This window comes from Malus sylvestris, chromosome 8, assembly GCF_916048215.2.
Source record: "Malus sylvestris chromosome 8, drMalSylv7.2, whole genome shotgun sequence".
NCBI lineage: Eukaryota > Viridiplantae > Streptophyta > Magnoliopsida > Rosales > Rosaceae > Malus > Malus sylvestris.
Window position 1 is genome coordinate 1,521,447 of NC_062267.1, and position 71,812 is coordinate 1,593,258.

At 37.0% G+C, this 71,812-nt stretch overlaps 3 protein-coding genes and 1 pseudogene across 68 annotated transcripts; 2 read left to right on the plus strand and 2 right to left on the minus strand.

Annotated features, from left to right (window-relative positions):
- Nucleotides 1–1,056: 1,056 nt before the first annotated feature.
- LOC126631175 (pectinesterase PPME1-like) lies at nt 1,057–37,390 on the plus strand. Of its 50 annotated transcripts, none has more exons than XR_007626294.1 (14): nt 1,061–1,468; nt 2,070–2,143; nt 2,248–2,354; nt 2,430–2,483; nt 2,574–2,688; nt 2,792–2,867; nt 18,007–18,061; nt 34,210–34,288; nt 34,452–34,489; nt 34,652–34,737; nt 35,626–35,736; nt 36,470–36,617; nt 36,891–37,014; nt 37,100–37,390. XR_007626294.1 is itself a non-coding variant. In XM_050301340.1 (4 exons), the coding sequence occupies exons 2-4, from the start codon at nt 21,325–21,327 to the stop codon at nt 37,152–37,154; spliced, it is 258 nt and encodes an 85-aa protein (XP_050157297.1). In that variant the 5' UTR covers nt 20,503–20,613; nt 21,319–21,324; the 3' UTR covers nt 37,155–37,390. The 50 variants fall into 50 exon arrangements, 1 of the variants encoding a protein (XP_050157297.1); XR_007626297.1 differs by having other exon boundaries at nt 35,632–35,736; XR_007626301.1 differs by lacking the exons at nt 18,007–18,061; nt 34,210–34,288; nt 35,626–35,736 and adding exons at nt 3,956–4,010; nt 18,747–18,825 and having other exon boundaries at nt 1,063–1,468; nt 2,792–2,916.
- Nucleotides 7,465–41,738, minus strand: LOC126631172 (disease resistance protein RPV1-like). Of its 17 annotated transcripts, none has more exons than XR_007626263.1 (7): nt 40,771–41,731; nt 39,540–40,647; nt 39,149–39,424; nt 38,377–39,057; nt 22,713–23,342; nt 21,899–22,640; nt 7,465–7,522 (listed from the first exon to the last, which is right to left on the minus strand). XR_007626263.1 is itself a non-coding variant. In XM_050301329.1 (7 exons), exons 1-7 carry the CDS (start codon nt 41,250–41,252, stop codon nt 7,776–7,778), a joined length of 3,660 nt encoding a protein of 1,219 aa, XP_050157286.1. In that variant the 5' UTR covers nt 41,253–41,738; the 3' UTR covers nt 7,465–7,775. The 17 variants fall into 17 exon arrangements, 12 of the variants coding, with proteins under 12 accessions (XP_050157286.1, XP_050157293.1, XP_050157294.1 ...); XR_007626266.1 differs by having other exon boundaries at nt 22,713–22,756; nt 37,935–39,057; nt 40,771–41,726; XR_007626265.1 differs by lacking the exon at nt 22,713–23,342 and adding an exon at nt 37,696–37,818 and having other exon boundaries at nt 21,899–22,517; nt 37,891–39,057; nt 40,771–41,725.
- Nucleotides 41,739–46,218: 4,480 nt separating this feature from the next.
- On the minus strand, nt 46,219–51,477 carry LOC126631174 (DEAD-box ATP-dependent RNA helicase 32-like; annotated as a pseudogene).
- A 278-nt stretch (nt 51,478–51,755) lies between these two features.
- Nucleotides 51,756–54,047, plus strand: LOC126633160 (transcription initiation factor IIF subunit beta-like). Its single transcript, XM_050303713.1, has 6 exons — nt 51,756–52,078; nt 52,324–52,432; nt 52,919–53,049; nt 53,149–53,223; nt 53,305–53,457; nt 53,599–54,047. The coding sequence occupies exons 1-6, from the start codon at nt 51,851–51,853 to the stop codon at nt 53,713–53,715; spliced, it is 813 nt and encodes a 270-aa protein (XP_050159670.1). The 5' UTR covers nt 51,756–51,850; the 3' UTR covers nt 53,716–54,047.
- Nucleotides 54,048–71,812: the final 17,765 nt, after the last annotated feature.

A 71,812-nucleotide genomic window follows, 5' to 3' on the forward strand; every position in this document is an offset into this window, starting at 1 on the left:
AATATGTTGCAGGTTTTAAGTAGAATTGTTATATAATTCACTTGTTACGTAATTTTTCGCACACTGCCAAGGTTTTAAAAGACGATAAGCGCTAGTTTGATGGTTGACTGGGGCCTAGCAGCCTAGGTGGATCTTTAATTTTTTGTAACATATAAATATAAATGCCTACTTATACTTAAAAAAAAATACATAATTGTAATGTGGTACATAAGTTGCTAAGTAGAATGACATACATATTATAAAGTATTAGGACGTATTGAAAACATGAGGAGCAAACATATAATGACTATTCATTCAAGTATTTAACAAGTATCTTACATGTATTGAAAAAATAAAATGCAAAATGAAAATTATATATTTTTTGTCTAAGTGAGAGTCACGATCTAGGCATGTGCTTAGGTAAGTCTAGATGGGTGCCTAGACGAGTTTAGGCGGGTTAGGCACTCGTCTAGACTCGCCTAAACACCCGCGTAGATCGTGACTCTTACTTAGACATCAAGTTCATGGACGATTTATGTTACAATTTGTGGTAGAGTCATCGAGTTCATGGTAGGATCGGGATTAACAGTGTTTAGGATGTAATAGTAGGTATAACACCGGTGAGGATGGAATCGGTGATGGGAATTTCACCATGGAGGGGCGGCACGAACCAGGATCCTTTCCTGAGCAATTCCCTAGGGATCTTGCAATCTTGTTCGTTCATCGTATATCGTATGGTCAGAAATCATTTAAATTTTAAATTTTAAAATTCAAATATGAATAGTACCTAACGAAAACTGACCGCACGATATAAAATGAACGGACAAGATTGCGGGATCCCTAGGATCCCTAGGGAATTGCTCAGGAAAGGATCCTTGTTCGGGCGGCACATTCTCCATGGGAAGGGTTCATAAATTATCTATATACTAAAACCCGGTGGAAAAGTACTGTTTACCAACAGTAAAATGACGGAATTGCCCTCAATCAACTTTCCTTGCCCCGTAGTTTTTCCGTCTTGGCACAGTTAAATTACACATTTGTTCACGTTGGCCGCACGTCCATCATGGTCTGAGCCTCTACCTCGACTGCAGCTTCTCGATTTTTCCATCCGTATCCTGTTCTCTCGTTCGCAAATCTCTGCTTCCGTTTCTCTCAACTTGCCTTCTGTCACTCTCAAACGCCGGGCAAGCTATCGACCACCCCTTATCTACCTTCTTCTTCTTCTTCTTCTTCTTCTTTCGCTTCACCCTGTGCAAATCTGAGAGACGCCTACCACAGTTGCTTCACTGGGTCCTCTCAGCATAAAATTAGTTTTTATTATTACCCTTAAACCCTAATCTCTCTCTCGTCTCGCTCTAAAATCCATCTGAAAAAGGTATAATGGGTATTGTTTCTGTTTGCAGGTTGTACTCGGCAAAGTCTGTGAAGGACCAATAAATGGATTCGAAGATGAACCAAGTCAAGGGACACGGAGCTCAGAATATCGGAGGTATAAATTGGCTGCCCATAAATTTTTTCATTTAATTAATTTCAACAGGTATCTAAGAAATTCTTAGTATGAATAGTGTCTGTGTTGAGTCCCTGAGCATCTTGATTTTTTATATTAAATGATCTCTGTAGTGTCTGTATATTTGTGCATCCATGCATTAAAATGATTTCTTTCATTCATTGTTTCCTATATCCGAATTTAAATCTGTTTATTTTTTTAAATTGATCTGGGATGTTGAGAAATTGGAGCTCTTCTGGGGTCAAGGCCATTTTGATTTGGGGATCTGATGCGAAGAAAATGAAATAAAATTTGGGTTTTGGATTGATGTGGTGTTTGGTTTTATTTCCTGTTATCAGTGTTTACCACCTGTTTGAGAAAATGTATTAAACATTTTTTTGGGCTTTTTTTTCTTCAGATTATCTATATGTTTCGAATGTTTTTTGGTTTGTCATGTGTATAAGAATGTGAAATAGCCTATCTGAGGTAATCAATTTGAACATAGCATATAGAACCTTTTGAATTCAGGTTGTCTCCTTTTTCCTTTTATCTTTCTATTTATTTATATTGGGATTGGTTAATTTTTTTTTTTCTTCCGGATTAGAGATTTTAACCTTCTGCACTTCAAATTTGAAGCACGCTGTAGTACAGAGTATACAATTCCTTGCTGGCTATGAGGTTTGTTATTTGTTTATTTCTTTGTTCCACTTTTTTAGTTAAGGGTTCTTTTTTATTTGACTTAACTTTGATTTTTGAAATGGTCCCTGCTGCTGCTAATGAAGATTTTTCAAGAGGGTTTTACCTTTCTGAAGAGTTACTTTCAAGGATAAAAATGAGTGTTCCAAAGAAAGCTAGGAGTTCCAGCGATGAAATTGAACTTATCTTCTTGGTAAGGAGTCTTCATTTTTTTTGGTTTTTAAGATGATAAAAAATTATTTGTTTTCTTATTTGGTCTTTTGCCAAGGGATTGAGTTGCTTTTGCGACGGAGACATTTCAGAAGAGAATGAGACTTTCCATGTAAGATAGAGATGATACAAAACTGTAACTGGATGTCTTATTATCTAATTAGGTTCAGTTTGTATTTAATACATATAATTGTATTGGTAGGTCCGGAGTACTTTCTCTGCATGCTTAGGGTAAATTGTTTGCCTATTATGGGAGCAACTATTCCGGGGTTGATTGATAGGGTGAATATTGAATCTGTCGACATTAAAGGGACTTGGTTAGTAAGGCAAAAGTTCAGTTACTTTATTTTCACGGAACTAAGAGAATAATTTTATTCTTGTATCAAAGATTCATTCATGATCACATATTTATGTGCGCAGGTCTTTGATTGGTGGTGACCCATAGCAACAATTTGCAATGTGCTGTGAATGTTTGCAGATGTGCTTCAACGTTGAGGTCAATTAATTTCTAAACTCATGATTACATTGACTAGCCTAATACCTAGGTATAATGCGAAAGAGTGTAGCCTTAACCACACATGTGCATAATGTTGTTTTTACTAATCGAAGCAACTGCTGACGTTGTTGTAAACTTTGCTTCTTCCTTTATTCTTTCAACGTTGAGGATTATTTGGTTGTTTTTATACAATCAAAAGTTGGTCATGAAACGTGAGTGATACGTTTCTATACAAGTTTCGGTGGGGCACCCCATAGAAAACAAATTTTCTGTTTGTGTAGCAATGTAGTTGAAAGCTACCATATTTTCTGTTTATGCTGAGCAAAACTATGATCAACATCAGCTATATCCATAGAAAACAAATCATCCATCGTGTCCTTATTTGTTATGCTACTTTTTTTACAGTTTCATAGAAAACAAATTGATCGCTTTCACTTTTGGAAGCAACTAAACTGTTTTACCAAATCAAAATCACTTTTTCAAGTTCTAATATTTCACTTTAGTTTTTTGTTTTTGCCTTTTTGAATGGGTAGTATTGTTATTTTGGAGACATGCTACATGAATGCATTTATATATTGTTGTACTAAAAAAATATAAATTTTCAATTTCAGATAGAAATGAGTATATTTCCATTCCAAAGTTTGGGTCCATTTGAAGCTAGCAAAAAATTTAAGTTTGTGGAGCAAAAAAATTAGATATTTTCAAATCTGATTTTCAGTTTTCTCATTTGCACTGCATATTGGTTGATGCATTGATAAGAAAAATATCTACTTACACTTTTCAAATGTAAATATTAGTTAACTAATTTTTTAGTTTAATGGCTGTTTGTTTGGATGCATAAAAATCTTTTTTTTTTTTTCAAATGTCCTTTTGAATGGATAATCAAATTGATATAGATTTTGTTTTTATCCTTTGCTTTATCTGTTTATCTTACTTATTTGAGCTAAACGCAAATCCCAATATTACATAGTTAAGCCTGAAATTAGAACACAATTTCTTTACATGAAACTGGAGTTTTCTCTAATTGAGAACTTTCTTTTTGTTCAAATTTTGTTCAAATTTTGTGTTTTCTTTTTTTCTTTTAACAGGTGGACTTAAAAGAGATCAAGTATGCAGGGGATTGGTAGGATCAACATATAAGAGGTAGAGGTCAACTCTTTCTCTCATGTTAACTTCTACTATGATCTTTTTGTTATTAAATTTTGGTGGAAAACGTTGTTTAGTATAAACCTTATCACTCATCTTTAATCTCTCTCCCTCCCTCTCACTATTGCAGTAACTCATGTTGTATTCCATTTGCTTTTGTTGTTGCCGGTCTGCAAGTAAATCTTTAATTTCCATACAAAGTTTGCATTTTTCTATTCCTGACACAATTATTTGACACTAAGGTTTTTTTCCAAGTTGGTGTGTGAGTGCATTTTCCACTGATCTTTCTGTTGAACTCTCACTAAGTTCCGATTTTGATCACAATATTCTTTGAATCCCCACTTAGTGGGAAAAGGCTTTGTTGTTGTTGTATTCTTTGAATTTTCTCCTCTGTCCTATGTTCCACTTATTTCAACTTCCAATTTCTCCACATTAAATGTTCATGGTTTAAGGGCATTGTTCTAATATTATATTATTTTATTTATTTTAACAAAATTGTTGACGTTTATCCCATTAACTTTCTCTGCAATGCATGACATGTTTTTGGTTTTCTAGCTGCTGAGTATGGAACGCCAAAGAACCCACTTAATCAGGTAGCTCCACATATTTTGAGAGATTTTTTTTTTTTAAAATTTATTTTTGGTTAGTTGTATATTTCGATTTTGCTTCTCTTGAGGTAAAAATGAGATTATCGACTCTCGCTAAATAACTGTCTTTCAATTTGTTTTCATTTTATGTGTTCCTTCAATAAACAGCTACATATCAACATCAACAGCATCAACGGTGTGTTGCCAATTCAATTTGCAATGAAGCTTTTGAAAATGCTCAGGGAGAACAAGAGGTCAGAAATTTCGTGTGGATTTTATACTTTGGAAAACGTTCTACTCCTGTACATATTTGATTTTTATGAGGTCAAATAGGTTATGTATTAGTTGTGTGTGTTGATGTAGGGATGTTGGGTTGTTTGAGTTGATCCTAGCTGATTTTGATATTACTGATTCGTCAGGTAATTAAGTTGATTGAATTCGATTTTGAAGCTTGGGAAGGTAATTGGTTCTCAAAGTTTGATTTTCATGTGTTTGGTTTTTGGTTTAATCAATTATTTGCTGAAAAGTTGTATTCCGTTGAGCTACGATTTTTTGTACGTCGGCTTTATCGATTTAATCTTTGGTACATGAACATCTTTCTAACGTTTTCAATGTAAATATTATTAATCTTCTATCACAATGAACAATCTTTTATATCTTTCAAACATAATCTTTCTTCCGCAACAACGCGCGGGTAGCATTTTCTAGTTATCTATTCTAAAGTTGAGGAGGGATTTGACTGTAGCTTAGCTACAGTCAAATGATTGGCTCTCGATTTTTCTTTATTTACATCAGTACCATCATATCTCGGGCTGGGTTGGAAGGTAATTATCAAAAGTTAGGAGAGTAATTTTGTCCGTAGGTTTGGGATGGATTGGGTGGCTTAGCGCAAAGAGAGGGAGATGGAGAGAGAAACGGTGTTGTCATTCGGTGAGGGTTTCGGGGATGGGAGGCCATGCTGCCTCTGAGATAGAGATAGAGAGTGAGGGAGACAGAGCGACAGAGAGAGAGAGAGGGAGACTGAGGAGTAGGGATCGCTGCTGCTGACGACTTGGTCACTGACTCAGATCTCCTCCTCAACGCCAACGCCCACCGAGTCCAGTGTCACGCTCTCCAAGCTCAAAGAAGGTAGCTTCGCCGACATGATCGATAAAGCTTTGGAGAATGAGTTCAAAGAGAATGATTAGAACGAAGGTTAGTAGTAGATCCGATGTTCTTCCTCTTTCTATGAATTTTGGTTCAAATTAGGGTTTTAGGTCGAAACCCGAAACGAAGAGAGAAGAAAATATGAAGGATCTTTGGATTTTATTTTTGGCTGAGAGGAAAAGATTACAAATTTGTTAAGAAAAGTTCGTTATGGCAAAATTTCATTCTTAAAAATCCATCAGATCATGCTTAAATTGTTAAATGCACACTCTCTTCTTTCTGTCTTGCAGTGGAACTCTCTCCTCCCCATACTCAACCCTCTGTTTCTTCTCTGATTCATGGTTGGGTGCAGCGGCAGCACAGAGCTTTCACCGGAGGAAGAAAGGATTTTGATATGAGACATTGCTTTGGCTGCTGAAGCCAATTTCAAAGAGGGCGATGTCGTCTAGTTGCTCACCCAAAGGTTCCAATTTTTTTGCATTCTTTTGGGTTTATTTATTTATTTATGATATTTGATGACTAATTTTAAAATAATGAGAAATTAGTTCTTCGCTGTGAAATGTTCATTTTTCAGTGTTTCTGTTAAAACAATGAAATCTTAATCTTCTATCAAATGAGTTGTAATTTCATATGTTTTAATGTAAACAGTTCACTGATTTTAGTTGTGGTGTGTTCGTCTGAATTGCAGGATTATTAAGGATTTATTTTCTGATTTGGATTTTGACATTGATTAATTTTCTGCTGTGTCTTTTTAGTAGGCGTGGGATTTAGTTTAATGCCAGGGGTTGTAATGGGTGGATCGAACTTTTCGAATTTCAATTCCCCCTAAATCTCTTCATTCCAACCACATATTTGAGGATATGGTTTTCATTGTTTGTTTGAACTTTGAGCTTTTGACCATACCTGTTATTTGGATGCTAGGAAAATTTACATGCTATTTGGATACTAGGAAAATTCATGTAACTCAAATAAGATTGTTTTCATAATTTTCTGAGAAATATGGAATTTTGTTTCAGATGGTATTGACTATTTTTCAAAATCCTATAATCTGATCAAAGTTTTGAATTTCTATTAAGACCAATATTAGTTGTGAGATTAAGAAATTTCGTAAATCGTTTTTGGTTCAAGAAATTCCAATATTCTTTGTTGGTCCGTGAGATTTTCATTAGTATTGAGTATAGTGGTTTTTAGGGCAGGTTTGCATGGAAGATGAGAAGACGATCTCTGTATCCTTTGAAACACGTATTTCGGAAAGCTTGATGATTCGCCTATGTTTCGCAAACAGGTTTGTTCTTTTCTAAATGTTTATATTTAGTCTATTTACACTCAAGTGTTAAGTCATGCTAATATAGATGTATGCAGGTTATCTGTTTTCACCATAATTTTCCTCTAATTTATGAAGACTGTATAGGAACGACAATGATTGAGTGGATTATGTAGTTAATTAATGGGTGGATTAACTAAGATATATGTAGTTAATCTTTTTGTTTGTCTGAGTCATGGTTTTGAATTTTTGATGGTTGGTGACTAATAATGTAACATATAATTAATGGGACAGGCAGTGGCACATATTTAGGCAGGGCTTGGAGAGCCGGACCAGAGATGGTGTATGCGTACACCAACATGACCAAGGTGGTTGACCCTGCCGGCTGGAGCGACGATAACCACCCCGAACGTGACAAGTAAGCATATTATGTCGATTAAAACATTATGAAGCGTTTTCATATGATTAGTTTTGAGAGTTAATAATATAATTTGAAAATGCAGAAATGTGGCCTACAAAGAGTACAAGTGCATGGGTGAAGGTTTTCTGGACCCTTGATTTTTTAACGTGCAAGTCATCAACAGAAAATCGTGCAACTTGGTCTTTTGACTCCTTTGGAGGAACTTCCACTTTCACTGGGTCCTGCTTCATTACTGTATTGCTCACATGTTCGCTTAATCACGTCTCGTTGTACAGTTTTTCATTCCTCAAAATCACAATTGGTAATATCCTCACACAAAGAAATGCTTCTGTTGGAATATTGTTTCATCGTTCGGTTGAGCTCTTCTTCTGTTCATACAGTCTACAGACTCCGCACTTCTTCACCTTCAAGCCTGTCTCGCTTTTGCAACGAAACCGAATCTGATCCCAACATTTCCCCTTCGAATGCCGACCAATGCAATTCATAGATAGAAAGCTCAACCAAAGGTGATCTGATGCTACTTCCTCGGTAATACAGCGAAGAGGGCACTCAGGAGTGTCTTGAAAGGTGGTGTTTGAACCAAAATTGATCAAACATGTAATTTCATGCCTATAATGTCTTGACCATTTTACTCCACGATTGGGAGCTGAAATATTTTGAGAACCTACAAATAGAACGCAAAAAGCAAACCCCACCGCCTTGCTATTGCTTGAGTGCGAAGGTTGCTTCTCAATCACCGAATCTCCCATGCTTTGGTTATTTAACCACTCAGGAATTTCACTTCCAGGAATTACTATATCCCAAGACCAAGGGAGCTCCTGCACAAAGGAACAACGTAAATAAATGTACACAACTAAGGAGACGAGGATAGGAGAGAGAAATACCTGATTGAATCTCTTTAGCATTGAATACATTATGGCATTACAACTTTGATTTCCACCCAAACTGAAGCAATTTTCCAAACTGCACCAATAACGTCTAAATCTGCGATCATCTGCAATGGCTGGCAGTTGTTGAAGCCTTTTGCAATTTGACAAGAAAAAATTCCGCAGGTTAGAAAGCCCACTGAAGCTTGCAGGAAGGCTAACAAAATGGTTTCCGCTAAGATCTAGTGTTTCTAAAGAGGACAAGAAACCAATATCCTCGAGAATTGCTCCTTCACAAAGACTGCAGTTCTCGAGATATAAACCCTCCAGCTGAGAAAGCCCACTGATGCTTGCAGGAAGGCTAACCAAATGGTTTCTGCTAAGATTTAGTCTTTCTAAAGAGGACAAGAAACCAATATCCTCGGGAATTGCTCCTTCACAAAGACTGCAGTTCTTGAGATTTAAATACTGCAGCTTAGAAAGCCCACTGATGCTTGCAGGAAGGCTAACCAAATGGTTTCCGCTAAGATCTAGTGTTTCTAAAGAGGACAAGAAACCAATATCCTCGGGAATTGCTCCTTCACAAAGACTGCAGTTCTCGAGATTTAAATATTGCAGCTTAGAAAGCCCACTGATGCTTGCAGGAAGGCTAACCAAATGGTTTCCGCTAAGATTTAGCCTTACTAAAGAGGACAAGAGACCAATATCCTTGGGAATTGCTCCTCCACAAAAATTGCAGTTCTCCAAATTTAAATCCTTCAGAAAGCATAAATCTCTCAACGAAGCTAAGACCACACTCGCAGGGTGAGAAATCTTTGCTGGAAATTCACCAAAAGTGAAGAAGGAACGCCATGATCTAGCTGGTGGTGCATTACTTCCCATAAAATTTGATAGTACCAAATTTTTCACTGAAACAAGGGAGGATTCCGTCTCTCTCAAAGCAGTTCCACTTAAATCAATCTCCTCCAAACTGCTACGTATAACTGAGGAAGGGATTTCCTGAACAACAGTTCGGCTTAAAGAAAGTCTCCGGAAATTTTTCATTTCTCCAACAAATTCTGGAATCTTTTTCACTTTTGAGCAGCCAGAAATGTCAAATACTTCAAGAGATTCCATTTCTACCTTGTTTGGGAGACTCATAATACTTTTACAGTCTTTAAGATTTAAAATTCTAAGCCTTCTGAGAAACGCAATGGATGGATGAATCTTAGCTAAATTTGTACAACCTTCAAGAACCAGCTTCTCGAGATTTTGAATACTTGTGAAATCTGGGGTCCTTGTCAAGTTGTGGGAGTAACTAAGATCGATAGACTTCAACTTGCCCAAGCGCTGTACAAAATAGAAATGTTACAACAGTTCATGTTCAGAAACTACAATTATTGTAATTGACAAAGTAAAAATCAATTGTCCAATCATCTACCTTTATTCCATCCCAAAGGTGATCAATTTTGCTATGCCGCAAACTAAGTTCTGTAAGTTCATCCGGTTGAAAAATTGGTGGTAGACATTTGGAGGGATACCAGCTCCATTTGAGAACTCTTAAAGCATTCGGAAGATGCTCGGGTCCCTTAGAAAGGCTCACATTATGAATGTCGAGCAACCTCAGCTTACACATCTTAGTGAATGCTTCAGGATTGCAGTGTGCCTCTTCAAATTCACTCAAGCGTAAGACTATGCCTTCAATTGCCTCTGATCCCTGATAAATAAGATTAAAGGAATAGTTAATTTGTAATCAAGTCTCTTATCATGTTAAATAGTATTACAGTGTCCTATCCAAGCTTTGGTATTTTCATTTTCACGCAACTTCTTACCGTATTCTTTGCATGCACATGCCAGATATCTTTAGGAAGCCACAACCGACTACGACCACCTGGCTCATCGTAAGACTCTTGTCGAACAATCTCCCATGCCATTTCTTGTATCAAATCATGCATAGATAGAGAATTGAATGAAATATACAAGAGAGATTTCTCAATAAGAACTTCAATCACAACGCGAGCGCCAACAAAGCCACAGTTTTCTAGTCCTTCAATTACTCGCTCCTTTTCACAAGACTTATGGAAACATGCAATGTCAAGGAAGATTCTCTTGTCCAACCCATCTAGTCCATCATAACTTATTTTCAATGGTTCAAAAATTTTCCTATCAGGAGCTTGCTTCAGTTTATCTAGTGCACTCTTCCATTCATCTCGACCTCTTTTGTACAAAAAAGACCCTAAAGTTTTAAGAGCTAATGGAAGACCACTTGCATAATTGATGAAACATTTAGACAGTTCTAAAAAATCTTCTTCCAACTCATCATCTTTAAAGGCTTTCCGACTAAAGAGAAAAAGAGCTTCATCTTGGGTTAATGGCTTAACCTCATATACCATCTCTATACCATGTTCAACTAACAAACGTTCATCTCTAGTTGTAACGACGACTCTACTCCCAAAACCAAACCACTCTTTTTGTTTGACCAACTTTTCCAGTTGGTCTAATTGATCCACATCATCGAGTACGAGAAGAACCTTTTTATTACGTAAACACCTACTTATCCTAGTGATTCCACTATAATCATTCCAAATTTGTATGTTATTTTCCCCTAAGATTTTAGAAAGAAGCTGCTTTTGTAGATGAACTATACCATCCTTAGAGTTAGAGCACACCTCTCTAACATTAGCAAGAAAGCTGCTACCTTCAAAATCATGAGAAATTCTCTCGTAAACTAATCTAGCTAGGGTTGTCTTACCCACTCCACCCATCCCCCATATCCCTATAAAGCGAACATCGTTTGCATCTGTTTCTAAAAGCAAATCTATTTCCTTCAGTTTAGAATCGATTCCGACAAACCTCTCTGAGGAATCCAACATTGACAACGTAGGATGCACTTCCTCCCATAGTGTATTGACGATTCCTTGGATAAGCTCTGTATCATACCTACAAGAAGAACAAACAACGTAAATAAAAAATCATCACATCCTAAAATAAAGTGCAACGTTGAAACTCAATAGTAAAAAATTGTTCTTCAGCTATAAACGTCAGTTGTTGCCTCATGCTTACCTACAATCCTTTGAATTCCACCCAGCGAGATTAGCCACCCTTTTTAACGACTTTCTCCACTCATTTACCTCCTCCATGTGTTCTCGATAATTTACTTCATGTTTCGCGAAGGCCTCCCCAAAACTCCCTCGTTGATGGCGTACATCAGAAGGATCCACGCCATAAAAAATGGGAAAAATTCTCTTTTTCTCTTTCATGCAACGAACAATATGAGTAAGTTCTCGCAAACACCAACTTGAAGAAGCAAAGTTCGTAGAAAGAACTATGATTGCAGACCTTGATTGGTCAATTGCCTTCAGGAGCTCTGGATTGATATCTGTCCCTCTTTCAAGTTCTGGTTCGTCCCTGAAAGTCCTGATTCCTCGCGCCTCCAACTGTTTGTATAAATGATCTGTAAAACCCCGGCGGGTGTCTTCACCTCTGAAACTCAGAAACACATGGTATTTCCATGGAAAAACTGCAGGAGCAGAAGCCCGGGCCATTTGGCTGCTCAACGCAGAGCGGAAGTGTTCCAAGCAATCAGCTCTAAGCACTGAAGTGACACTTGGACAAGCCGACGATACGCCCCGGACACGGATTGGACACGGTCAGGACACCCGTCAATGGGTTGGACACACCTCCGATACGGGTTGAATTATTTTGAGGCAGTTTTTGAAATCTTGAAATCTTTGGGGCAATTTGGAAATACAAAAACCGAAGCCTAAAACTTCAGTCTCTAATCTAATCTGCGCCTCCCTCCTCTTCTCCCACACTTTCGAAGGGGTGGTTGATCTCAAATGGTTGGCTGGTGGAGCGAGGAAGGAAAGGAAGAGAGGTCGAGGTGAGAGCAGCAGAGAGAGAAAGCAATGTGAAAGATAGAGAACAAAAGAGGATCTGATGGAGATAAGGGGAAAAGAGAGAGTGGTGATGGAGTTGGTGGGAAGGGTATAATGTATAATAAAAATAAAAATAGAAGTAGAAAAGAAGATGAAAGTGGGTTGGTTTGGTATTGCTGGGTTTTGAAAAAAAAAACTACTTTTGTTGTGATGTAAGAAGAATAAGTAACTGTGAAATAAAGTAGCAGAGTGTTTGGTAAACTTTTTTGTAAAAATTCTTTTGAAAAAATAAAAGCAGTATTATAGTGTTTGGTAAATTTTTATGTAAAACATATGTGAAAAAAGCCGGCTTTTCAAAGCTGTGTTTTGCAGCTTCTTGTTTTTTGCTTTTATTTCACCCAAAACTATGAAAAAAAGCTGAAGCTGAATGTTTACCAAACACAAAAAACAAAAAAGCTCACAGCTTTTTTTTATATTAGTTTTTTTTTCAGAATCACCTCAGTACTAAACCAGGACTTAGAGTGTCATCTTTCAAAGTGTGGGAGTTGGTGTGAAATGTATCATATATCATTTCCAAGAAAGACTCGAGGATATTTCGTGTAAGAGGCGAGGAAATTTCAAATTGGTTTAAGGTGTGTTAGGTGAGAAACTGAAATAAGAGAGAAAGATGCTTTTGTAGACCTTTGTTAGTCAGATTGGACTTGATTCAACACATCAAAGCACATGCTGCCAATTATTTTTTTGTTCTTTAATTTATGGGCCCCTCACCACTCTTCTTGTTTCTTTTTTGTCAAAGTCGCATATCTCACTGTTTCTCACCTCCGTCTAGCACACACTCATTCCTCCTATGATTGGAGCTCAAATCTTTCACAGCCTCTCTCCACCACAGATATCACACCCCACCCACCAACATTTATTTATTATTTTAAATTATGTTTTGTTTTGTTTCAGAATTTTTGTAATTAGTTAAATAGGAGATTAAAAGTCTTGTTTTAAAAAGATAAATATATTATTAACATTTTTATTAAATGCTTGGTGGAGAAATAAGACACAATGAAAATATCGGTACTCTTCTTTAGTTTTTGGGTATATTGCATTACCTCTCAGGTTGGCTGAAATTACAATCTCATCCAACATTTAAAAACAATGAGAAAATCATAGCAATGGGCATTTAACTTGAACCGGTTCATCAACTAAAAATTCATGATCATTGGTCCCTTAATACATCAAAAAGTAAATTATGGTCTTTTTTTATCAACTTCGGGATTCCATCAAGATGAGTCATGCTAGAAGAACTATTGATACAATTGGGTAAAAATTAAGGGACCATTTCTCCAATTGAATTAAAATTGAGGGACGATTAATTTCTACAATTTTTCTCATTTATTTTTTCATATTCTCCCTTAATTCAACCTCTGAAACTCAGAAACACATGGTATTCCCATTGAAAAATTGCAGGAAGCTAGGGCCATTTGGCTGCTCAACCCAAATCGGCAATGTTTCGAGCAATCAGCTCTAAGCACAGAAGACTAGAAGTTATTTGCCAAATATTTCAACCTCCAAACTGATGGATTATTATTGAATAACTAAAATGATGAAAGGAAAAGATGATTCAATGTTAATTGATGAAAAGAATATGATAAGTGGAAAAGAAGACGACGAAAGTAGCTGGAGCGTCATCTTTGAAAGTGATGGAGTTGGTGGAAGGGGCATCATATACAATTTCCAAGAAAGATTGACGATGTTGCGTTCTGCCATTCTTTACTTTGTTTAATTGAATAGTTTGATTTTAACAATTTTTAAAAAATAATCTAACGCGTTTCTTCAAATGAATTTCCCTCTATCATACCACTTGGGAACTACTTTGTCGTGCTTTGAAAAGAAGACGACGAAAGTGGGTTGGTTTGGTATTGCTGTGTTTTGAAAAAAAATTGCTTTTGTTGTGCTGTGAGAATAAGTAGCTGTGAAATAAAGCAGCAGAGTGTTTGGTAAACTTTTTTGTAAAAGTGCTTTTGAAAAAATAAAAGCAGTATTATAGTGTTTGGTAAACTTTTAAGTAAAACATATATGAAAAAAAATCGGTTTTTCAAAGCTGGGTTTTGCAGCTTCTTGTTTTTGGCTTTTATTTCACCCAAAACTGTGAAAAAAAACTGAAGCTGAATGTTTACCAAACACAAAAAAGCTCACAGCTTTTTTTATACCAGTTTTTTTCAGAATCACCTCAATACCAAACCAGGGCTTATAGTGTCATCTTTCAAAGTGAGGGAGTTGGTGTGAAATGTATCATATATAATATCCAAGAAAGACTTGAGGATGCTTCGTGTAAGAGGCGAGGAAATTTCAAATTGGTTTAAGGTGTGTTAGGTGAGAAACTGAAATAAGAGAGAAAGATGCTTTTGTAGACCTTTGTTAGTCAGATTGGACTTGATTCAACGCATCAAAGCACATGCTGCCAATTATTTTTTTCTTCTTTAATTTATGGGCCCCTCACCACTCTCCTTCTTTCTTTTTTGTCAAAGTTGCAGATCTCACTGTTTCTCACCTCCGTCTAGCACACACCCATTCCTCCCTTGATTGGAGCTCAAATCTTTCACACCCTCTCTCCACCACATATATCACACCCACCCACAAACATTTATTTATTATTTTAAATTTTGTTTTGTTTTGTTTCAAAATTTTTGTAATTAGTTAAATAGGAGATTAAAAGTCTTGTTTTAAAAAGATAAATATATTATTAACATTTTTATTAAATGCTTGGTGGAGAAATAAGACACAATGAAAATATCGGTACTCTTCTTTAGTTTTTGGGTATATTGCATTGCCTCTCAAGTTGGCTGAAATTACAATCTCATCCAACATTTTAAAAACAATGAGAAAATCATAGCAATGGGCATTTAACTTGAACCGGTTCATCAACTAAAAATTCATGATCATTAGTCCCTTAATACATCAAAAAGTTAATTATGGTCTTTTTTTATCAACTTCGGGATTCCGTCAAGATGAGTCATGCTAGAAGAACTATTGATACAATTGGGTAAAAATTAAGAGACCATTTCTCCAATTGAATTAAAATTGAAGGACGATTAATTTCTACAATTTTTCTCATTTATTTTTTCATATTCTCCCTTAATTCAACCTCTGAAACTCAGAAACACATGGTATTCCCATTGAAAAATTGCAGGAAGCTAGGGCCATTTGGCTGCTCAACCCAAATCGGCAGTGTTTCGAGCAATCAGCTCTAAGCACAGAAGACTAGAAGTTATTTGCCAAATATTTCAACCTCCAAACTGATGGATTACTATTGAATAACTAAAATGATGAAAGGAAAAGATGATTCAATGTTAATTGATGAAAAGAATATGATAAGTGGAAAAGAAGACGACAAAAGTAGTTGGAACATCATCTTTGAAAGTGATGGAGTTGGTGGAAATGGCATCATATATAATTTCCAAGAGAGATTGACGATGTTGCGTTCTGTCATTCTTTACTTTGTTTAATTGAATAGTTTGATTTTAACAATTTTTAAAAAATAATCTAATGCGTTTCTTCAAATGAATTTCCCTCTATCATACCACTTGGGAACTACTTTGTCTCTTCCTATCTATTCAGTTTACACTACTGCAATTGTCAGTTGCCACCAAATTGTTTCTTTCCATATTGTAAGAGCATGTTCAAGGAAATGAGGTATAAATTAAGACAAAATTCGACATTGACAACCTTAGCTGACATTAATTTGTTATCCATTTATTCTTAGATTTAGAAGTGGTACTTAAAATTTCACACAAACTTAGATTAAGTCCCTAAACAAAAAGTTCGTTAATTGAGGTCTTAGAATTTAGCAAATGTGCACTATTGGACTTTGAGTGAGATTTTCATCAATTGTATGTAAAATAACATAGAATGCACAATTAGTCCCTAAACTTTGACCCTAATTTAGATTTGGTCCTCAACAAACATTTAGAATTGATACGTGAGATCTACTTGTACGCCATATCATCAGCTTAACAAAAGAAATTTACAAAAGTTAGTGGCAAAAACCAATAGTACACACTTTGTTAAATTTATTGAACTGAGGACAGTTTCTGAAAGACCTCACAAACTGAACCAAACCTTCTTTGTTATATTATGAATTTTCTTTATTATTTTTTATATATGTAATATTTATTATATTTTAATTGCCATATCTTTTTTTTTTTTAAGATTTGTTGTGTCTATTATCCGGTTGTGAGAATTTCAGAGATTCTCTAATTATATCCGTTCATCATATATCGTACGGTAAAAAATTATTGTAATTTTTTTAATTTAAAAGTGAATATAAACAATACTTGATAAAAACTGGTCACACGATACACAATGAACGAATGTAATTAGAGGATCTCCTCGAAATCCTCAAAGAGGATCCAGTTGGATCCTCTCTCGATACGTTGTGATTGGCTCATATAATGCTGTGCTGGCAACAATTGAACAATGTGGTTGCTATCGGTGGAGAGGTCACCTTTCGTTGGGATATTGAAAGATGCAGACCATGTGGAGTGTTACAGAAGAAAAGCAAGAGTAGACTTGCTTTTTGACTTTAGAAGCATTTGACTAGAGAAGCTAGTGGATGAAAGGTGATTGATGCCTTTGGCTTTTTTTTTAAGGGAACTTTAATGAAAAGCTCCCGGTACTGTTCACTTTAACGAAAAACCACATCTTTACACTAAAAAGTCAATCCTGGTACTATTCACTTTACCCTTTATTTTGTCCTTATCATTAAAACTCAAAGTTTTCAAGCCCTTTTCATTAGTTTTCCTTTTTTTTAATGCATGGAAATGCTTGCATTGGGGTATGCTAGCCGAGTGAGAGGGCAGACATCAGGGAAGCATCCAAAGAGATGGCTAGAGCATTTGGCTCTCCCATGGGCACGATTGAGAGAAATCAAGAGAAATCAACAGTGAAAGGTCTCCCATGGGCATGGTTATTTTTATACAATCAAAAGTTGGTCATGAAACGTGAGTGATACGTTTCCATACAAGTTTCGGTGGGGCACCCCATAGAAAACAAATTTTCTGTTTGTGTAGCAATTTAGTTGAAAGCTACCATATTTTCTGTTTATGCTGAGCAAAACTACGATCAACATCAGCTATATCCATAGAAAACAAATCATCCATCGTGTCCTTATTTGTTATGCTACTTTTTTTACAGTTTCATAGAAAACAAATTGATCGCTTTCACTTTCGGAAGCAACTAAACTCTTTTACCAAACCAAAATCTCTTTTTCAAGTTTTAATATTTCACTTTAGTTTTTTGTTTTTGCCTTTTTGAATGGGTAGTATTGTTATTTTGGAGACATGCTACATGAATGCAATTATATATTGTTGTACTAAAAATATAAATTTTCATTTTCAGATAGAAATGAGTATATTTCCATTCCAAAGTTTGGGTCCATTTGAAGCTAGCAAAAAATTTAAGTTTGTGGAGCAAAAAATTAGATATTTTCAAATCTGATTTTCAGTTTTCTCATTCTGCATATTGGTTGATGCATTGATAAGAAAAATATCTACTTACACTTTTCAAATGTAAATATTAGTTAACTAATTTTTTAGTTTAATGGCTGTTTGGATGCATAAAAATCTTTTTTTTTTCAAATGTCCTTTTGAACGGATAATCAAATCGATATAGATTTTGTTTTTATCCTTTGCTTTATCTGTTTATCTTACTTATTTGAGCTAAACGCAAATCCCAATATTACATGGTTAAGCCTGAAATTAGAACATAATTTCTTTACATGAAACTGAAGTTTTCTCTAATTGAGAACTTTCTCTTTGTTCAAATTGTGTTACAAATTTTGTGCTTTTTTTTTCTTTTAACAGGTGGACTTAAAAGAGATCAAGTATGCAGGGGATTGGTAGGATCAACATATAAGAGGTAGAGGTCAACTCTTTCTCTCATGTTAACTTCTACTATGATCTTTTTGTTATTAAATTTTGGTGGAAAACATTGTTTAGTATAAACCTTATAACAATACAATAGGAAGATGGATTAGAAATAGAGAGATATTAATTTGATTTTCTGTTTACTTTAGCGATTCTGGATAATGATCATGAATGTTGGTGATATTGCATCTCTATTTTTTTTTTTTCTTTTACACCACGATTATGCATATTGTTTGTTTCAAGCATGTTATTGTGATAGCTAAATGATTCATATTGCAGAACATGCTTAAAAAATTATAGCTTTAACTGATCACTCATCTTTAATCTCTCTCCCTCCCTCTCACTATTGCAGTAACTCCCGTTGTATTCCATTTGCTTTTGTTGCTGCCGGTCTGCAAGTAAATCTTTAATTTCCATACAAAGTTTGCATTTTTCTATTCCTGACACAATTATTTCACACTAAGTTTTTTTTTCAAGTTGGTGTGTGAGTGCATTTTCCACTGATCTTTCTGTTGAACTCTCACTAAGTTCCGATTTTGATCACAATATTCTTTGAATTTTCTCCTCTGTCCTATGTTCCACTTATTTCAACTTCCAATTTCTCCACATTAAATGTTCATGGTTTAAGGGCATTGTTCTAGTATTATATTATTTTATTTATTTTAACAAAATTGTAGACAGTATACTTCTTCCAAAATAAGAGAAAAAAATGTGTGATTGTCTGCAAAGCACTTACCAAAGACAGAAATATAATATGTAAGTATATCTTTTGTATGTTTACATTTTAAATTTTCCAGATTGGGTAATGAATATGATTAAATTTATTCCAGCAGCTTCTATCATGCAAATATGATTGATAAACTTTCTCTGCAATGCATGACATGTTTTTGGTTTTCTAGCTGCTGAGTATGGAACGCCAAAGAACCCACTTAATCAGGTAGCTCCACGTATTTTGAGAGATTTTTTTTTTTTGAAATTTATTTTTGGTTAGTTGTATATTTCGATTTTGCTTCTCTTGAGGTAAAAATGAGATTATCGACTCTCGCTAAATAACTGTCTTTCGATTTGTTTTCATTTTATGTGTTCCTTCAATAAGCAGCTACATATCAACATCAACAGCATCAACGGTGTGTTGCCAATTCAATTTGCAAGGAAGCTTTTGAAAATGCTCAGGGAGAACAAGAGGTCAGAAATTTCGTGTGGATTTTATACTTTGGAAAACATTCTACTCCTGTGCATATTTGATTTTTATGAGGTTAAATAGGTTATGTATTAGTTGTGTGTGTTGATGTAGGGATGTTGGGTTGTTTGAGTTGATCCTAGCTGATTTTGATATTACTGATTCGTCAGGGTAATTAAGTTGATTGAATTCGATTTTGAAGCTTGGGAAGATAATTGGTTCTCAAAGTTTGATTTTCATGTGTTTGGTTTTTGGTTTAATCAATTCTTTGCTGAAAAGTTGTATTCCGTTGAGCTACGATTTTTTGTACGTTGGCTTTATCGATTTAATCTTTGGTACATGAACATCTTTCTAACGTTTTCAATGTAAATAGTATTAATCTTCTATCACAATGAGCAATCTTTTATATCTTTCAAACATAATCTTTCTCCTGCAACAACGCGCGGGTAGCATTTTCTAGTTATCTATTCTAAAGTTGAGGAGGGATTTGACTGTAGCCTAGCTACAGTCAAATGATTGGCTCTCGATTTTTCTTTATTTACATCAGTACCATCATATCTCGGGCTGGGTTGGAAGGAAATTATCAAAAGTTAGGAGAGTAATTTTGTCCGTAGGGTTTGGGATGGATTGGGTGGCTTAGCGCAAAGAGTGGGAGATGGAGAGAGAAACGGTGTTGTCATTCGGTGAGGGTTTCGGGGATGGGAGACCATGCTGCCTCTGAGATAGAGATAGAGAGTGAGGGAGACAGAGCGACAGAGAGAGAGAGGGAGACTGAGGAGCAGGGATCGCTGCTGCTGACGACTTGGTCACAGACTCAGATCTCCTCCTCAACGCCAACGCCCACCGAGTCCAGTGTCTCGCTCTCCAAGCTCAAAGAAGGTAGCTTCGCCGACATGATCGATAAAGCTTTGGAGAACGAGTTCAAAGAGAATGATTAGAACGAAGGTTAGTAGTAGATCCGATGTTCTTCCTCTTTCTATGAATTTTGGTTCAAATTAGGGTTTTAGGTCGAAACCCGAAACGAAGAGAGAAGAAAATATGAAGGATCTTTGGATTTTATGTTTGGCTGAGAGGAAAAGATTACAAATTTGTTAAGAAAAGTTCGTTATGGCAAAATTTCATTCTTAAAAATCCATCAGATCATGCTTAAATTGTTGAATGCACACACTCTCTCTTCTTTCTGTCTCGCAGTGGAACTCTCTCCTCCCCATACTCAACCCTCTGTTTCTTCTCTGATTCATGGTTGGGTGCAGCGGCAGCACAGAGCTTTCGCCGGAGGAAGAAAGGATTTTGATATGAGACATTGCTTTGGCTGCTGAAGCCAATTTCAAAGAGGGCGATGTCGTCTACTTGCTCACCCAAAGGTTTCAATTTTTTTGCATTCTTTTGGGTTTATTTATTTATTTATGATATTTGATGACTAATTTTAAAATAATGAGAAATTAGTTCTTCGCTGTGAAACAATGAAATCTTAATCTTCTATCAAATGGGTTGTAATTTCATATGTTTTAATGTAAACAGTTCACTGATTTTAGTTGTGGTGTGTTCGTCTGAATTGCAGGATTATTAAGGGTTTATTTTCTGATTTGGATTTTGAAATTGATTAATTTTCTGCTGCGTCGTTTTAGTAGGCGTGGGATTTAGTTTAATGCCAGGGGTTGTAATGGGTGGATCGAACTTTTCGAATTTCAATTCCCTCTAAATCTCTTCATTCCAACCACATATTTGAGGATATGGTTTTCATTGTTTGTTTGAACTTTGAGCTTTTGACCATACCTGTTATTTGGATGCTAGGAAAATTTACATGCTATTTGGATACTAGGAAAATTCATGCAACTCAAACAAGATTGTTTTCATAATTTTCTGAGAAATATGGAATTTTGTTTCAGATGGTATTGACTATTTTTCAAAATCCTATAATCTGATCAAAGTTTTGAATTTCTATTAAGACCAATATTAGTTGTGAGATTAAGAAATTTCGTAAATTGTTTTCGGTTCAAGAAATTCCAATATGCTTTGTTGGTCCGTGAGATTTTCATTAGTATTGAGTATAGTGGTTTTTGGGGCAGGTTTGCATGGAAGATGAGAAGACGATCTCTGTATCCTTCGAAACACGTATTTCGGAAAGCTTGATGATTCGCCTATGTTTCGCAAACAGGTTTGTTCTTTTCTAAATGTTTATATTTAGTCTATTTACACTCAAGTGTTAAGTCATGCTAATATAGATGTATGCAGGTTATCTGTTTTCACCATAATTTTCCTATAATTTATGAAGACTGTATAGGAACGACAATGATTGAGTGGATTATGTAGTTAATTAATGGGTGGATTAACTACGATATATGTAGTTAATCTTTTTGTTTGTCTGAGTCATGGTTTTGAATTTTTGATGGTTGGTGACTAATAATGTAACATATAATTAATGGGACAGGCAGTGGCACATATTTGGGCAGGGCTTGGAGAGCCGGACCCCAAATGGTGTATGCGTACACCAGCATGACCAAGGTGGTTGACCCTGCTGGCTGGAGCGACGATAACCACCCCGAACGTGACAAGTAAGCAGATTATGTCGATTAAAACATTATGAAGCGTTTTCATATGATTAGTTTTGAGAGTTAATAATATAATTTGAAAATGCAGAAATGTGACCTACAAAGAGTACAAGTGCATGGGTCAAGGTTTTCTGGACCCTTGATTTTTTAACGTGCAAGTCATCAACAGAAAATCGTGCAACTTGGTCTTTGACTCCTTTGGAGGAACTTCCACTTTCACTGGGTCCTGCTTCATTACTGTATTGCTCACATGTTCGCTTAATCACGTCTCGTTGTACAGTTTTTCATTCCTCAAAATCACAATTGGTAATATCCTCACACAAAGAAATGCTTCTGTTGGAATATTGTTTCATCGTTCGGTTGAGCTCTTCTTCTGTATCTTGTTCATACACTCTACGGACTCCGCACTTCTTCACCTTCAAGTCTGTCCCGCTTGTGAAACGAAATCGAATCTGATCCCAATGCTTGGTCTTCCTAGATAGAAAGGTCTCAATGTAATTCCTAGATAGAAAGCCCAACCAAAGGTGATCTGATGCTACCTCCTCGGTAAACAAATCTTTAAAAGCGTACTTAGGAGTGTCTTGAAAGGTGGTGTTTGAACCAAAACTGATCCAACATGTAATTTCATGCCTATAATATCTTGACCATTTTACTCCACGATTGGGAGCTGAAATATTTTGAGAACCTACAAATAGAGCGCAAAAAGCAAACCCCACCTCCTTGCTATTGCTTGAGTGCGAAGGTAGCTTCTCAATCACCGAATCTCCCATGCTTTGGTTATTTAACCACTCAGGAATTTCACTTCCAGGAATTACTATACGGCAAAACCGAGGGAGCTCCTGCACAAAGGAACAACGTAATTAAATGTACACAACTAAGGAGACGAGGGAGGATAGGAGAGAGAGAAATACCTGATTGAATCTCTTTAGCATTGAATACATTATGGCATTGCAACCTTGATTTCCACCCAAACTGAAGCAATTGTCAAACTTCCACAAAAAAGGTACAAATCTGCGAGCATCTGGAAAGGCTGGCAGTTGTTGAAGCCTTTTGCAATTTTCCAAGTAAAAATACTGCAGCTTAGAAAGCCCACTGATGCTTGCAGGAAGGCTAAAAAAATAGTTTCCGCTAAGATTTAGTATTACTAAAGAGGACAAGAAACCAATATCCTCGGGAATTGCTCCTTCACAAAGACTGCAATTCCCCATATTTAAATACCGCAGCTTAGAAAGCCCACCGATGCTTGCAGGAAGGCTAACCAAATGGTTTTCGCTAAGATTTAGTCTTACTAAAGAGGACAAGAAACCAATATCCTCAGGAATTGCTCCTTCACAAAGATTGCAGTTCTCCAGATTTAAATCCTGCAGCTTAGAAAGCCCACTGATGCTTGCAGGAAGGCTAACCAAATGGTTTCCGCTAAGATTTAGTGTTTGTAAAGAGGACAAGAAACCAATATCCTCGGGAATTGCTTCTTCACAAAGACTGCAGTTCCCCAAATTTAAATCCCGCAGCTTAGAAAGCCCACTGATGCTTGCAGGAAGGCTAACCAAATGGTTTCCGCTAAGATTTAGCTTTACTAAAGAGGACAAGAAATCAATATCCTCGGGAATTGCTCCTTCACAAAGATTGCAGTTCTTCAGATTTAATTCCTTCAGAAAGCATAAATCTTTCAACGAAGCTAAGACCACACTCGCAGGGTGAGAAATCTTTGCTGGAAATTCACCAAAAGTGAATAAGGAATGCCATGATCTAGCTGGTGGTGCATTACTTCCCATAAAATTTGATAGTACCAAATTTTTCACTGAAACAAGGGAGGATTCCGTCTCTCTCAAAGCAGTTCCACTTAAATCAATCTCCTCCAAACTCCTACGTATAACTGAGGAAGGGATTTCCTGAACAACAGTTCGGCTTAAAGAAAGTCTCCAGAAATTTTTCATTTCTCCAACAAATTCTGGAATCTTTTTCACTTTTGAGCAGCCAGAAATGTCAAATACTTCAAGAGATTCCATTTCTACCTTGTTTGGGAGACTCATAATACTTTTACAGTCTTTAAGATTTAAAATTCTAAGCCTTCTGAGAAACGCAATGGATGAATGAATCTTAGCTAAATTTGTACAACCTTCAAGAACCAGCTTCTCGAGATTTTGAATACTTGTGAAATCTGGGGTCCTTGTCAAGTTGTGGGAGTAACTAAGATCGATAGACTTCAACTTGCCCAAGCGCTGTACAAAATAGAAATGTTACAACAGTTCATGTTCAGAAACTACAATTATTGTAATTGACAAAGTAAAAATCAATTGTCCAATCATCTACCTTTATTCCATCCCAAAGGTGATCAATTTTGCTATGCCGCAGACTAAGTTCTGTAAGTTCATCCGGTTGAAAAATTGGGGGTAGACATTTGGAGGGATACCAGCTCCATTTGAGAACTCTTAAAGCATTCGGAAGATGCTTGGGGCCAATGTCGGGCAACCTCAGCTTACACATCTTAGTGAATGCTTCAGGATTGCAGTGTGCCTCTTCAAATTCACTCAAGCGTAAGACCATGCCTTCAATTTCCTCTGATCCCTGATAAATAAGATTAAAGGAATAGTAAATTTGTAATCAAGTCTCTTATCATGTTAAATAGTATTATAGTGTCCTATCCAAGCTTTGGTACTCTTCTTTAGTTTTTGGGTATATTGCATTACCTCTCAGATTGGTTGAAATTACAATCTCATCCAACATTTTAAAAACAATGAGAAAATCATAGCAATGGGCATTTAACTTGAACCGGTTTATCAACTAAAAATTCATGATCATTAGTCCCTTAATACCTCAAAAAGTTAATTATGGTCTTTTTTTATGAACTTTGGGATTCCGTCAAGATGAGTCATGCTAGAAGAACTATTGATAGAATTGGGTAAAAACTAAGGGACCATTTCTCCAATTGAATTAAAATTGAGGGACGATTAATTTCTACAATTTTTCTCATTTATTTTTTCATATTCTCCCTTAATTCAACCTCTGAAACTCAAAAACACATGGTATTCCCATTGAAAAATTGGAGGAAGCTAGGGCCATTTGGCTGCTCAACGCAAATCGACAGTGTTTCGAGCAATCAGCTCTAAGCACAGAAGACTAGAAGTTATTTGCCAAATATTTCAACCTCCAACTGATGGATTACTATTGAATAACTAAAATGATGAAAGGAAAAGATGATTCAATGTTAATTGATGAAAAGAATATGATAAGTGGAAAAGAAGACGACGAAAGTAGTTGGAACGTCATCTTTGAAAGTGATGGAGTTGGTGGAAAGGGCATCATATATAATTTGAGAACTCTTAAAGCATTCGGAAGATGCTTGGGGCCCTTAGAAAGGCTTACATTATGAATGTCGAGCAACCTCAGCTTACACATCTTAGTGAATGCTTCAGGATTCCAGTGTGCCTCTTCAAATTTACTCAAACGTAAGACTATGCCTTCAATTGCCTCTGATCCCTGATAAATAAGATTAAAGGAATAGTTAATTTGTAATCAAGTCTCTTATCATGTTAAATAGTATTATAGTGTCCTATACAAGCTTTGGTATTTTCATCTTCACGCAACTTCTTACCGTATTCTTGGTAAGCACATGCAAGATATCCTTACGAAGCCACAACCGACTACGACCACCTGGCTCATCGTAAGACTCTTGTCGAACAATCTCCCATGCCATTTCTTGTATCAAATCATGCATAGACAGAGAATTGAATGAAATACACACGTATGAAATATACAAGAGGGATTTCTCAATAAGAACTTCAATCACAACGCGAGCGCCAGCAAAGCCACAGTTTTCTAGTCCTTCAATTACTCGTTCCTTTTCACAAGACTTATGGAAACATGCAATGTCAAGGAAGATTCTCTTCTCAAACTCATCTAGTCCATCATAACTTATTTTCAATGTTTCAAAAATTTTCCTATCAGGAGCTTGCTTCAGTTTATCTAGTGCACTCTTCCATTCATCTCGACCTCTTTTGTACAAAAAAGACCCTAAAGTTTTAAGAGCTAATGGAAGACCACTTGCATAATTGATGAAACATTTAGACAGTTCTAAAAAATCTTCTTCCAACTCATCATCTTTAAAGGCTTTCCGACTAAAGAGAAAAAGAGCTTCATCTTGGGTTAATGGCTTAACCTCATATACCATATCTATACCATGTTCAACTAACAAACGTTCATCTCTAGTTGTAACGACGACTCTACTCCCAAAACCAAACCACTCTTTTTGTATGACCAACTTTTCTAGTTGGTCTAATTGATCCACATCGTCGAGTACGAGAAGAACCTTTTTATTACATAAACACCTACTTATCTTAGTGATTCCACTATAAGCATTCCAAATTTGTATGTTATTTTCCCCTAAGATTTCAGAAAGAAGCTGCTTTTGTAGATGAACTATACCATCCTTAGAGCACACCTCTCTAACATTAGCAAGAAAGCTGCTACCTTCAAAATCATGAGAAATTCTCTCGTAAACTAATCTAGCTAGGGTTGTCTTACCCACTCCACCCATCCCCCATATCCCTATAAAGCGAACATCGTTTGCATCTGTTTCTAAAAGCAAATCTATTTCCTTCATTTTAGAATCGATTCCGACAAACCTCTCTGAGGAATCCAACATTGACAACGTAGGATGCGCTTCCTCCCATAGTGTATTGACGATTCCTTGGATAAGCTCTGTTTCATACCTACAAGAAGAACAAACAACGTAAGTAAAAAATCATCACATCATAAAATAAAGTGCAACGTTGAAACTCAATAGTAAAAAAATGTTCTTCAGCTATAAACGTCAGTTGTTGCCTCATGCTTACCTACAATCCTTTGAATTCCACCCAGCGAGATTAGCCACCCTTTTTAACGACTTTCTCCACTCATTTACCTCCTCCATGTGTTCTCGATAATTTACTTCATGTTCCGCGAAGGCCTCCCCAAAACTCCCTCGTTGATGGCGTACATCAGAAGGATCCACGCCATAAAAAATGGGAAAAATTCTCTTTTTCTCTTTCATGCAACGAACAATATGAGTAAGTTCTCGCAAACACCAACTTGAAGAAGCAAAGTTTGTAGAAAGAACTATGATTGCAGACCTTGATTGGTCAATTGCCTTTAAGAGCTCTGGATTGATATCTGTCCCTTTTTCAAGTTCTGGTTCGTCCCTGAAAGTCCTGATTCCTCGCACCTCCAACTGTTTGTATAAATGATCTGTAAAACCCCGGCGGGTGTCTTCACCTCTGAAACTCAGAAACACTTGGTATTTCCATGGAAAAATTGCAGGAGCAGAAGCCCGGGCCATTTGGCTGCTCAACGCAGATCGGAAGTGTTCCAAGCAATCAGCTCTAAGCACTGAAGTGACACTTGGACAAGCCGACGATACGCCCCGGACACGGTCAGGACACCCGTCAATGGGGGACAAGCCGACGATACGCCCCGGACACGGATTGGACACGGTCAGGACACCCGTCAATGGGTTGGACACACCTCCGATACGGGCTGAATTATTTTGAGGCAGTTTTTGAAATCTTGAAATCTTTGGGGCAATTTGGAAATACAAAAACCAAAGCCTAAAACTTCAGTCTCTAATCTAATCTGCGCCTCCCTCCTCTTCTCCCACACTTTCCAAGCGGTGGATGATCTCAAATGGTTGGCTGGTGGAGCGAGGAAGGAAAGGAAGAGAGGTCGAGGTGAGAGCAGTAGAGAGAGAAAGCAATGTGTAGAATAGAGAACAAAAGAGGATCTGATGGAGATAAGGAGAAAAGAGAGAGTGGTAATAAAAATAAAAATAGAAGTAGAAAAGAAGACGACGAAAGTACTTACACTATGTTTGGACGATGAAAATAAACTTGGAATTTAGGTAAAAGTTAAAATTTGTAAATTAACATGCACCAATTCCTTTGTTTGGATTCATAAACAGAGAAATTTAGAATTTTCGGGTGGAAAAAAAACCTGGAATTTGGGACCTTCAATTCGCAAATTTAAATTCCACGTAAACATGTGTCATTTCTCAATTTCTATGATTGAGAGTTGAGTTTAAAAATAACAAATTCTATATTCAATTTATTTTTTTTTAGGTTAACCAAACAAGAAAATTCATAAATTCTAGAAATTAAAATCCCGTCATTTTAATTACTGTCATTTTAAAATTTCTTAGTAATCTTAAATTTCTTTATCCAAACATAATGTTAGAGTGTCATCTTTCAAAGTGATGGAGTTGGTGTGAAATGTATCATATATAATTTCCAAGAAAGACTTGAGGATGCTTCGTGTAAGAGGCGAGGAAATTTCAAATTGGTTTAAGGTGTGTTAGGTGAGAAACTGAAATAAGAGAGAAAGATGCTTTTGTTGACCTTTGATTGGAGCTCAAATCTTTCAGAGCCTCTCTCCACCGCAGATATCACACCCCACCCACCAACATTTATTTATTATTTTAAATTATTTGTTTTGTTTCAAAAATTTTGTAATTAGTTAAATAGGAGATTAAAAGTCTTGTTTTAAAAAGATAAATATATTATTAACATTTTTATTAAATGCTTGGTGGAGAAATAAGACGCAATGAAAATATCGGTACTCTTCTTTTTTCTTCTTTAGTTTTTGGTATATTGCATTACCTCTTAGGTTGACTGAAATTACAATCTCATCCAACATATTGTTTTAAAAACAATGAGAAAATCATAGCAATGGGCATTTAAGTTGAACCGGTCCATCAATTAAAAATTCATGATCATTGGTCCCTTAACACATCAAAAAGTTAATTATCATCTTTTTTTATCAACTTCGGGATTCCGTCAAGATGAGTCATGCTAGAAGAATTATTGATACAATTGGGTAAAAATTAAGGGACCATTTCTCCAATTGAATTAAAATTGAGGGACAATTAATTTCTACAATTTTGCTCATTTATTTTTTCATATTCTCCCTTAATTCAACCTCTGAAACTCAGAAACACATGGTATTCCCATTGAAAAATTGCAGGAAGCTAGGGCCATTTGGCTACTCAACGCAAATCGGCAATGTTTCGAGCAATCAGCTCTAAGCATAGAAGACTAGAAGTTATTTGCCAAATATTTCAAACTCCAAACTGATGGATTACTATTGAATAACTAAAATGATGAAAGGAAAAGATGCTTCAATGTTAATTGATGAAAAGAATATGATAAGTGGAAAAGAAGACGACGAAAGTAGCTAGAGCGTCATCTTTGAAAGTGATGGAGTTGGTGGAAGGGGCATCATATACAATTTCCAAGAAAGATTTACGATGTTGCGTTCTGCCATTCTTTACTTTGTTTAATTGAATAGTTTGATTTTAACAGTTTTTTAAAAATAATCTAAGGCGTTTCTTCAAATGAATTTCCCTCTATCATACCACTTGGGAACTACTTTGTCTCTTTCTATCTATTCAGTTTACACTACTGCAGTTGTCAGTTGCCACCAAATTGTTTCTTTCCATATTGTAAGAGCATGTTCAAGGAAATGAGGTATAAATGAAGACAAAATTCGGCATTGACAACCTTAGACAAAATTCGACATTGACATTAATTTGTTATCCATTTATTCTTAGATTTAGAAGTGGTACTTAAATTTCACACAAACTTAGCTTAAGTCCCTAAACAAAAAGTTTGTTAATTGAGGTCTTAGAATTTAGCAAATTTGCACTATTGGACTTTGCGTGAGATTTTCGTCAATTATATGTAAAATAACATAGAATGCACAATTAGTCCCTAAACTTTGACCCTAATTTAGATTTGGTCCTCAACAAACATTTAGAATTGATACGTGAGATCTACTTGTACGCCATATCATCAGCTTAACAAAAGAAATTTACAAAAGTTAGTGGCAAAAACCAATAGTACACACTTTGTTAAATTTATTGAATTGAGGACAGTTTCTGAAAGACCTCACAAACTGAACCAAACCTTCTTTGTTATATTATGAATTTGCTTCATTATTTTTTATATATGTAATATTTATTATATTTTAACTGCCATATCTTTTTTTTTTTTTTAAGATTTGTTGTGTCTATTATCCGGTTGTGAGAATTCCGGAGATTCTCTAATCATATCCTTTCATCATATATCGCAGATCTCACCGTTTCTCACCTTGTCCTTTAATTGGAGCTCAAATCTTTCCCAGCCTTTCTCCACCATAGATATCACACCCCACCCACCAACATTTATTTATTATTTTAAATTATGTTTTGTTTTGTTTCAAAAAATTTTAAAATTTCTTAGTAATCTTAAATTTCTTTATCCAAACATAATGTTAGAGTGTCATCTTTCAAAGTGATGGAGTTGGTGTGAAATGTATCATATATAATTTCCAAGAAAGACTTGAGGATGCTTCGTGTAAGAGGCGAGGAAATTTCAAATTTGTTTAAGGTGTGTTAGGTGAGAAACTGAAATAAGAGAGAAAGATGCTTTTGTTGACCTTTGTTAGTCAGATTAGATTTTGATTCAACGCATCAAAGCACATGCTGCCAATTATTTTTTTCTTCTTTAATTTATGGGTCCCTCACCACTCTTCTTCTTTCTTTTCTGTCAAAGTCACCTCGTCCATTGATTGGAGCTCAAATCTTTCCCAGCCTCTCTCTACCACATATATCACACCCCACCCACAAACATTTATTTATTATTTTAAATTTTATTTTGTTTTGTTTCAAAAATTTTGTAATTAGTTAAATAGGAGATTAAAAGTCTTGTTTTAAAAAGATAAATATATTATTAACATTTTTATTAAATGCTTGGTGGAGAAATAAGACACAATGAAAATATCGGTACTCTTCTTTAGTTTTTGGGTATATTGCATTACCTCTCAGGTTTGTTGAAATTACAATCTCATCCAACATTTTAAAAACAATGAGAAAATCATAGCAATGGGCATTTAACTTGAACCGGTTCATCAGCTAAAAATTCATGATCATTGGTCCCTTAACACATCAAAAAGTTAATTATGGTCTTTTTTTATCAACTTCGGGATTCCGTCAAGATGAGTCATGCTAGAAGAACTATTGATACAATTGGGTAAAAATTAAGGGACCATTTCTCCAATTGAATTAAAATTGAGGGACGATTAATTTCTACAATTTTTCTCATTTATTTTTTCATATTCTCCCTTAATTCAATCTCTGAAACTCAGAAACACATGGTATTCCCATTGAAAAATTGCAGGAAGCTAGGGCCATTTCGCTGCTCAACGCAAATCGGCAGTGTTTCGAGCAATCAGCTCTAAGCACAGAAGACTAGAAGTTATTTGCCAAATATTTCAACCTCCAAACTGATGGATTACTATTGAATAACTAAAATGATGAAAGGAAAAGATGATTCAATGTTAATTGATGAAAAGAATATGATAAGTGGAAAAGAAGACGACGAAAGTAGTTGGAACGTCATCTTTGAAAGTGATGGAGTTGGTGGAAAGGGCATCATATATAATTTCCAAGAAAGATTGACGATGTTGCGTTCTGCCATTCTTTACTTTGTTTAATTGAATAGTTTGATTTTAACAATTTTTAAAAAATAATCTAATGCGTTTCTTCAAATGAATTTCCCTCTATCATACCACTTGGGAAATACTTTGTCTCTTCCTATCTATTCAGTTTACACTACTGCAGTTGTCAGTTGCCACCAAATTGTTTCTTTCAATATTGTAAGAGCATGTTCAAGGAAATGAGGTATAAATTAAGACAAAATTCGACATTGACAACCTTAGCTGACATTAATTTGTTATCCATTTATTCTTAGATTTAGAAGTGGTACTTAAATTTTCACACAAACTTAGATTAAGTCCCTAAACAAAAAGTTTGTTAATTGAGGTCTTAGAATTTAGCAAATGTGCACTATTGGACTTTGAGTGAGATTTTCATCAATTGTATGTAAAATAACATAGAATGCACAATTAGTCCCTAAACTTTGACCCTAATTTAGATTTGGTCCTCAACAAACATTTAGAATTGATACGTGAGATCTACTTGTACGCCATATCATCAGCTTAACAAAAGAAATTTACAAAAGTTAGTGGCAAAAACCAATAGTACACACTTTGTTAAATTTATTGAACTGAGGACAGTTTCTGAAAGACCTCACAAACTGAACCAAACCTTCTTTGTTATATTATGAATTTTCTTTATTATTTTTTATATATGTAATATTTATTATATTTTAATTGCCATATCTGTTTTTTTTTTTAAGATTTGTTGTGTCTATTATCCGGTTGTGAGAATTTCAGAGATTTTCTAATTATATCCGTTCATCATATATCGTACGGTAAAAAATTATTGTAATTTTTTTATTTAAAAGTGAATATAAACAAAACTTGATAAAAACTGGTCACACGATACACAATGAACGGATGTAATTAGAGGATCTCCTCAAAATCCTCAAAGAGGATCCAGTTGGATCCTCTCTCGATACGTTGTGATTGGCTCATATAATGCTGTGCTGGCAACAATTGAACAATGTGGTTGCTGTCGGTGGAGAGGTCACCTTTCGTTGGGATATTGAAAGATGCAGATCATGTGGAGTGTTACAGAAGAAAAGCAAGAGTAGACTTGCTTTTTTACTTTTGAAGCATTTGACTAGAGAAGCTAGTGGATGAAAGGTGATTGATGCCTGCATTGGGGTATGCTAGCCGTGTGAGAGGGCAGACATCAGGGAAGCATCCAAAGAGATGGCTAGAGCATTTGGCTCTCCCATGGGCACGGTTGAGAGAAATCAAGAGAAATCAACAGTGAAAGGTCTCCCATGGGCATGGTTGTTTTTATACAATCAAAAGTTGGTCATGAAACGTGAGTGATACGTTTCTATACAAGTTTCGGTGGGGCACCCCATAGAAAACAAATTTTCTGTTTGTGTAGCAATTTAGTTGAAAGCTACCATATTTTCTGTTTATGCTGAGCAAAACTACGATCAACATCAGCTATATCCATAGAAAACAAATCATCCATCGTGTCCTTATTTGTTATGCTACTTTTTTTACAGTTTCATAGAAAACAAATTGATCGCTTTCACTTTTGGAAGCAACTAAACTCTTTTACCAAACCAAAATCTCTTTGTCAAGTTTTAATATTTCACTTTAGTTTTTTGTTTTTGCCTTTTTGAAAGGGTAGTATTGTTATTTTGGAGACATGCTACATGAATGCAATTATATATTGTTGGACTAACAAAATATAAATTTTCATTTTCAGATAGAAATGAGTATATTTCCATTCCAAAGTTTGGGTCCATTTGAAGCTAGCAAAAAATTTAAGTTTGTGGAGCAAAAAATTAGATATTTTCAAATCTGATTTTCAGTTTTCTCATTTGCACTGCATATTGGTTGATGCATTGATAAGAAAAATATCTAGTTACACTTTTCAAATGTAAATATTAGTTAACTAATTTTTTAGTTTAATGGCTGTTTGGATGCATAAAAATCTTTTTTTTTTTCAAATGTCCTTTTGAATGGATAATCAAATCGATAAAGATTTTGTTTTTATCCTTTGCTTTATCTGTTTATCTTACTTATTTGAGCTAAACGCAAATCCCAATATTACATAGTTAAGCCTGAAATTAGAACACAAATTCTTTACATGAAACTGAAGTTTTCTCTAATTGAGAACTTTCTTTTTGTTCAAATTGTGTTACAAATTTTGTGTTTTTTTTTTCTTTTAACAGGTGGACTTAAAAGAGATCAAGTATGCAGGGGATTGGTAGGATCAACATATAAGAGGTAGAGGTCAACTCTTTCTCTCATGTTAACTTCTACTATGATCTTTTTGTTATTAAATTTTGGTGGAAAACATTGTTTAGTATAAACCTTATCACAACACAATAGGAAGATGGATTAGAAATAGAGAGGTGTTAATTTGATTTTCTGTTTACTTTAGCGATTCTGGATAATGATCATGAATGTTGGTGATATTGCATCTCTGTTTTTTTTTTTCTTTTACACCACGATTATGCATATTGTTTGTTTCAAGCATGTTATTGTGATAGCTAAATGATTCATATTGCAGAACATGCTTAAAAAATTATAGCTTTAACTGATCACTCATCTTTAATCTCTCTCCCTCCCTCTCACTATTGCAGTAACTCCCGTTGTATTCCATTTGCTTTTGTTGCTGCCGGTCTGCAAGTAAATCTTTAATTTCCATACAGAGTTTGCATTTTTCTATTCCTGACACAATTATTTCACACTAAGTTTTTTTTTCAAGTTGGTGTGTGAGTGCATTTTCCACTGATCTTTCTGTTGAACTCTCAATAAGTTCCGATTTTGATCACAATATTCTTTGAATTTTCTCCTCTGTCCTATGTTCCACTTATTTCAACTTCCAATTTCTCCACATTAAATGTTCATGGTTTAAGGGCATTGTTCTAATATTATATTATTTTATTTATTTTAACAAAATTGTAGACGGTATACTTCTTCCAAAATAAGAGAAAAAAATGTGTGATTGTCTGCAAAGCACTTACCAAAGACAGAAATATAATATGTAAGTATATCTTTTGTATGTTTACATTTTAAATTTTCCAGATTGGGTAATGAATATGATTAAATTTATTCCAGCAGCTTCTATCATGCAAATATGATTGATAAACTTGACGTTTATCCCATTAACTTTCTCTGCAATGCATGACATGTTTTTGGTTTTCTAGCTGCTGAGTATGGAACGCCAAAGAACCCACTTAATCAGGTAGCTCCACATATTTTGAGAGATTTTTTTTTTTTTAAATTTATTTTTGGTTAGTTGTATATTTCGATTTTGCTTCTCTTGAGGTAAAAATGAGATTATCGACTCTCGCTAAATAACTGTCTTTTGATTTGTTTTCATTTTATGTGTTCCTTCAATAAACAGCTACATATCAACATCAACAGCATCAACGGTGTGTTGCCAATTCAATTTGCAAGGAAGCTTTTGAAAATGCTCAGGGAGAACAAGAGGTCAGAAATTTCGTGTGGATTTTATACTTTGGAAAACGTTCTACTCCTGTGCATATTTGATTTTTATGAGGTCAAATAGGTTATGTATTAGTTGTGTGTGTTGATGTAGGGATGTTGGGTTGTTTGAGTTGATCCTACATGATTTTGATATTACTGATTCGTCAGTGTAATTAAGTTGATTGAATTCGATTTTGAAGCTTGGGAAGAGAATTGGTTCTCAAAGTTTTATTTTCATGTGTTTGTTTTGTTGTTTTAATCAATTCTTTGCTGAAAAGTTGTATTCCGTTGAGCTATGATTTTTCGTATGTCGGCTTTATCGATTTAATCTTTGGTACATGAACATCTTTCTAACGTTTTCAATGTAAATATTATTAATCTTCTATCACAATGAGCAATCTTTTATATCTTTCAAACATAATCTTTCTCCCGCAACAACGCGTGGGTAGCATTTTCTAGTTGTCTATTCTAAAGTTGAGGAGGGATTTTACTGTAGCTTAGCTACAGTCAAATGATTGGCTCTCGATTTTTCTTTATTTACATCAGTACCATCATATCTCAGGCTGGGTTGGAAGGTAATTATCAAAAGTTAGGAGAGTACTTTTGTCCGTAGGGTTTGGGATGGATTGGGTGGCTTAGTGCAAAGAGAGGGAGATGGAGAGAGAAGAAAATATGAAGGATCTTTGGATTTTATGTTTGGCTGAGAGGAGAAGATTACAAATTTGTTAAGAAAAGTTCGTTATGGCAAAATTTAATTCTTAAAAATCCATCAGATCATGCTTAAATTGTTAAATGCACACACTCTCTCTTCTTTCTGTCTCGCAGTGGAACTCTCTCTCTCCTCCCCATACTCAACCCTCTGTTTCTTCTCTGATTCATGGTTGGGTGCAGCGGCAGCACAGAGCTTTCGCCGGAGGAAGAAAGGATTTTGATATGAGACATTGCTTTGGCTGCTGAAGCCAATTTCAAAGAGGGCGATGTCGTCTACTTGCTCACCCAAAGGTTCCAATTTTTTTGCATTCTTTTGGGTTTATTTATTTATTTATGATATTTGATGACTAATTTTAAAATAATGAGAAATTAGTTCTTCGCTGTGAAATGTTCATTTTTTAGTGTTTCTGTTAAAACAATGAAATCTTAATCTTCTATCAAATGGGTTGTAATTTCATATGTTTTAATGTAAACAGTTTACTGATTTTAGTTGTGGTGTGTTCGTCTGAATTGCAGGATTATTAAGGTTTTATTTTCTGATTTGGATTTTGAAATTGATTAATTTTCTGCTGTGTCTTTTTAGTAGGCGTGGGATTTAGTTTAATGCCAGGGGTTGTAATGGGTGGATCGAACTTTTCGAATTTCAATTCCCCCTAAATCTCTTCATTCCAACCACATATTTGAGGATATGGTTTTCATTGTTTGTTTGAACTTTGAGCTTTTGACCATACCTGTTATTTGGATGCTAGGAAAATTTACATGCTATTTGGATACTAGGAAAATTCATGTAACTCAAACAACATTGTTTTCATAATTTTATGAGAAATATGGAATTTTGTTTCAGATGGTATTGACTATTTTTCAAAATCCTATAATCTGATCAAAGTTTTGAATTTCTATTAAGACCAATATTACTTGTGAGATTAAGAAATTTCGTAAATCGTTTTTGGTTCAAGAAATTCCAATATTCTTTATTGGTCCGTGAGATTTTCATTAGTATTGAGTATAGTGGTTTTTGGGGCAGGTTTGCATGGAAGATGAGAAGACGATCTCTGTATCCTTCGAAACACGTATTTCGGAAAGCTTTGCATGGAAGATGAGAAGACGATCTCTGTATCCTTCGAAACACGTATTTCGGAAAGCTTGATGATTCGCCTATGTTTCGCGAACAGGTTTGTTCTTTTCTAAATGTTTATATTTAGTCTATTTACACTCAAGTGTTAAGTCATGCTAATATAGATGTACGCAGGTTATCTGTTTTCACCATAATTTTCCTATAATTTATGAAGACTGTATAGGAACGACAATGATTGAATGGATTATGTAGTTAATTAATGGGTGGATTAACTAAGATATATGTAGTTAATCTTTTTGTTTGTCTGAGTCATGGTTTTGAATTTTTGATGGTTGGTGACTAATAATGTAACATATAATTAATGGGACAGGCAGTGGCACATATTTGGGCAGGGCTTGGAGAGCCGGACCCCAGATGGTGTATGCCTACACCAGCATGACCAAGGTGGTTGACCCTGCTGGCTGGAGCGACGATAACCACCCCGAACGTGACAAGTAAGCAGATTATGTCGATTAAAACATTATTAAGCGTTTTCATATGATTAGTTTTGAGAGTTAATAATATAATTTGAAAATGCAGAAATGTGGCCTACAAAGAGTACAAGTGCATGGGTCAAGGTTTTCTGGACCCTTGATTTTTTAACGTGCAAGTCATCAACAGAAAATCGTGCAACTTGGTCTTTTGACTCCTTTGGAGGAACTTCCACTTTCACTGGGTCCTGCTTCATTACTGTATTGCTCACATGTTCGCTTAATCACGTCTCGTTGTACAGTTTTTCATTCCTCAAAATCACAATTGGTAATATCCTCACACAAAGAAATGCTTCTGTTGGAATATTGTTTCATCGTTCGGTTGAGCTCTTCTTCTGTATCTTGTTCATACACTGTACGGACTCCGCACTTCACCTTCAAGTCTGTCACGCTTGTGAAACGAAACCGAATCTGATCCCAACATTTCTCCTTCCAATGCTTGGTCTCCATAGATAGAACGGTCTCAATGTAATTCCAAGATAGAAAGCCCAACCAAAGGTGATCTGATGCTACTTTCCCGGTAAACAAAGAGTACTCACGAGTGTCTTGAAAGGTGGTGTTTGAACCAAAACTGATCTGACATGTCATTTTATGCCTCCCATATCTTGACAGTTTTACATATAGAGCGCAAAAAGCAAACCCCACCGCCTTGCTATTGCTTGAGTGCGAAGGTAGCTTCTCAATCACCGAATCTCCCATGCTTTGGTTATTTAACCACTCAGGAATTTCACTTCCAGGAATTACTATTTCCCAATAATCAGGGAGCGCCTGCACAAAGGAACAACGTAAATAAATGTACACAACTAATGAGACGAGGGAGGATAGGAGAGAGAGAAATACCTGATTTAATCTCTTTAGCATTGAATACATTATGGCATTGCAACCTTGATTTCCACCCAAACTGAAGCAATTGTCAAAACGGCACAAAAAAGATCCAATTCTGCGAGCATCTGGAATGGCTGGCAGTTGTTGAAGCCTTTTGCAATTTTCCAAGTGAAAATACTGCAGCTTAGAAAGCCCACTGATGCTTGCAGGAAGGCTAACAAAATGGTTTCCACTAAGATTTAGCGTTTCTAAAGAGGACAAGAAACCAATATCCTCGGGAATTGCTCCTTCACAAAGACTGCAGTTCCCCATATCTAAATCCCGCAGCTTAGAAAGCCCACCGATGCTTGCAGGAAGGCTAACCAAATGGTTTCCGCTAAGATTTAGTGTTTCTAAAGAGGACAAGAAACCAATATCCTCGGGAATTGCTCCTTCACAAAGACTGCAGTTCTCGAGATGTAAATCCCGCAGATTAGAAAGCCCACTGATGGTTGCAGGAAGGCTAACCAAATGGTTTCCGCTAAGATTTAGTGTTTCTAAAGAGGACAATAAACCAATATCCTCGGGAATTGCTCCTTCACAAAGATTGCAGTTCTTCAGATTTAATTCCTTCAGAAAGCATAAATCTTTCAACGAAGCTAAGACCACACTCGCAGGGTGAGAAATCTTTGCTGGAAATTCACCAAAAGTGAAGAAGGAACGCCATGATCTAGCCGGTGGTGCATTACTTCCCATAAAATTTGATAGTACCATATTTTTCACTGAAACAAGGGAGGATTCCGTCTCTCTCAAAGCAGTTCCACTTAAATCAATCTCCTCCAAACTCCTACGTATAACTGAGGAAGGGATTTCCTGAACAACAGTTCGGCTTAAAGAAAGTCTCCAGAAATTTTTCATTTCTCCAACAAATTCTGGAATCTTTTTCACTTTTGAGCAGCCAGAAATGTCAAATACTTCAAGAGATTCCATTTCTACCTTGTTTGGGAGACTCATAATACTTTTACAGTCTTTAAGATTTAAAATTCTAAGCCTTCTGAGAAACACAATGGATGAATGAATCGTAGCTAAATTTGTACAACCTTCAAGAACCAGCTTCTCAAGATTTTGAATACTTGTGAAATCTGGGGTCCTTGTCAAGTTGTGGGAGTAACTAAGATCGATAGACTTCAACTTGCCCAAGCGCTGTACAAAATAGAAATGTTACAACAGTTCATGTTCAGAAACTACAATTATTGTAATTGACAAAGTAAAAATCAATTGTCCAATCATCTACCTTTATTCCATCCCAAAGGTGATCAATTTTGCTATGCCGCAGACTAAGTTCTGTAAGTTCATCCGGTTGAAAAATTGGTGGTAGACATTTGGAGGGATACCAGCTCCATTTGAGAACTCTTAAAGCATTCGGAAGATGATTGGGGCCCTTAGAAAGGCTCACATTATGAATGTCGAGCAACCTCAGCTTACACATCTTAGTGAATGCTTCAGGATTGCAGTGTGCCTCTTCAAATTCACTCAAGCGTAAGACTATGCCTTCAATTGCCTCTGATCCCTGATAAATAAGATTAAAGGAATAGTTAATTTGTAATCAAGTCTCTTATCATGTTAAATAGTATTACAGTGTCCTATCCAAGCTTTGGTATTTTCATTTTCACGCAACTTCTTACCGTATTCTTTGCATGCACATGCCAGATATCTTTAGGAAGCCACAACCGACTACGACCACCTGGCTCATCGTAAGACTCTTGTCGAACAATCTCCCATGCCATTTCTTGTATCAAATCATGCATAGATAGAGAATTGAATGAAATATACAAGAGAGATTTCTCAATAAGAACTTCAATCACAACGCGAGCGCCAACAAAGCCACAGTTTTCTAGTCCTTCAATTACTCGCTCCTTTTCACAAGACTTATGGAAACATGCAATGTCAAGGAAGATTCTCTTGTCCAACCCATCTAGTCCATCATAACTTATTTTCAATGGTTCAAAAATTTTCCTATCAGGAGCTTGCTTCAGTTTATCTAGTGCACTCTTCCATTCATCTCGACCTCTTTTGTACAAAAAAGACCCTAAAGTTTTAAGAGCTAATGGAAGACCACTTGCATAATTGATGAAACATTTAGACAGTTCTAAAAAATCTTCTTCCAACTCATCATCTTTAAAGGCTTTCCGACTAAAGAGAAAAAGAGCTTCATCTTGGGTTAATGGCTTAACCTCATATACCATCTCTATACCATGTTCAACTAACAAACGTTCATCTCTAGTTGTAACGACGACTCTACTCCCAAAACCAAACCACTCTTTTTGTTTGACCAACTTTTCCAGTTGGTCTAATTGATCCACATCATCGAGTACGAGAAGAACCTTTTTATTACGTAAACACCTACTTATCCTAGTGATTCCACTATAATCATTCCAAATTTGTATGTTATTTTCCCCTAAGATTTTAGAAAGAAGCTGCTTTTGTAGATGAACTATACCATCCTTAGAGTTAGAGCACACCTCTCTAACATTAGCAAGAAAGCTGCTACCTTCAAAATCATGAGAAATTCTCTCGTAAACTAATCTAGCTAGGGTTGTCTTACCCACTCCACCCATCCCCCATATCCCTATAAAGCGAACATCGTTTGCATCTGTTTCTAAAAGCAAATCTATTTCCTTCAGTTTAGAATCGATTCCGACAAACCTCTCTGAGGAATCCAACATTGACAACGTAGGATGCACTTCCTCCCATAGTGTATTGACGATTCCTTGGATAAGCTCTGTATCATACCTACAAGAAGAACAAACAACGTAAATAAAAAATCATCACATCCTAAAATAAAGTGCAACGTTGAAACTCAATAGTAAAAAATTGTTCTTCAGCTATAAACGTCAGTTGTTGCCTCATGCTTACCTATAATCCTTTGAATTCCACCCAGCGAGATTAGCCACCCTTTTTAACGACTTTCTCCACTCATTTACCTCATCCATGTGTTCTCGATAATTTACTTCATGTTCCGCAAAGGCCTCCCCAAAACTCCCTCGTTGATGGCGTACATCAGAAGGATCCACGCCATAAAAAATGGGAAAAATTCTCTTTTTCTCTTTCATGCAACGAACAATATGAGTAAGTTCTCGCAAACACCAACTTGAAGAAGCAAAGTTCGTAGAAAGAACTATGATTGCAGACCTTGATTGGTCAATTGCCTTCAGGAGCTCTGGATTGATATCTGTCCCGCTTTCAAGTTCTGGTTCGTCCCTGAAAGTCCTGATTCCTCGCGCCTCCAACTGTTTGTATAAATGATCTGTAAAACCCCGGCGGGTGTCTTCACCTCTGAAACTCAGAAACACATGGTATTTCCATGGAAAAACTGCAGAAGCAGAAGCCCGGGCCATTTGGCTGCTCAACGCAGATCGGAAGTGTTCCAAGCAATCAGCTCTAAGCACTGAAGTGACACTTGGACAAGCCGACGATATGCCCCGGACACGGATTGGACACGGTCAGGACACCCGTCAATGGGTTGGAAACACCTCCGATACGGGTTGAAATATTTTGAGGCAGTTTTTGAAATCTTGAAATCTTTGGGGCAATTTGGAAATACAAAAACCGAAGCCTAAAACTTCAGTCTCTAATCTAATCTGCGCCTCCCTCCTCTTCTCCCACACTTTCGAAGCGGTGGATGATCTCAAATGGTTGGCTGGTGGAGCGAGGAAGGAAAGGAAGAGAGGTCGAGGTGAGAGCAGCAGAGAGAGAAAGCAATGTGAAGGATAGAGAAAAAAAGAGGATCTGATGGAGATAAGGGGAAAAGAGAGAGTGGTGATGGAGTTGGTGGGAAGGGTATCATATATAATAAAAATAAAAATAGAAGTAGAAAAGAAGACGACGAAAGTACTTAATTTCCAAGAAAGACTTGGTTTAAGGTGTGTTAGTCAGATTGGATTTTGATTCAACGCATCAAAGCACATGCTGCTAATTATTTTTTTCTTCTTTAATTTATGGGCCCCTCACCACTCTTCTTCCTTCTTTACTGTCAAAGTCACCTCGTCCTTTGATTGGAGCTCAAATCTTTCCCAGCCTCTCTCTACCACAGACATCACACCCCACCCACAAACATTTATTTATTATTTATTATTTTGTTTTGTTTCAAAATTTTTGTAATTAGTTAAATAGGAGATTAAAAGTCTTGTTTTAAAAAGATAAATATATTATTAACATTTTTATTAAATGCTTGGTGGAGAAATAAGACACAATGAAAATATCGGTACTCTTCTTTAGTTTTTGGGTATATTGCATTATCTCTCAGGTTGGCTGAAATTACAATCTCATCCAACATTTTAAAAACAATGAGAAAATCATAGCAATGGGCATTTAACTTGAACCGGTTCATCAATTAAAAATTCATGATCATTGGTCCCTTAACACATCAAAAAGTTAATTATGGTCTTTTTTTATCAACTTCGGGATTCCGTCAAGTTGAGTCATGCTAGAAGAACTATTGATACAATTGGGTAAAAATTAAAGAACCATTTCTCCAATTGAATTAAAATTGAGGGACGATTAATTTCTACAATTTTTCTCATTTATTTTTTCATATTCTCCCTTAATTCAACCTCAGAAACTCAGAAACACATGGTATTCCCATTGAAAATTTGCAAGAAGCTAGGGCCATTTGGCTGCTCAACCCAAATCGGCAATGTTTCAAGCAATCAGCTCTAAGCACAAAAGACTAGAAGTTATTTGCCAAATATTTCAACCTCCAAACTGATGGATTACTATTGAATAACTAAAATGATGAAAGGAAAAGATGATTCAATGTTAATTGATGAAAAGAATATGATAAGTGGAAAAGAAGACGACGAAAGTAGTTGGAACGTCATCTTTGAAAGTGATGGAGTTGGTGGAAAGGGAATCATATATAATTTCCAAGAAAGATTGACGATGTTGCGTTCTGCCATTCTTTACTTTGTTTAATTGAATAGTTTGATTTTAACAATTTTTAAAAAATAATCTATTGCGTTTCTTCAAATGAATTTCCCTCTATCATATCACTTGGGAACTACTTTGTCTCTTCCTATCTATTCAGTTTACACTACTGCAGTTGTCAGTTACCACCAAATTGTTTCTTTCCATATTGTAAGAGTGTGTTCAGGGAAATGAGGTATAAATTAAGACAAAATTCGACATTGACAACCTTAGCTGACATTAATTTGTTATCCATTTATTCTTAGATTTAGAAGTGGTACTTAAATTTTCACACAAACTTAGATTAAGTCCCTAAACAAAAAGTTCGTTAATTGAGGTCTTAGAATTTAGCAAATGTGCACTATTGGACTTTGAGTGAGATTTTCATCAATTGTATGTAAAATAACATAGAATGCACAATTAGTCCCTAAACTTTGACCCTAATTTAGATTTGGTCCTCAACAAACATTTAGAATTGATACGTGAGATCTACTTGTACGCCATATCATCAGCTTAACAAAAGAAATTTACAAAAGTTAGTGGCAAAAACCAATAGTACACACTTTGTTAAATTTATTGAACTGAGGACAGTTTTTGAAAGACCTGACAAACTGAACCAAACCTTCTTTGTTATATTATGAATTTTCTTTATTATTTTTTATATATGTAATATTTATTATATTTTAATTGCCATATTTTTTTTTTTTTTTTAAAGATTTGTTGTGTCTATTATCCGGTTGTGAGAATTTAAGAGATTCTCTAATTATATCCTTTCATCATATATCGTACGGTGAAAAATTATTGTAATTTTTTTATTTAAAAGTGAATATAAACAATACTTGATAAAAACTGGTCACACGATACACAATGAACAGATGTAATTAGAGGATCTCCTCGAAATCCTCAAAGAGGATCCAGTTGGATCCTCTCTCGATACGTTGTGATTGGCTCATATAATGCTGTGCTGGCAACAATTGAACAATGTGGTCGGTGGAGAGGTCACCTTTCGTTGGGATATTGAAAGATGCAGACCATGTGGAGTGTTACAGAAGAAAAGCAAGAGTAGACTTGCTTTTTGACTTTAGAAGCATTTGACTAGAGAAGCTAGTGGATGAAAGGTGATTGATGCCTTTGGCTTTTTTTTAATGCATGGAAATGCTTGCGTTGGGGTATGCTAGCCGAGTGAGAGGGCAGACATCAGGGAAGCATCCAAAGAGATGGCTAGAGCATTTGGCTCTCCCATGGGCACGGTTGAGAGAAATCAAGAGAAATCAACAGTGAAAGGTCTCTAGTGAAATAACTTGTGGGATAGAGTAAGGTTCTTGGGAAACTTCTCTAGGTGGATGTACAAGATATTTAGAATTAGGTTATGTCGATTTAATTTATGTGCAACTTATGCTATTATTCTCGTAATAAAGAACAATACCTGATAAATGTTATTGTTGCTATTAATATTAAATTTTCCAGTTAATACAACTCATTGTCGTTTACTAATATATTATGTTCAACATGTGGCAAAGAAAGTCTTCTTTTAAATCCATATTATATATGTTACATTATCCCATGCAAACTCACAAACACAAAATTGGACATTATTCTTTGCAACCAAACATCCATTCAAAAGGCTCAGAGAAAAGCAAAACTGGACCTTTCCCAGAATGACCAGAAAACTTGTCTAGGGATGATTTCGTGTTCCACAGGATCGAATAGCATTACAACGAGCCTTGAATCCACTACCTAGAAAATAGAAATGCTAGAGTTTAATTTTGAGAGACTTCATGTACTAAAGCCTGCACAACAGATACTCATAGACCTCATAGTAAGTAGATCAAGATAAAATTAGTTTTAGGATTTCAAACATTCTTCTTTATTATTCTTCTCCCTTTTGGAGGTGGTAATATATATACAATCATATCTCTTGTAGTAATAATTAATGACTCCTAATCAAATTAGGAAATACAATAATAAAGGACCAGTTCTTCCTGTCCATTATTTTCTCCAAGAAATTAATTACCGAGTTATTGACAACTTCTTTTTCATTTTTCTTTAAATGAAAAAACTCCGAACCAATCAACATAAAAAGGGAGGTAGAGAGAGGCTAGCTTCGTGTAAGAGACGAGGAATTTTCTAGTTGGTTTAGGTGTGTTAGGTGAAAGTGAAATAGGAGAGAAACAGGCTATTTTTTAACTTTTGTTAGGCTTGGACAAGATCAAGGCTGACCTTGAGAAATTGGGGGCCCTAGGCGAGCCTTCGAGTTGGGGCCCTAAAGTTCTTTGATACCCGACTCGTTGTACATTTATATGCATAAGAAAAGGTTTCGCTAAATACATGAAAAGGTTCATTTCTACATCAAAAATCATTAGAGTTCATATCCAAAGAAAAAAGATATGCAAACATTACTTAAATATTACACGTCTCACGTTTTTAGACGCAAATGTGCTAATTACGTTGAAATAATCTAACTTTTCAACCAATTATTTTTCAATTGACAAAATAGCTAACCCATTCAATCTTTCTTGTGGCATAGTTGATCGAATATACGATTTGATCAACTTTAATTTTGAGAAACTTCTTTTGCAGAGGCAACTGTAACTGATATGGTTAACAAAATACGATAAGCAACCCATGCATTCGAGAAACAACCATCTATTTGTCTTATATATTTCAGCACTTCCATTGCTCGATTTATTTCTTTCGGCAAAGTTTCTCACAAGATGCTTAGCTCTATAAATAAGTCGTTTCCATCAATATCAGAATGCTCACCATGTTTCGCATAAACAATAAGCATTAAAATAAACAAATCACAAACCCTAGAATCGAAAATTTTAATTATATTTACAAACACAGCACCCACTCACAAATTAAATTATAGAACAAAAAGCAGAAGAGAAGAAAAGCATTGATCGGTGACGGTGAAGAGATTACCTGACCTCTGTAAGTGGGAAAGAATCGATTCGCAGGTGCTGACTTGCGTTAAATTCCGAAAAAAAAGAAGTTGAATTGTTGCTAAAGTTGCACCCCACCCAAGTCACTTTGTACGCCAAGTTTCAAGACAATTATATTTAAATATTTTATTAAATTCAAACTCTAACTATATATATATATATATATTATACACACATATTTAAAAAGAAATATTTTGGTCCCCCCCCCACCCCCACCCCCACTCAAAACGCTGCACGGCAAGTTCCAAAAAAATATTTATAATCTCATATTTGGATGTTTTACTCAAACTACAAAATTATACATACATACATATATATATATATATATAGAAAATTGTTATTGGCAGTCTAAAATTCTCATTCTACATTCCAAACTTTCTATATTCGAAAAGAAAAATACACTTGTATAAGAGTGTATGATGAGATTTTTGAAGTGTCAATAACACTTCCCTAACACTTCCCTATATATAAAAAAAAATAAAAAATTTGGGGGCCTTCCCGAAGTGGGGGCCCTAGGCGGCCGCCTACTCGGGCTACCCTCAGGGTCGGCCCTGCGAAAATGCATACCTTGAATTTGATCGAGCGGACCACTGTCATTGTTGGTATCAGCCAGCCTTGCTAGTGGTGGTAGCGTGTTGCCTTCCTCGTAAAAAACAACTCTAGTTCCCACTGGTCTATGGATATTGATCTTTAACTTCTTGAAAACCCGAGTTGATGCTGTACAATGCGACCTGCGAGTCACATAAGTATTATGGGTTCAAAGTTCGTCGGCCGGAAGTGTGCCGACGAGGACGTCAGGCCCTTAAGAGGGGTGGATTGTGAGATCCCACATCGCCCAAGGAAGTGGATCCTATAAGCCTTATATGTATATTCTCATCTCTACCTAGCACGAGACCTTTTGGGAACTCACTGACTTCGGATTCCGTAAGAACTCTGAAGTTAAGCGAGTTCGCGTGAGAGCAATCCCATGATGGGTGACCCACTGGGAAGTTCTTGTGTGAGTTCCCAGAAACAAAACCGTGAGGCCGTGGTTGGGGCACAAAGCGGATAATATCGTGCTACGGTGGAGTCGAGCCCGGGATGTGGTGGGGGCCCGAGCCGGGATATGACAATTTGGTATCAGAGCCAGGAGATGGACCCGTACTGCCACGTGATTAGGTGGGTCCCCGTTTGGCCCCACGCGATGGGTGAGTCTCGACATGGCTCCACGTAGGCCAAAGATGCCATGTGATTGGGTGGGTTCCCATTGGCCCCGCGTGATGGGTGAGTCCCGACATGGCTCCACATGGTTGCCGATGTGTGGATCTCCACGTGTGACCCATAAAATGGGGTCTCACGTGCGGGGGAGTGTTGAAACTCAGTGTGTCCCACATCAGACATAGGGAAGAAGAAAGAGCAGTTTATATAGAATTACCCCACTCTAACTAACATCGAGGCCTTTTGTGATAAAACCCCACACATGAGGATTGTGCAGGTGGTTAAGTGGGGACAATATCGATGTTGTTGGAGTGTGCCCTCGGCCCGTCGACCTGAAAAATTCTACAAATGCATCCACTATTACTAAAGCTGGACAAGATCTTCTTCGATAACCAAGTCATGTTTAGCTTATAGTTTTTGTTGACTCCATGAAAACTGAAAACAAAAAACTATAGAGTAAATTGTACAAATGGTTCCTCAACTTTAATCAAATTGGAGCAATGGTCCCTCAACTAAAAATCCATTACTTTTGGTCCCTCAACTTATCAAAACGTGCAGCTATGGTCCCTCAACTAAAAATCCATTACCATTGGTCCCTGAACTTTAATTCAAGTTGAGAAATGATCCTTTAACTTTAACCCAATTGTAACAATGGTCATTCCAATATAACTCGTTTTGACAAATTTTTTGATATAGTTGACGAAAAGAACCATAATTATACACTTTGATGAGTTAAGGGATCCTAATTATATAAATGGTCATTCCAACATAGCTTATTATGACAAAATTGATGAAAATGACTATAGCTACACATTTTGATAAGTTGAAGGACCAATGGTAATGGATTTTTAGTTGAGGGACCATTGCTCCAATTTGATTAAAGTTGAGGGACCATTTGTACAATTTACTCAAAACTAAAATGTTATCATACTGCCCTTTAAGCTAATCATCTGAGTTAAAACAAGTATAAAATATGCAAGAAACTTACAAAATATGTTCAATTTTTCTTCCTTCCCCTTCTGCGGCATGTGCTATATCATTTGTTAGAAGAGGATCTTTATCCCCTTCCTCGTCACTAGAATAACCAAGATCAAGCTCCTCTTTACGAAGCAGCTCCAATTCATTGTCCTTGTCCAAATGCTCTGGTTCAACAGTGGGAGATAGTTCTGATACTTTCTTGGATGCGGACTTGATTTTGTTGTTTAAAAAGCGGATTCTGGGGGTCGATGCAAGACCTATCGATGCAGAAAACTCATCAATTGGTAGTTTTGTAACGTCGAAAATCTCTTTGTCCTTCTTGTCAACAGACTTCAGATACGTTTCAAAGGCATTTTGAGCCAGACCGTGTAGATCTGGGTCTTGGACTATAGAATCTGCCAACTTTCCAGACACTGATTGCACTACGTTCTTGTTAAGCTGAGAAATCAGTGGAACAGCTAATTTAGCGTAGGCCACAAATCAATGGCAGGAACAATAGAAAGATGTGGAAAATAGAGAAAAAGTACAATCACTTTACCTTTATTTCCCGTATAGGTATTTTTGCCGCTTGTAATTTCTCAACCATTTTTTCTTCCGACGGCATCAGAAATAAAAGTGATTTCCCTACCGAGTCATAGCGTGCGGTTCGACCAACTCTGTGTATGTAAGATGCAACATCTCCTGGACAATCCACCTGCACATGCGAAAAAGATGCAACATCACAAATTCCATCAGAGCTTCCCTTTACCTTTCTAGCTTATGGTGAAGACAAAAACTCACCTGAACAACCCAGTCGACTCCCTGGTTGAAGTCAAGGCCTCTTGAAGCCACATCAGTCGAAAAAAGTACTGAAGGTTGTTTACTAAACTCTGAGGCCGTTGCCATTCTTTTAAGTTGATCCAACTTACCATATAAAGCCATCAAGGATATTCCAGGACGAAGTGTTGTAAATGCTTCATATACAAATTGTACCTATAAATACACCAATTCGACAATCATACTTAGTAAATCATGGATCGGTAGCACGTGAAAAATGTACATGAAGTATTATTCAGCAAATATGATTTTTCAAAAAAGTGTACTTTAACGAATCATTAAGAAATGTACAAAAGACGATAACATTTATCAAAAAACACAAATTTACATAACACAGGTCGACTTACCTGCTTTCTGGTTGATAGAAACACTAGAATCCTAGATTTTAGATTTTTTTTTTATGAACCTCCACAACATGTCTAACTTTTTGTGAAGAGGAACGATGACAAATGTTTGCTGCAAATTACTAGGAGCGGCTGTCGCAGACTTCTCATGCACGTTTAGAAATTCTGGATCCTTCAAACATAGAGCTGCGAGATCCTTAACATCCTTCGGGTGAGTTGCCGAGAAGATTAAGGTTTGCCTTTGCTTCGGTAGCTGTGAAATGATTGCATTCATCGTCTACTTAAAACTTGGATCGCTGAGCATACTATCCACCTCGTCAAGGACAAAAACCTGTTCCACAGCCGTGAAAGTCCACCCAAATCAGCAGTAAAATAAATACATACATACGCGCACACACACACACACACACACATATATATATATAGGAGAAGCTTCATAATAGGGATGCCTTTTCTACTAATCATGGAAGGGGATTGCATGTAAGATTGCATATGAGCCCAAACATGTAATGCTATATGGTAATCTGAACCGTTCAATTTTGAATCATTAAATGGTCAAACGGTCTTGGATTTTGACGATTTTTTGTAAGGATGATGTTGGATAATGGCCAAATTAGTGGCCAAGTGGACAACAAGCCAACTCTCCTTTGGGCTATTAAACAGACCAAAAGAATGAAGGACATAATGATGTGGGAACATCATTAGGAGGTTTTCCTTTATGATGTGGCCACATGAGTGACAATTATGATGTTTGTTCCTTTTGTTTATATTAAGGCATTTGGTTATGCCTTTGGTTTTGGGGGTTGGGAACGGCAGATTAGAGAGAAGAAGAGGTGGGTTACTGTTTTCTATCCTCCATTTGTGCCATCATTCATTCTAAGATATTGTGCTACATTTTGTGGCTTTTGGAGAGAAGAATTTGATATGTGTTTCTTCTTCTCCATTTGTCCTTTGTATGAGTGAGAGCTATTGGGTTTGAGAGTTAAAACTCTATTTGTAATCTCCTTTTGATATTAGTGGAATTTCCTCGCCGTCTCGGAACTGGACGTAGGCTTACGCCGAACCAATATAAATCCTTGTGTCATTTGGATTATTTGTCTTATCATATTTTGCCGTTGTAGCTTATTGGTTTCATATTTGAAGCTTCCGCACAACAGATGATTCTTAGAAGGGTATCTAAAAACTAGATGGTTTTGATTATTGAAGCCGACTGTCGGAGTGCCCTGAACAATGGATCCCTCTTAAGAAAGGGGTCCTACATATATAGAGACAATGGAGAAATACTACTGTCATGGATACCCAAAAAAAGGGGACAACTTGAGTTCCAAGATAAAAGACTTGACGGTTTGAGTTGCACGAGGTTAAGTGAGAACAAGTTTGAGTTCCAAGCTAGTGTGGATGTAATTAAGTCAAAGAATAAAGCAAATTAAGAAGCAAGAAGCAACTGCAGATTCAATACAATATTACTGAAAGAGATGATAAAGTCGACCTGAAGCTGTGAACAGTCAAAATGCGGCGTTTCATCCATGTGCTGAAGAAGCCGGCCGGGCGTGCAAACCAATATGTTGCACTCATTTACGAGTGCCTTCTCTGCTTCAACATGTTTTCCTCGGCGACCTCCAATTAGGAGGGCAGCACTAAAACTATGGTGCCTCCCCACCAGTCTCAACACATCAAATGTTTGACTGGCTATTTCCCTTGTTGGAGAGATTACGATGCTGCCCACCCCATCGTGAGGACACCATCTCTCTCTGTACAATTTTTCCACAATCTAAAAACAAGGCAAAGGCAACTAAGTTCTTAAATTGTTTAATAAAATAAAAAAAATAAAAAAAAACCAAAAAGACGACGCCACCCAACAGACTTACCGGAATAACAAAAGCAAGAGTCTTTCCGGAGCCAGTCTTGGCAGCACCGCGAACATCTCTGCCGAATAAGGCGTGGGGCAAACACGCCCTCTGAATATCGCTCATTTGGACATAGTTCTTGGATTGGCGTAAGGCGTCCTTGGTCTTCTTAGAGATGGGCAGCTGGTCGAACCTGGTGGCGCCGGCGTAGCGCGAAAATCTTGTGGAGTCGAGGCGGCCAGCGCGGGCGTCCAAGGGCAAAGCGGGGAGAGATGTGGGGTTGGAACCACGTTCGGGTTGCTGGGATTCGATCCACGATTTCAGAAGCTCGACTTCCTGGAGCTCCGAGTGTTTACTTTGCATGCGAGATTTCTTTGATTTGGGTTTTCTCATTGTCGCTTCGTTGGTTGTGTTTCTACTTTGAACTGTGGAAATACGATCAGAGAGTCAGAAACTGACAGATGCCAAGATCGACAAAGAGAGAGAGAGAGAGCGAGCGAGAGGCAAAGGTCTCCAAGGTAAATGGTAGGGTTTAATAATAAGGAAAACTGAACTTGAAAACTTTGAGTTTTATCGATAAGAGAAAAATAAAACGTAAATAGTATCATGATTAACTTTTTAATATCAAAAAATGTGATTTTTTGTTAAAATGAAGAATCGGAAGCTTTTCTTTAAAATTCTTTTTAATAAAATAGAATAAACTTGTAAATTTGGGCCGGGCCGAGCAGTCCAGCCGTCCAACCGGGCTATAAGATTTTAGGCCCATAAGTTTACAGGTTGCTCCCTATAAAAGCTGCAATGCAGGGGATTATAACCCAAAAGCCAAGACAGCGTCCCCGTCTCTTGACTCTGCGGTGAAGCTTCAAGTCTTCCTGGCCAGTGACAAACAAAATCCCTAAAAACTATGGGCGTCGAGAAGAGAGAGAGAGATTCGACGGAGGAGGAGCGCGGGAACAGCAGCAGCAGCAGTCGGATGGATACGGGGAGGGCGGAGGCTCCGGTATGGCTGATGAAGTGCCCGGTGGTCGTCGCCAAGTCGTGGAGCTCCCACAACCCTTCCGATCCCCACCCGATCGCCAAAGTCGTCCTCTCTTTTGACCCCCTCCGCGCCGACGACCCCTCTGCCATGGAGGTTCTTATTGCTTTCTATCAATTCGATCGCTTGTCGGAGTTATTGATATACAATTTTGAATTAGGGTTAGAAATTTGAAGGATTTGGGGTTAGTTCAGTTGACTAGTAGCTTAATTGAGGTTATGACTAGTGATTTTAGAGCAAAACCCTAATTGTTGTTATGCTCTGCCACTGATTGATTGGTTTTCGAATGCTCCGTTTGCATTCTGCATTTGGTTGATTATGATTTCTGGTTTTGCAATCAGTTCAAGATGGAGATGCCTGGCTCCGCGGCTGCAAATTTGCCAGAAAGTTATTCCTTGAATATGTTTAAAGACTTCGTTCCCATGTGCGTTTTTTCGGAAACAAATCAAGGTGAGGTTTAGGAATTCAATTTGCTGACACTCGTTGTGTTCGTAGATTTCCTTTCGTAAATATCTAATAGAGTTGAGATTCTTCATTTTGTTTACCGCACATTTAAACGAATGATCAACTCCTTTGATTGCAAAAATTTCTTCTCTTTCACGATGTGTTTAGGGTTTAAGATGAAGAAGAGGTTTATGCAGGGTTTAGACCACTGCACATTAGAAAAAATGCCGAAAATTGAGTCTTGGGCTGTATAAATTGATTGGTTCCAAGACATATGATGCATCTATGTTATAGATAATATGCAGGGTGACCTGCAGAAACTTGTTCCCTGATAAGTATAGCTCTATTGATGGCCAATTTGTTCATCAAGTCATAAGTTATATCTCCTGCTTTTGTTTTCCTGCTCACCATTTTACTACCCCCTCTCTTCGATGTACACCGTTTAGTATTGAGGTCGATAAAAATAGTCAAAAGCTTTTGCTTTCATTGTAGGCAAAGTTTCCGTGGAAGGTAAAGTGGATCACAAGTTTGATATGAAGCCTCACGGTACTAACATTGAGGAGTATGGGAAGCTGTGTCGTGAAAGGACAAACAAATCCATGATCAAGAACAGACAAATACAGGTACCATTTTCTTCCATGTGTTTCTGATACAGCAGTTCCGATGGTATATGAATAACAGATTTTGATTGTCTCTCTTGTTGCTTTTATTTTATTCCAAAGATGATCGACAATGACCGAGGAATACTTATGAGGCCCATGCCTGGGATGATCGGTTTGGTTTCATCCACCTCAAAGGTATCCGTTTGCTTCCTATTCATCCATTTCTACAAACTAATACCAAAACAAGGAATAATTTTCTTGAATTATCTATTTCAGGATAAGAAGAAAACGGCACCGGTTAAACAATCGGACATGAAAAGGACTAGAAGAGATCGTGGGGAACTGGAGGATATAGTGTTCAAGTTATTTGAACAAAAACAACCAAACTGGACCTTGAAGCAGCTGGTGCAAGAAACCAATCAACCTGCGGTTAGTATTTTAGTCGTTTTGTTTATGCTTAAGCTAACTGCTATACTCCGTATTTTCTAAAGAATTGGAATTAGTTTCATAAATGCGACCAATAATGCTTCAACTTTGCAATCTTACAATTTTTGGATGTTTCATCTGCAGCAATTCTTGAAAGAGATACTGAATGAGCTCTGCGTTTACAACAAAAGGGGAACGAACCAGGGTACTTATGAGCTCAAGCCAGAATACAAGAAATCTGTTGAGGATACTGAAGAATAAGTTTTACACTCCGCCTAATCGAGCGTCATCCATCCATTGTTCTCTCGAGAACAGGAAGTCGAAAATGAATTAGCAAGAAGAATAGGCAGCTGGTTGTGTGGGGCAGCAGAGTAACAACATCAAGAAGAACTTTAACCCACGAAACATTGGAGGCAATAGTCTAATTTTCTTTTTCCAACCTGAAATGTGCAACTATAATGTGTTTGATCTGACGAGAGAGATAAATGCTTCGATAAACTAAACTTTCGAGTCAAGCATGTATAATTCTGTATCAGCTTGTAAGATAATACTTTCACTACGGTTTTAGCTGAATAGTTTTATTACTTTTGATACTTTGCTGGACAAATGAAACCATAGATGCATTGTTTTGTTGAATGATCTTGGATGCCTTGTTCAGTTGTTCCTCTGTCGTCGTTTTTGTACACTCAAGTTTCGTCTCTAGAAACCTATCAATTTTATTTAAAATAAAAACTCTTATATCCATATATAAAAGTATTACATAGGGCTTAGTGATTTCTTAAGAAAAACAATTATTTTCTTTGGGTTTGAATCCGGTTTGGAAACAAAATAATGTGGTAATCAAGCGACTGTCGAATCTCGCTTTATTGTGCTTATCTAAATTTCAGTTTGTCTCAAATACAAGGAAATGGGTATAGAGAACAATGAATTCATAAAAAATAAAAGAGTATTCTTGGAAGTTTAGTAAATTATTCTGGGTGTCTAAAGAAATATGAGAGTAAATTAAGTGTTCCGAAAAACAAAGCTGTTCAAAGAGAAAATTTGGGTGTACACAAAACCACTCTAAACTGGACTACTTAAGGGCTGATTATCCAATTGATAATGATGTGGGCTATACGTACATGCTAACTGGCCTGCTAAAGGCCCAATCATTCCTATTGCAGAGAGACTTAAATTAAAATGGAGATGCCAAATTGACAGTGTCCTATACCGAAATCACGTGTTATTATGTGGTTTAACTTTTATACTTGGTCTTGCATGATCGGTTTGAGTCAATCAGCTTAACGTCTTTGTTTCATGTAAGTATTCTCTGATCATCCACAAATCATATTATCATTGTTACACTGGCGGACCTACACCCACGACTACAGTGGGCTATCGCCTAGAGAGGATTTTAACAAACTGCAGCTATAATAGTTTATATATGAACTTCTTATTGCATATTGTAGGTATAATAACTCATCCAAATCCTGCCAAAACTAATAGTTAACGTGTTTCTTAATTTATAAATAATACTTTTTTTTTGTCAAATAATACTTTTATTACCTTATATATAATTTTATTATTTTTAGGCTAGAAGTAAAAAATGGTAAATTAATACATAATTAGGTTTCTCCTACTCCCCATGCTTTTTACCCTATTCGTTCAAAACAAAAAAAAAAACCTCTACCCTATTCCACAAAGTTGCGTTGCTTTCCCAAGAAAAGAAAAACTATGAATCACCATCAAATTATTTTCTAACAAAATTCAACACTAGGTATGTTCTTCATCTCTTCATTTAACTTATTTCTTGATTCAATTGTTAGGTTAATTTTTTTTAGTCCTTGAATTTGTCAATTAGGGTTAAAGATTTTGGGAATAGTCCATGTTTCATGGTTCTTGAATTTGTAACTAATAAAAAAGGCTCGACAACAATATCAATTATGATAATAACAAAAGATTTTAATTCCATTACAGATATCTACGACACAACTTGAATTGGTATCCCCTACCCTTTTTTTCCTTTGGGTACTTGTTATCAACAAAAGTGATAATATTTGTTCTCTTTCTATTGCTTTTTTATCTGCATGTTTTATTTGTGTAAAAATTAGTTGGAAAGTAATTAATAAACTCATTTGGGTTAGTGCTTCATGTTCTTACTTTATGTAGATTATTATATAATTTTTGTAGGCAAAAAAAATATCATATGATTACATGCTAATAATTTTAGTTAGCCCACCCAAGAAAAATTTTCTGGCTCTGCTATTACATTGTTAGTACAATGGTGGTTGTGTTGGTTATAAAGTTCTGAAAAGATATCTTATATAGTTTTTGTGAAAGAAAAAAATGTGCAACATCTGCTTTTTATTTTTATTTATTTATTTATTGATATAAGACTAAATTGATGAAGACAGATCGAAGAATTATAGTATAAAATGTAAAATGACTCAATCAAGCAAATGAAAACTCTGCATGTCTTTGACCGCTTTTTGAAAAAATGTATGATGAACATGTATGAAAATGGTATACGAAAACCTAACTGGTTGAAATGTTGAGAGCAGCGGCCGCCACTAGAACAACACGTAGAATATTTTGGATTCAAAATACCATGATGCCAATAGGGCATGGGGATATATATCTATAATTTTCTCCAATACCATCATTGCCCGCACTATTTCTATGCAAAAATGCATAGATATATATTATTACTCATGCCAAACAAAACAACTCGTTTCAATCTTGGCACACATGTAGATTCATCACGCATGTTTTCTTAATTAATGTCAAATTGTTTAGAGTCGTTTAATAAGGAGAAATTTTGGGAAGATCTTGGAGACTTGGTGCAAGGAATTGCTCAGACGGAGAAGTTATTTATAGGAGGAGATTTAAATGGACACGTGGGCAGGGAGACAGGCAACTATGGAGGTTTTCATGGTGGCCATGGTTTTGGGGAGAGAAACGAGGATGGGGAAGCTATCTTGAATTTTGCAATGGCATATGATCTCTTCTTAGCCAACACCTTCTTTAAGAAGAGAGAAGAACATGTGATCACCTACAAGAGTGGGTCGTCAAAAACACAAATAGATTTTCTTCTAATGAGGAAAGGGGATCGTATAACTTGTAAGGATTGCAAAGTTATACCAGGAGAGAGCGTGGCTAATCAACATCGCTTGTTGGTGATGGATGTACATATCAAAAGAGTAAGACAAAAGAACAAGACTTGGAAGTGCCCAAGGACTAGATGGTGGAATCTAAAAGAAGAAAAACAAGCCATTTTCAAAGAGAAGGTAATCACCCAATGTGTGTGGGATAGAGAGGGGGAAGCTAGCCAAATGTGGGATTCCATGGCTAGTTGTATCCGAAAAGTAGCAAAAGAGGTATTAGGAGAGTCCAAGGGCTTTGCCCCACACCAAAAGGAATCTTGGTGGTGGAATGAGGAGGTACAAACAAAGGTGAAGGCTAAGAAGGAATGTTGTAAAGCCTTATACAAGGAGAGGACTGATGAAAATGGTGAAAGGTATAGAAAAGCGAAGCAAGAGGCGAAGAAAGCTGTCAGAGAAGCTAAGTTAGCGGCTTACGACGATATGTATAAACGACTAGATACCAAAGAAGGAGAGTTGGATATCTATAAACTATCTAGAGCAAGGGAAAAGAAGACAAGGGACCTAAACCAAGTGAGGTGCATCAAGGATGAGGATGGAAAGGTTCTTGCTACAGAGAACGCGGTTAAAGACAGATGGAGAGGTTATTTTCATAATCTTTTCAATGAAGGACATGAAATGAGTGCTTCTTTAGGGGAGTTGAGTAACTCAGAAGAGTGTAGAAACTACTCTTTTTATCGTCGAATCCGGAAGGAAGAAGTGGTTGTAGCTTTGAAGAAGATGAAGCATAAAAAAGCAATAGGCCCAGACGATATACCAATCGAAGTGTGGAAACTTTTGGGAGAGACAGGTATAACATGGCTCACTGACCTTTTCAATAGGATTTTGAAAACGAAGAAGATGCCAAATGAGTGGCGAATGAGCACTTTGGTGCCTATCTACAAGAATAAGGGCGACGTACAAAATTGCATGAACTATAGGGGTATTAAGCTAATGAGTCATACAATGAAGCTCTGGGAGAGAGTCATTGAGCATAGGTTGAGGCAAGAGACACGGGTTTCGGACAACCAATTCGGGTTCATGCCAGGGCGCTCAACCATGGAGGCAATCTATCTCTTACGAAGATTGATGGAAAGATATAGAGATGGGAAAAAGGATTTACACATGGTCTTTATAGATTTGGAAAAAGCGTATGATAGGGTCCCAAGAGACATTCTTTGGAGGATTTTAGAGAAGAAAGGAGTACGAGTAGCATATATCCAAGCTATAAAGGATATGTATGAAGGAGCAAAGACTGCCGTAAGAACTCATGAAGGACAAACCGAAAGCTTTCCCATAACTGTAGGATTACATCAAGGCTCATCCTTAAGTCCTTACCTTTTTGCGTTGGTAATGGATGAGTTAACACGACATATTCAAGATGATATTCCTTGGTGTATGCTTTTCGCAGACGATATAGTGTTGATAGATGAAACTCAGGAAGGGGTAAATGCAAAGCTTAACCTTTGGAGAGAAGTGTTGGAATCTAAAGGTCTTCGCCTAAGCCGATCAAAGACAGAATATATGGAGTGCAAGTTCAGTGCAAATGGAGGTCAAAACGAGTTAGGGGTGAGGATCGGAGATCAAGAAATACCAAAGAGCGACCGTTTTCGTTACCTAGGATCTATCTTGCAAAAGAACGGAGAATTAGATGGAGATCTCAACCATAGAATACAAGCTGGATGGATGAAGTGGAAGAGTGCATCCGGCGTGTTGTGTGACCGCCGTATGCCACTGAAGCTCAAGGGAAAATTTTATAGGACGGCAATAAGGCCGGCGATGCTGTATGGCACAGAATGTTGGGCGGTGAAACATCAACACGTACACAAAATGGGTGTAGCGGAGATGAGGATGCTTCGTTGGATGTGTGGGCACACGAGAAAGGATAAGATTAGGAATGAGGATATCCGGGGTAAAGTAGGAGTAGCCGAAATTGAAGGAAAGATGAGAGAAAATCGGTTACGGTGGTTTGGACATGTGCAAAGAAGGCCTACTGACGTTCCGATTAGAAGATGCGACTATGGGACAGAGGTTCAGGGCCGAAGGGGTAGAGGAAGACCTAGGAAAACTTTGGAAGAGACTCTAAGAAAAGACTTAGAGTACTTAGATCTAACGAAGGACATGACACAGGATCGAGCACAATGGCGTTCTAAGATTCATATAGCCGATCCCACTCAGTGACTTGGATTTTCCAAGTCTCCAACTGAGAAGTTTTCCTCACTCGGGAAATTAAGGGAACACTACCCCAACCTACATGCTCCACTCAGAAAGCTTCAACATACAAGCTTTAACAAAAGAAAATTCAAAGAACTTAGCGAAGAAGGCTTTGGTGTATTTAACACAATACGTTGAAATGAAGGAAAGCTTATTTATTGATATCCCCGATAAGCTACAAATATGTACATATACATGAGTCAAAATAAGCACACAAGAGGGAGCCTTCACAAAGGTTGCTTAGGAGAAGTCTCAGCAGTCGGTAGAGCCCCAGAAAGAGAAGGCACCGGAGGGGGATCATTTGGAGCCTCAGTACTGGATAGAACCCTAGAAGGAGGAGGCATCAGAGGTTGATCATTTGGAGCGTCATTACGCGGTACAGCCCCAGAAGACGAAGGCAATAAATGCCTTTGGAACAAACCCACAAATCTCTGATGATCAAGTAAAACCTGACCATCAGTTTCCTTCATCTGGTCAAGCTTCCTCTTCATGTTTGTAGCATAGTCATGTGCGAGCCGGTGCAACTGTTTATTCTCATGCTTGAGCCCTCTAATCTCCTGTTTGAGACTCATCACTTCAGCCGCCAATGATTCAACTTGGCGGGTTCGAGCAAATAGGCGTTGGGCCATATTAGACACAGAACCTACACACTGAACACTGAGAGCCAGCGAATCCTTAACAGCTAACTCATCAGACCGTTTGGAAAGTAGTCTGTTATCTTTGGGAGTGAGAAGGTTCCTGGCCACCACCGCAGCGGTCATATCATTCTTCATCACGGAATCCCCAACGGTAAGAGGACCAGTAGGGGAGACGAAGGATGGGCGCCATATGTTGTCTGGAGAAGGCGGGGCTGCCTCTTCAACAAGGTTCAAGTCAAAACGACGGTCGGAGGGGCCAGACATTTTCAAAGGTGTTGAAGAGAGAAGAGGTCGGACAAATCAAGATCTTAGAAGTGCAAGAATGAAGCTTCTACTGGTGGAGATTCAAGTGTGCTTTGGAACTTAATGCCAGCCCCTATAAAAATCTGCACTTGACGAAGCTTCAGAAATCGAAGAGGCGCCTGCTCAGAAATCGAAGAGGCGTTTGCTTTCTCAAAAGCTGGGCTGCTTAGAGATCACGAGGGTTGATCTCAGAAATCGAAGAGGCGTTTGCTTTCTCAAAAGTTGGGCTGCTCAAAGACCACGAAGGCCGATCTAAAAAATCGAAAAGGCGCTCGCTTTCTCAAAAGCTGGGCTCCCCAGAGACCACGAGGGCCGATCTCAGAAATCGAAGAGGCACCTACTTTTCCAGCCTTTTCCAGCCTTGTCAGCACCTGTCACACGCACACTCAGTTTTGCGGAAATTATGGGCATTCTGTCAAAGACTTCTGGGGAAGTAGAAAACACATGAATCTTACTGTTCAATCACCCACTTCCCACACGCAACAATAGCTCTTGGGTACCACAGATAACTTTGCCAAAGTTCTCTGCCAAAGTTGAGCACGTGAAGCTTGCAGCTCCCACTACATCGCTCTGACCAAGAAGGGTAAAAGAATAGCAAAGAAACAGCATTAACAAAGTTTAGACCCATAAATTTTGAAGGTCTAGCTACCATATTATTACCCACAAGGGTAAAGGAACAGTACCACTGCTGGATAATTGGAAAGTCCCTGTGTGTCAACCTCTGTGCTTCGTGTCAAGGTAGACTAGCAAACATGCCCAACCTTTACTCACATTCGAGAAAACACTCCCAATAAGATTGCTTGCTCCAAAATAGAAGAGGCACCGTCCTCCGAATCTCGAGAGCCAGACTCCCAACATGACTACTTTCTTAAAAATCGAAGAGAGGGTAAAGGAACAGTACCATTGCTGGATAATTGGAAAGTCCCTGTGTGTCAACCTCTGTGCTTCGTGGCAAGGTAGACTAGCAAACATGCCCAACCTTTACTCACATTCGAGAAAACACTCCCAACAAGATTGCTTGCTCCAAAATCGAAGAGGCACCGCCCTCCGAATCTCGAGAGCCAGACTCCCAACATGATTACTTTCTCAAAAATCGAAGAGACACTGCTCCCCGAATCTCGAGAGCCAGACCCCCAGCATGATTGCTTTCTCAAAAATCGATGAGGCATCGTTCTCCGAATCAATCGAAGAGGCGCTCGCTTTCTCAAAAGCTGGGCTGCTCAGAGACCACGAGGGCCGATCTCAGAAATCGAAGAGGCACCTACTTTTCTAGCCTTGTCAGCACCTGTCACACGCACACTCAGCTTTGCAGAAATTATGGGCATTCTGTCGAAGACTTCTGGTGAAGTAGAAAGCACATGAATCTTACTGTTCAATCACCCACTTCCCACACGCAACAATAGCTCATGGGTACCACAAATAACTTTGCCAAAGTTCTCTGCCAAAGTTGAGCACGTGAAGCTTGCAGCTCCCACTACATCGCTCTGACCAAGAAAGGTAAAAGAATAGCAAAGAAACAGCACTAACAAAAGTTTAGACACATAAATTTTGAAGGTCTAGCTACCATATTATTACCCACAACTGTAAAGGAACAGTACCACTGCTGGGTAATTGGAAAGTCCCTGTGTGTCAACCTCTGTGCTTCGTGGCAAGGTAGAATAGCAAACATGCCCAACCTTTACTCACATTCGAGAAAACACTCCCAATAAGATTGCTTGCTCCAAAATCGAAGAGGCACCGTCCTCCGAATCTCGAGAGCCAGACTCCCAACATGACTACTTTCTCAAAATCGAAGAGAGGGTAAAGGAACAGTACCATTGCTGGATAATTGGAAAGTCCCTGTGTGTCAACTTTTGTGCTTCGTGGCAAGGTAGACTAGCAAACATGCCCAACCTTTACTCACATTCGAGACAACACTCCCAACAAGATTGCTTGCTCCAAAATCGAAGAGGCACCGCCCTCCGAATCTCGAGAGCCAGACTCCCAACATGATTACTTCCTCAAAAATCGAAGAGACACTGCTATCCGAATCTCGAGAGTCATACCCCCAGCATGATTGCTTTCTCAAAAATCGAAGAGGCATCGTTCTCCGAATCTCGAGAGCCAGATACCACAGACCACTTTTTCAAAGTGCTCTGACAGAGTTAAAACATGTGAAACTGGCAGCTCCCACTACCGTGCTATGACCAAGCAGGGTAAAGGAATAGCATTACTACTTGTTGTTAGGGAGACTCCTATATATGTCGACCTCCATCCCCAACGGACAGGCAGACCTGCAAAAATGCTCAACCCTTCATCATATCTGAGAGGGCACTCCCAACGAAGCCTTTCGAAATATTCAGCTTTCTTTCCCCCCGATAATACCTCTGCAAACAAGCTATACTAGAGCAAGAATATCTCATATCATCAGGGTTAAAAGCAAGAGTATCCCATATCATGCTTTTTCCCTGTCTTTTCTTTTGGCCTTGTTTTTACCTGCAAGACAAGGAGAAAGAGAGCAATCAGTCAGCACTTGGAATCAAGCTCCCAGCCAGGAACTGACTGCCTGGAACCCCTTACCTGATTACTTACCTGGCATTGCTCTCGAGTACTCATCTTCAACATCTTATGTTTCCAGGGAAGATTCCGCATCTGCTTGAGGAACAGATAGGGCAAGTGCGAAGGATACAAGGAAGCATGTGGAGACAAGCGTAACAGCACACGTGCCGATACATTCATTACTCTGTCAAAAGCAAAAGTATCCCATATCAGCAGGGTGGAACGTACTCTAGATTTGATGGACTTGTTTTGACCCTCAAATTCTTCAGTCGGCCTTATACTCTGGAGGAAACCAGAAAACCCTCCAGCTCAGTTCAAGAATAAGCCTGTGGAAAGTTACTTCTTCAAAAGCAAAAGTATCTCATATCATCTCTTCTCATTTTTCTTCTCTTTATCCTTCATGCTGCTGCAAGATGGGGAGAAGGTGAACAATCAGTCGGAGCTCTGATTGCTTACCTTGTCTGTCACCTCTTTCAGCAGACCCCCTAGCTCGGCGACTTGGGGGACTCCTACTACATGGTTTGTATCGCGCTTGACCAAGCCTGAAACTACAAGTAAGCTTCAAGTGAAATTGATACATTACCTTGTGCATCTCCACCAGTTAAAGATACCACCCCTGGATGGAGGAAGAGTACTTCCAGAGAAGATGCCACATCTACCTATGAGACAGATAAGGCAAGTCAAGACGACACCACACTCCGATACTTAGAAGTTTCGTGACTACGAGATCATTCTCCCACAATATTTCCTAATGTCATTTGTACTAAATCATTCACTTGTACTCACTAAATGAGAGCTTGAACCTATGTACTTGTGTAAACCCTTCACAATTAATGAGAACTCTTCTATTCCGTGGACGTAGCCAATCTGGGTGAACCACGTACATCTTGTGTTTGCTTTCCTATCTCTATCCATTTATATACTTATCCACACTAATGACCGGAGCAATCTAGCGAAGATCACAAAAAGCGATCGTTTTCGCTACCTAGGATCTATCTTGCAAGAGAACGGAGAATTAGATGGAGATCTCAACCATAGAATACGAGCTGGATGGCAAGAGTGCATCCGGCGTGTTGTGTGACCGTCGTAGGCCACTGAAGCTCAAGGGAAAATTTTATAGGACGGCAATAAGGCTAGCGATGTTGTATGGCACAGAATGTTGGGTGGTGAAGCATCAACACGTACACAAAATGGGTGTAGCGGAGATGAGGATGCTTCGTGGGATGTGTGGGCACACGAGAAAGGATAAGATTGGGAATGAGGATATCCGAGGTAAAGTAGGAGTAGCCGAAATTGTAGGAAATATGAGAGAAAATCGGCTCCGGTGATTTTGAACATGTGCAAAGAAGGCCGACTGACGCTCCGGTTCGAAGATGTGACTACGGGACAGAGGTTCAGGGCCGAAGGGGTAGAGGAAGACCTAGGACAACTTTGGAAGAGACTCTAAGAAAAGACTTAGAGTACTTGGATCTAACGGAGGACATGACACAAAACCGAGCGCAATGGCGTTCTAGGATTCATATAGCCGACCCCACTTAGTGGGAAAAGGCTTTGTTGTTGTTGTTGTTGAAAACTTACAAAAGTATTCAAATTTTGGTTTTCAGCTTAAAAAGTATAAAATAATTACCAAACTAAGTTCCAGCTTCTCAATTTTTTTTATTAAAATAAATAAAAAGCGAAAATAAAAAATGAAATGTTATCAATTACAGATTGATATGGTGTGAGGATACAAACCCTAATCAATTATTAAGTTCATTGATTGTGCCGCGATGAGACCAGTGACCACGAGAGTCTAACAACTTGGAGTTTCAAGGCAACTGACATCCACTAAGCTCAGAGTGTGAGTTGATGTTTCAATAAAAATGCATGAAAATGCATGATGCCTATCTAAAACAAGGCTGATCACGATCGATGCCAGGCCTTGTCAATTGTCAAGCACCAAAGGCCACTCATTGTTTCAAGGTGTATATAATAGGATGATGAGGATTGACCAACTAGGAATCTTCTTTGTCAGCTTTGGAAGATTTGCAAAAGATTCCAACACTATCTTCTCAAAGAACGTGCTCGATCATGGAAGAGCAAGGGTAAGAAGGTATCAACTTGTTTATGCAATTGCGGTAGTGCATGGTGGGTTAGGGTTTGGGACCCTTCTTTTTTTTTATTCACGTTAATGGTGCGATTGAAAGCGAAGGGTAATGGGAACTCTGTCACTCCCATGAACGTGGATGCCAAGAGTGGCAAACAAATTGATGAAGAGAGAGAGAGAGAGAGAGAGAGAGAGAGAGAGAGAGAGAGAGAGAGAGAGACGACAGAGAGGGTTTCAGTTCAATGGGGAAGGGTAGGAGTGGTCTGCCACAGTATGTTGTGAAATATATGTGGAAGGCAGATGGCAATCGATGACAAAGTCGCATTGGTAAAATGCATGTTTTTGTGTTATTGTTCTTGTTTGGGGGATTAAAACAACTACTTCTTCTACCTGCATAGGCTTTTATGCCCAAGTTAGATCTCATGGTTATTAACGTATCACAACCCTAGAAGAGAAATCGACTGTCGAAGTAACAGATTATATGATGGTTATATATACCAAATCAATGAGAGTGAGGTTGGTTATATTTGTATATAGAATTTTTGTTGTTGTAATTCAGTACCTACATGCTCTTAGTTCAACGATCATCATTCACTAAATTTAAGTCGTTGATCAAATTCAATGTTCAATGTACCTACACAATGCTTGTCGATACTCAAGAATAGCCGATGCTTCTTACCTATTAAATGTCTTCGGTCATAGGACATGTGTTCAAAGTTGTATATGGGTATGAAAGACTAAGGTAAGTGCAAAGATATGTAAAGCTAAAAGTACAACTGAAAATTTAGCAAATTAAGCAGACTTGGGCTTCACCAAGTCAACAGCATTAACCCTTCACGTAGATTAATTAAACAAATGTGGGTTATCTCAAAGTTGATTAGTAACATAAAATTTCAATCCTACTCCTACTATGCTAAAGCAAACCAATTAGTTAAATAAAAAATGCCCTGCTCAGTAATCACCAACAAAGATTTTTAGTCAAAAGGAGAAAACTATAATTGACTTTGATGGGTACCTTAGTCGGATTTTTTTATACTTTAGATTAATCTACGATAATAAACATGAGCCTATCCAATAATCATGCAGTTTCCTCTGTTTTTTCATTAATTTTTTTTATTACTATTAAGAGAGGGAGACGGTTCGAAAACGATTACATTGATTTAAGGAAAAGAGGAGTTTCGAACTAGGAAGTATGGATAGAAACCTAACACCATATCCATTAGGATATTGGACCACATGCATCAGTTTTCTCTAACAAAAATAAGTAATAGTATATATAATATATGTAGTATGTACTCGCAAAATATCTGTCCTATCACTTTTTTACAATGTTTACAAAGTGTTGCCGGTGGGTGGAATCATTTTTGTGCCCAAAGAGCCAAACAAAAGCAATAAAGAGTTGCTATTGGAAATTATGAAAAAGAAACGAACCAGCCCACATAAAGCCGTAGGGATCTTTTCCAAACGAGGGATCATTTGGTTTGCGTTTACATGTCAATCCGATTTCATCTACCAAAAAGGGAGATATGGATCTTCATATATTATTTGCAGTTGTAGTATTCACGTGATTCTTTTGGCAGATTGTATATGAATTCATATACTCTAAGAAAACAAATTAAAAATGAGAATAATGTGTAAACGAGAATCATGTGTTGACATACCATAGCTCATTTGAATTGGTTAGACCATTGTGTTTTGTTTTTTGCACTCAAAAGTTTGAATCCTCCCCTTTTCTATTTATATGAATATTCAATCATTCATAGACCATTCATTAGATCTGCTCGATTTTATGTTGAAATTTGATTAGAATCCACTATACTGAAACTCAAATTATCAAATTATAATTTAAACTCAAATGATCAAATTAGAATCCATTTTTGTGGCAAACAAAAGCAATAAAGAGTTGCTAGTGGAAAATATGAAGAAGAACCGAACCAACCGAGGGATTATTTGGTTTGCCTTTACATAGGCTCTTCAATGGAAGGGATGTCCATTTTTTTTAAATGAGGATTAGTTCTGGGAATCACTCCACATCGAATTTCAATTATTCGAATTGTCTACTTGGTAAATTTATTTGAACTCAATCAAAAGCCTCAAATATTTTTTATTTGGCTAATATTTTGCAAAGATAATCTATAAGGTGCAACTTAAAAAATAGACGGTTCACATCGTTAAACTTCGATATGGTGTGGGCCTCACAACTAATCCTCATTTTTTATATTAAAAAAAATGAGAATCCCTTCCCTTAAAGGCTTCCTTCCTTTACATGTCTATCCGATTTCATCTACCAAACATGAACATATGGATCTTCATATGTTATTTGTAGTTGTAGTATATTCTCATGATTCGTTTTGGAAGATTGTATATGAATTCATATACCCTCCAAAAGAAAACAAATTAAAAACGAGAATCATGTGTTGACATACCTGAGCTCAGCTGAATTGGTTAGACCATTGTATTTTGTTTTTTGCACTCAAAAGTTTGAAACCTCCCCTTCTCTATTTATATTAAGACTCATACATTTATGGACCATTCATATCAGCTCGATTTTTATGTTGGAAACTCCAATGATCAAATTAAATTGAAATTCCTCGAGCTACAAAAGAAAAAGAGCACAAATTTCAGCATCTCAGTGGGGCAAACGCCCACACTCAGTCATATACAACTTCAAGGGATCACCTTAATTGTACAATTATTAGTTGGAGCTTTGAATATAAGTGGGACTGAGTTTAGTTGAGCGGCGGTTCAGATATATTATCGGTGTGACAACTTTTAAACTAACAAGTTCGAGACACTAGCGTAAGACTAAAAGAGAAAGCATAAGAAACGTCCAACCGTGATAGGGTAGGCCACATTTACCTAATGACTGTGACCCAAAGGCCAAAGCTAGCGATTCTTCAATCAATAAGCTATGGTTTACACCCTTATAGCTTTTCATTTATTTTAAATAATTGTTGGGAGAGCACTTCAAAATATTTATTATACACTTTAACTGATGATTGTTTAATTTGGAAGGAAAATTACAACTCTCTTATTTTATCTCCAAAACTTGTTGGCTCTGAGTGATGCAGGACAAAAATTAGATTCCTTCATATGCAATAAAATTAAAAGAAGGAAACGGCGAACAATCGAGAAAAGTGATTGGCGCATTAGTAATTCACGTGTTAATAGATTACTTGATGCTGCTATATCTTGGAAGTGGATGTTTTGGATCGTGCATATTGATGCAGCGGTTGGTTTGGCATATCTGATTTGGGACCGTAATATATGAATTCGAAGAGAATCACGAGCCGAACATGACACCTGGTACACCATGAGTCCGATGCGTTTAAGGCCAAAAACAATCATTAGGCTTCCAAAACAATGTTTTAATGTTTGTAATTTAAATCAGACTTTGATTTTCCATTTGATTATTGTCATTTGTTTTTGTCTTAATTACCTAATTAAGTCTTTGAGATGCTCAGAGGATTGTAATCTGTTTGTTTAAGTTATTTGGTTTCTCATTTGTAATGATCTTTCAATCAATTAATCAAATTATCCTTTGAGATTTCTACAAACCAGTGGACTCTAGAATTTTACCCTTCAAGGATTTATGCTTGTAATCATTACTAGCTTTGTGCTGCGTCGTTGAGAGGTTGGAGGGTGTTGGGGCAATATCGATTGCCTAGCTACCTTGAACATAGTATTGAAAGTGTGAATCTCAATCAAGAAATTAGGGGACATTTTATGTGCATGTCTAGCATTGTACTACGTCTTATATTGCCAATTAGTTTTATAGTAGAACTTCAATTTTCTTTGTGGCATAAAATATGGTAATTTTATGATGAAACTTCAATTTTCTTTGTAGTATAAAAATAGATACCCATGTGCATGCATGTTGAGCTCAACGGCCTACATCCTCGTGCGTCATCTAATATGGATTGTCCGCTTGTTTGGCCAAAATAAGTTGAAAGTGTGAATCCCCACCTCAAGAAATGAGGAACAATGCACCTTTTTTTTACGATTTGGGTTACTCATCGTGTATATGCGAATTAATAATTTTATAATAAAACTCAAACTTCCTCCACAGTGTTTAACCAATAAAGCTGAAAAACTCTTCTTTTCTTTGTCAATTTGAGATTCATTAAATTGAAGAACCCTAGCTTGCTAACACTGAATGTGACTTAACATTAGCATTGTGTGATGGGTGTAGCTTTTGTCCATGCTGATCGACTAGAGGGAAAGGTACAAATGGGGGCAAAAATAAATTAAAGAAGACAATCATATTCATATTGTCTCGAAATTGCTAAACATTTGTGTTCAATTTTGTAAAGGCACGAGTAAGACGACTCTTGTGTATTCAATCAGTTGATCATTGCTGCCTCCCAATTTTTTCTAACATCTTAATCATGGGGTTTTTCCTTGATTTATGGTAATTAACGTTAATTAACTCTAGGGGATATGCTGGATGCATGTCCTTGATGCTCATAATCTTTTTCCATATCAAGGCAGAATCATAGTATAAAACGAAAGTCCACTATAGTTATCTACTATGTTGATGCACAAAACCGGATGGGTCTTGGAACAACGTAAATTCGACCGTAAATCTGCAAGAAAGTAAATAACACAAGATGTATCGTGGTTCATCCCAAGGTTTGGGCTACGTCCACACTGATATTGTATTTCTCTATTTGTGAGAGGATGAGAGGGAGAGAGAGCTTGAGAGCTTTGCTCTGAATATGAGAGGGGATGTGTGGCCTAGGAATTGCCCCCCTTAATGAGGAGAGTGAGGGGTCCTTTTATAAAATAAGGGTTCCTCATTTATTACATATTTGCCCCTTATTTTATTACATAATTACATTTAAGTCTCCCGAGTATTTATACGAGATCTAAATACAGAGACCCTAAGTATGGTACAAACATACTACTTGCCCAACAAAAAGTTATGGGCTCTCTCTTTTTTATCTGCACCATCCAATATTCCAATCCAAAAGAGGGATAAAAAGCCGACGGCACAATAGAACATGCGATTCTAACCTAACCTTATTTTATACTCCAAACGTTTACCAAAATAAAATAAAACAAAAGTCTTGTAGCTTAATATATTGTATACAGTGGTGGAGCTAGAAATCTTTGTGAGAGAGGACTTTCATATGTATTGAGAAAAAATTTTGAACTCATAACATGAGCAATTGAAATAATGTTCACAAAACCGAAAGGGGCTTTTAGATCTAGGTCCAAAAATATAGATGATTTTTAGGAGTGAGTCTAGTTATCTAATTACATGTTTTTATTTCTTTTATACTCATTTTATATATTTTTAAAATATTAAAAATCAATTAAAATATTCTAATATTATGCATTTTTCAACTCCAAAAAATATAATTAATATCTTATAAAAAAAACTAATATACTAACATAAATTATCTACAAAACATTCTACCTTAACTCAAGTAACAAATATATGAATGTATATTATACCTGTAAGCGAGATATGAAACCTAATTAAAAGGTAGGAAAAAAACATAATATACCTACAAGCAAGACATATTAATTTGTGACACGTTGATTATAAAAAAGAATATGTCATATAGATACATAAAAATAATTAACCTGTGATATAGGTTGATTATAAAAATTAAAAATTAAATCTATAAATGGGGGTTTAAAGCATGAGGAAGAACAAGGAATACCAAAAAAGAAAAAGAAATAATCAAATAGATAATTAGGAAGAAATTTGATTCTTATAATAAATCTTATCATCGGCGCAAACATCCACCAAGTCGATCTATCATGAATTCCTCACTAACCGAGCGAGAAACCATGTCGATACTAGCATGAACCATTGAAATATAATCTTAGTATGAGTTTACCAGACTTATCGAAAAGAATCCTAAACAACTTTGAGTTGTGGGAATGTGAACGTCGAAACACTGTTAGCAGCCGAATTGGTGCACCTTGGGATAGTATTAGGGGTGGTTCGGGTCGGGATCCCAAACCGAAACCCCTAACCCGAATCCCAAACAAAAACATTTCGGGATGGGATTTTATATCCCGAAACCGAACCGAAATTATTGGGATCCCGAAATTCGGGATTCCCGAAAGTGTTTCGGGATTTTCGGGTCACTTCGGGATTGGGCCTTGAAGCCCAAAATGTTGGGCTTTTAAAACTTTTTACAATTTTAAGCTCTTGAACAAGTAAACCCACCCATTCTTCAGAGAAAAAAAAAGGTTAACAATTGCAGGCAGCTTGCCTGTTTCAGTTTCACAATATCACAATTTCAGTTTCACATTACCATCTGTTTCATTTTTCATACCAAGGAAGCAACAACTAACAAGTTAAGCTTAGGTTCACAATTGTCTACCAAACTAGTTAATTAAAAGTGCATGCAACCAAAATGAAATAAGTTAAGTTTTACAAACCAAACTTCCGAATGAATTTAGATTAAGTTACAAACCAAAAGCAAAACATAGTTTATATGCAAGAAAGTGCATGCAACCAAAATGAAGCTTAAGTAAGTTCATTCATTTTTGCCCATTCGGCCCTTTCGGCCCCTTCCCCTTGTTGATGAATCAACCACACTCTTGATTTTTCCCTTCTCTGTAAAATACAATTCTAAAACCGCCGCCGCCACCTTGTGCCTATTTGGAAGCTTGTACTTTGGATTCAAGTCATGGATTCAATCTTTAAAGTCCTCTTGATCAACCACCCTAAAAGGCATCTCCTCTTTTATTATCCACTTCACACATTTCATATCAAGTCTTTTTTGATTGAAAGTGTGAGCAACAACTTGATCACCCATCACCCCTTGTGACAACAATGGTTGTTTCGAATCCAGGGTCCTAGGTGTACTAGTAGATTGTGATTAGCTACCACTACCACTACCACTACCAGACCCGTCCATCCTGATAATGCACAATAATATATCACAACAAACTTCAGCATATATATAATATTCATATAAGATTAAAGCAAGTTAATTGATCCATAAACTGATCCATTCCATAAACACATATATTATATCAAAGTCAAACACATATTTATCTCAGAATATAATCAAGTTAATTGAATATAATCAGGTTAATTGAATATAATCAAGTTAATTTTTGGTTCATCAATTGAACCAATTTGCAATAACTCAACAAAATACGCAAATAGTTCAGAATTCGATATCCGAAATTGCTCCATTAAAGAGGCATTCCCTAATTCCAAATATGTTCACACTCCATTAAAGAGGCATTCGATATCCGAAAATGCTAAAGAACAAAACCCAGTGAAAATAAAAAACCCTAACCTGGATTTTAGGACTCAATTAGTTCCTTCTTGTCCTGCGTCTGCGTGAGTTGTGGAGGATGATGAGCGGCGTGGATTCGACGGAGGAGTGGAGCGGCGGGACTCTGAGTGAGAGTGTGAGTCAGCGTGGATTTGACGGAGCCGTGGAGCGACGAGAGCACAGGCGGCGGGACTGTGAGTGAGACTG

What these genes read in the sequence shown, in the direction of transcription:
- LOC126631175 (XM_050301340.1), top strand. Translation starts at nt 21,325, where the DNA reads ATGGAAGATGAGAAGACGATCTCTGTATCCTTCGAAACACGTATTTCG. An exon ending in CGCCTATGTTTCGCAAACAG is followed by an intron (nt 21,408 to 36,894) that starts GTTTGTTCTTTT and finishes TGGGACAGGCAG; the next exon opens with TGGCACATATTTGGGCAGGG. An exon ending in AACCACCCCGAACGTGACAA is followed by an intron (nt 37,015 to 37,099) that starts GTAAGCAGATTA and finishes TTGAAAATGCAG; the next exon opens with AAATGTGGCCTACAAAGAGT.
- LOC126631172 (XM_050301328.1), bottom strand. Translation starts at nt 41,252, where the DNA reads ATGGCCCGGGCTTCTGCTTCTGCAGTTTTTCCATGGAAATACCATGTG. An exon ending in TGGAATTCAAAGGATTATAG is followed by an intron (nt 40,648 to 40,770) that starts GTAAGCATGAGG and finishes TTCTTCTTGTAG; the next exon opens with GTATGATACAGAGCTTATCC. An exon ending in ACCTTTGGGATGGAATAAAG is followed by an intron (nt 39,058 to 39,148) that starts GTAGATGATTGG and finishes TATTTTGTACAG; the next exon opens with CGCTTGGGCAAGTTGAAGTC.
- LOC126633160 (XM_050303713.1), top strand. Translation starts at nt 51,851, where the DNA reads ATGGGCGTCGAGAAGAGAGAGAGAGATTCGACGGAGGAGGAGCGCGGG. An exon ending in TTTTTCGGAAACAAATCAAG is followed by an intron (nt 52,433 to 52,918) that starts GTGAGGTTTAGG and finishes CTTTCATTGTAG; the next exon opens with GCAAAGTTTCCGTGGAAGGT. An exon ending in AAGAAACCAATCAACCTGCG is followed by an intron (nt 53,458 to 53,598) that starts GTTAGTATTTTA and finishes TTTCATCTGCAG; the next exon opens with CAATTCTTGAAAGAGATACT.